This window comes from Aristolochia californica, unplaced genomic scaffold (assembly GCF_029961685.1).
Source record: "Aristolochia californica isolate CCGP_79_NKW_82.1479 unplaced genomic scaffold, dmAriCali1.0.hap1 SCAF_14, whole genome shotgun sequence".
Taxonomy (NCBI): Eukaryota; Viridiplantae; Streptophyta; class Magnoliopsida; order Piperales; family Aristolochiaceae; genus Aristolochia; species Aristolochia californica.
In genome coordinates, this window is record NW_027181815.1 from 25390363 (window position 1) to 25461621 (window position 71259).

Sequence of the window (71259 nt, forward strand, 5' to 3'; positions counted from 1 at the left end):
AGGGAAAAGTCTAATTTCACCCAAAACATATGATCGACGTTCTCCTCAAAGAACCCAAGGATCGGTATTCTCCTCAACGAACCCAGGGCTTCAAGCTCCCCTTCGAACTTGATTTGCTTCTCATTCTTCTTCTTCCCTGCAAATCGCCTTATTAGATCCTAAGACTACAACAATCTTATTTTGGATTTTCTTGTTCTTCCCAGTTTTCCTCCTTAGTGGAGGTTTTTGTTATAGAGCACTGACTTCTTGTTCTAATTTAATGTTTTTTTTTCAAAGGCAAGTCTACACATGATAGCTTATCTATCACCTCACTTAAACCTTGAAGCAATGGCCACAAGGCTTTCATTTGCTTCCTTCAAAGCAACTAGCTCCTAAAACAGAATTCTAATTCAGATCATTAATCAACTTTTCCAAAAGGAATTCTAATTCACTTTCATAGTCTGAGTTGAAATTTTAAATTACATACGCCCCATTTACACCTTAAATAGAACTCCTAAAAAGAAACGTAGAGGTAATCTATTTTCTCTAATCCAAGATACCTGCAGCCTAGTACCTCTGCAAAATTCTCTATTATCAATTAAAAATTACTTTCTTACCCAAGAAAACAGATATGACCTACATTCTTTTATAGCTCGCCTTATTTGAATTTATTTGTTTGTAATAGTTTCATAAGGAATTGGGGTTGGACTGATGCAAATATTGGCTATGGAAAGGTAAAGGAGGGGAACAGAAGGCCTCCCCTTATATACTTGTTTGTCTCCTTGCTTCTTAAAGAAGATGAAGGGTTATCCCAACGCAATGTGAGGGAGACAGAGATCTGGGTTTAAACCTCTATTCTGGGAAGAGACAGGCAAGTGAGAGGAGCCAACCTCCGTCACTCCCATTCCTATCTCCATTCTTACCTTGATTTATATGATCAAAGCTGCTGTCAGCCCTTTGTAATTACCAGCCATCTTCAACATTTGCTTTAACCTGCAAAACCCCTAAAACGTAGAAAAACTGCCAAACACCAATTGTCTATCTGATTGAAGGCGAATTAGAAATAACTTCCTATGAACATGAACATCCTTATTAAACTTTGTAATTAAACCCCTTTACATAAAAAAACCAACCCTTTCTTTCACCACAAAACTGATATAACAAGTAAAATGCCCGCCAGCCAGGCCATCAATAATCAGAAAACTCACGAAGAGGGATCATGGGCCGGCCAGGAAGTGGAGGAGAACCTGGAGGAGAAAAGTTGTGGGAGTTTGCCGAGAAAAGACCCAGTTCCTCAAGACCCCCACGCTTGTCCTCATCCTTGATCATAATCCTGAATGAGATAGAGCCACCCTTAATCGACGCATCAGAATTTCTTGCAGCACTACTCGATGCTGCCTCCAGTAGGCTCTGGGTAGCCACAATAGATCCATCCGCCGTTTCATCTCCAAGCCCAGGGCCAGACCAATCTCCAGTTTCCAATCTATGAAAAGTCTGCAAAGCAAGTGAATCTGCTACAGGACAGTAAACCAGCAAGCAGATTCCCACAGCTGAACAAGATGTGAGCATGAAGAAGGCTGAGAAGACGAGCACTTCAAAAGCAAATTTTCCTGGGTGAGAGAGCACAGAGAAACCAAGAAACAGCACTCTGAATGGAAGGAAGCTCACAATGGAGGCAATTAATAAATAGACCCTCCTCCGTAAACCCTTGTTGATCACCAAGGACACCATTCTCACCCCAAGATACACAAAGTAGAAAATTACAACAATGGCAAAAAAACCATAGAGGATTGTATTAAGCAAAGGGTAAGTGCAGAGGGCAGTATCAATAAAGCCTTCGATCCTGGAAGAAGCACTGGTGCTAGTGAAATATTTTGGCAACATTCTATACCGCTGCTCTTTATTGAGCTTGATTCCAATTAAAATGAGGACAAGCTGAGCAAGAAACACAGGAAAGCAAAACAAGAGGACATAAATGAAGGTCTTCCTGTTCCATCGTGGACTTAGAGTCCCCACTTCTCTCCTCAGCAAGGATGCATGGAGAAGAAGACCAAGAGTGAGAAACAGACTTGGTTCTGCAAACCCAAGGTTGGAAAGGATGTAAAACTTGCAGATGTTTTCCTGCCATTGTAAGCTGAGAGAATGCAAACCCCTTCCACTACCTTTAAGGAATGATAACCGGATAATCTCACCAAGTCCCCACCAAATTGTAATTGAAATAAGAGTGATACGAATTACCCATGGCCCATTAAAATATCCTAATTGAAGAAAACCATGTTGTCGGACTCGAGAGTGGAAGTAAATTGAATAGCAAATGCAGAGGAGACCAATCAGTGTTAAGAGACAGACTAGAATTACTGTGACCACACCGAATGCATCGGCGGCAAGTCTGGTCAGGGGCATTACCCGAAACACGGATTCCACGCATGCTCTCTGCTAGCATGGATACAGAAAACCCAAGTCTGAAGCTGTCAAAGGTTCCTTCTCAGAAATCACAGAGGTGGAACCAATCAAAATTTTGCCAAACAGCACACCTTTGTAACTCCAACAAAATTGCATGCCCACAAAACTATTGCCTTCTTTTTCTACATCAAACTTCTAATGTCTCACAAAAATTAATACCAGCTGCAGAAGGAGCCACTTCCTGCAACAAAGATAAAAAAAATATTAAGGAGTAAGAAATCATTCAGCATTCCAAGTAAAAAGTGTTTCCCATTCAAAGAAGTGAACAGAGATCCTCATAATTCTAGTTTCCAACAAAATAATATGCAGATACATAGTCTTTTGCCAAGCTGAAATCCAAATTCCTGTTTACTTATCATTAAAAAACAAAATACTAATGAACCCACTTGCAGCACTACCATTCTCAGAGGGGCGAGTGCAAAATAACTTAAAAAGTAAGATGAAACTTTCAATAGGTTTAGGTCAGATGTCATCGGAAAACTTTAGTTTTTTTTTTTTTTTTGAGAGGGCGTGGCGTAACCTGACACACCTGATGTAAAGAGAATACCACTAGACCAAACGGCCTTAGGTATCTCATCAGAAAACTTAAAACAAGTCGTTACTGTAATAAACGTTCAAATTCAAAACTAGAATTAGTTTGCTTGTTCTCTTCAACCGACCTTGTCAACAACAAATTGAAGTCGTTATGACATTCAAATGAAAGAAAATCATCTCGTCCGTCGTCAAAAAAAAAAAAAAAACACAAAGGAAACAAAAAGGAGAACAAAGACAAATGCGAAATCAAAACAAAATAAAGCACGCTCCCGAGGCCAATCCCTTAACCACTCACCAGTATCATCTAGCCACGACCAGGCAAATCGATTAAAAAGACAAAAACGAAACAAAAGAAAAAATCTCCCGTGTATATCAATAAAATCACACATCCAAAAAACTGCAACATAATCCGTACGAGTTTCTTCAGTGAGAAAGCGAAAACATAATTCAGCACAGACACTCTAAAGACCAACTCAGAAATAAAAAAAATAAATGAAACACAGATAAGAATGACAACACACTAGAACTAATTGCTTCAGCAACCTCACAACACACTAGTAATAACAAAAATCATCATATTGAACAAACAAACAGTCATACAACATCAATTTCATTTCTCACAAAATAAAAACAACTGCAAAAGAACCAAAGCTATTTCAACTAAAGGAGGAAAGAAACGCCGCCACTAGCGAGAAAAATACAACAAACATCCATATCCGTACTAATTCAAAAAAAACATTAGCACATAAACGCTAAATAGATTAAGGGGAACATAAAAATCGCAGAATACCTCTAAGACACCCAGCTACTGTCCAGCATTCTTATTCACATCCCGATCCAGAAGCCAGCAGGGCAAGAAACCCTAATTTCCAGCATCCGACCTAGAAAGCAGCAGCCGCATCGACGGAAACAGAGAACAAAAGAGAGCTCTTGCAACGAAGGATATCGATCCGTCCAGCTACAACAGCGCTTCCACGAAGCTCCGAAGGCAATCGGAGCGAAAATGGAGAAGCGACGGAGGAAGAGAAGGGCAGAAACGGGGAGGAAGACTGCTAACAAAACCAGGAGGAAAAAGAAAGAGATGCTGGGTTGCTGCCAGGCTGTCTCCAGCTGGGTTTTGGCGAGCCTCAGGCTTGGACTAGAATACGAGGCCCGGACGCTGACGAACCAAGCTGGCAGCATACGGGCCTGCGTTTCCGGTGAGTGGGTTTTGTCTTGACATATTTACCATATTATCCTCGTTTATAACAAAACGGGCCAGGTGCATCCGTCGTAAGCAAAAAGGTCAATGTGGTAATTCTATTTTTCCGTCGTTGGCTTCGCCGCTGCCTAGCTGTCGTTCCTGATACGGATACAGCGGAACCGCTCGATGTGGGCCACCACAATTGACTGGCCACTACAGGTGGTGACAGCCCAGCGTTGAAAGGAGAAGATGGGAAACAGCCTGTAGAACGCCACGCTAACCGCCTACACCCGGTTTTGGGTGGGACCGCCAATAACGGAATAACGAGGTTAAGATCAATTTACCACATTACCCTCATGCCGGCGCTTTCGGAATAAGGATATCGGACACGGCCGGAAAGGCGATCCCCAGCCGGCGACCGGAAAGATTGTCAAACAGCGTCTTCGAAGAACTGAAAGAATACTCTTGTGAGAAGACAGTCAGACGCCTCATGATCACCAACTTATTTTTGGGACCGGATCGGCGTCTCACTGGCTTCTCTCCCTATCTTTGTTAACAAACACCAGCAAGTATAAATCTAATGTTTCGCATTGTTTATTATTTGGCGGCCCCCAAAATAGAACTATACGAATTGTTAATCCACTTCCAAGGTGTTTTCATTTTAGTTGTAATTAACTATGTTTAGTGGCCGAGCAAAAGCTATATTGGGACTTCCCGTCAGTAGACCTAGTTTCCTTTTATTTCTTCACGATTTTTTCCTCTCTTGGTTGTCCAAGTGGTTGGTTTCATGTCGTTCGAATGGCTGACCTCTACACTCCTTGTTTTGCTTGGCGGTTTTCTAGTCATTCAAACATTGGCCAAGATGATTCCTTCCTAGGGGGGGTTAGTCCACAATGAAGTGGAATGAATTCCCTCTGCATTACCTAGTTCATCCCACTTATGGCGTTAGTCCAGAATGACTTGACTTGAAGTGAGATAGCACCATTTCATCTCCTCAGGCAAAAATGACGGAATTCTGTTTCCGCCCTTTTTTTCAAGTCATCCAATTACCGCGAGCGACGGCGTCGCTTCTCCCCCCCCCCGAAACTAAAAAATCACGCTCATTTCCTTTCTCCTCTCCTCTCGATCAGCCTTCGTCTCTGGACGAAAATTTTCGCCCGACTTCTTCTCTCTTTTTCATTGTCTTTGCTCCTCTCGCTTGGCCTCGACTCTTCGTTCTCTGCTCCTCTGCTCTCTCTGCTCCCTCTACTCTCTCGCCTTTATCTCTCATTTTCGCCCCATCTCCCTCTCTCGTCTCTTTCTCTCTCGGCCTTTCTCTTCCTTATCCCTCTCTCTTTTGCCTCTAGGCCTCCATCTCTTCTCACTCTCGGCTTCCCTCTTCCTTCTCGTTCTCGCTCTTCTCTTTCCTCGTCCCCCGATTTCCTTTGATTTAACCTATTCCGGTTTCGATATCCTTCGATTTTCTTCAATCTTCTTCGATTTTCGACAGTTAGGCGTCGATTTCTTCCATTGGGCTTACATTTCCCCATTCGGTGGTGATTTCCCCCAAATTTCAGAAGGTAATCCGAAACCCTAATTTTTTTTCAACTAATTTAGTGTTGTGTTTGAGTTAATTTGAATTTTCGTGCGTAATTTATCTTGATTGTGGCCAAATTTTGGGATGTAGGGTTAGGGTTTATGGGATTTAGGGTTTAAATTCGTGTCGATAAGGTTTAATTTCGGGATTAGAGTTGGGGTTTGGGACTTTTAGGGTTTTAAGGTCTAGGGTTTAGTTTTGAAGAGTAGTTTTTGTTTAGGGTTTAGTTTTGGAGTGATGCCTGATGAGTTTAGATGTTGTACGGATCTTTGATACGACTTGGATATGATGCTGATTCCTTTTCAGCCAATGCACTTGTTGATATTTATGCTAAATTAGGAGATATTGAAGCTGCTATGATGGTTTTTGAGAAAATTTTGTTATGTATTGCTGCAAACAATTATAGTTCGACTCATGGTCAGTTTTTTTATTTTATTTTTTAAATTCTTATAAAAAAATGTCACTTCTTTCTCCTTTTATGGTTGAATATATTTCAAAAGTAAGTTCTATAGAAATGGGAGCTCGAAATGAGGAATGACTTCTCTTTGTTGTATTTGTGTGGTTGAATTTAGGTAAAAGTAAACGCTAGGCGGTCTCCAACATATCGTTGAGGGAGAAACTTCCCCATCGGATAAAGGCTGACTTCTTTGCATTTTGTTTTCTTGGAGCTGTTTCTATGAAATTCTCACGATTTTAAAATAAACTTGAGGTAGAGTGACATTCAGTGTTTCACTGAAAGGAGGTTTGGAAGACCACAGAGCGGAGATTATTATGTGAGAATAGATCCAAAAGTTTTATCAGTGCTGACTTACATGAGTCAGTATGGTTCCTTTAGAAGATATAGCATAAAAATCAGTATCTTGTTTTTGAATTTATTGTAGAATCATAAACCGAACTAAGCAGTAAGTCTTTTATGAATTGGCTTGAAGACAGTTGTTGTACCTGATAGCTAAAGTGTATCAGTGCGACCTTGTAAAAGGTCTTCTCTTCTGTGAATAGCCAGTGTTAAGGCTTTTCTTTGCGTAGCCAATTGAGCGAACTAGTAAATGATGTATGGAAAGGTGGCATATGTCTAATGGATCTTTGATACAACTTGGATATGATGCTGATTCCTTTTCAGCCAATGCACTTGTTGATATTTATGCTTAATTAGGAGATATTGAAGCTGCTATGATGGTTTTTGAGAAAATTTTGCTACTTGATATTGTTTCATGGAACACTGTTATTGCAGGTTGTGCTCTTCATGGTTCCATGATCTAACACTGGAATTGTTGCAAGAGATGAAAGTGTTAGGCACAACTCCAAACATGTTCACTCTATCTAGTATTCTTAAAGCTTGTGCAGGCATGGGAATGATCGATTTGGGCAGAAAAATTAATTCACATTTGATCAAAGTGGGTTTTGATACTGATGTATTTGTCTGTGTGGGACTTGTTGATATGTACTCAAAATGTGGTCTTATGGAGGATGCAAGAAGGGTTTTCAATTTGATGCCTATGCAGGATTTAATTTCTTGGAATTCTATAATCTCAGCCTATGTACAAAATTTGAATGATGAAGAAGCCATATCACTTTTTTGTGAGATGCAAAAAGAAGGGTTTAACTGTAACCAGACAACATTGTCCACTATTCTGAAATCAATTGCTAGCTTGCAGTTAATTGATGCGAGCAAAGAGATCCACTCATGTGCTATCAAATTGGGGTTGGAGTCTGATGTTTATGTCACAAATAGTCTTATCGATGCATATGGCAAATGTCATTATACTGAGGATGCAAGGAAAGTTTTTGTCATTTTAGACCTTTTTGTCACGTGTTTTATTTTTATTTATTAAGTATTTTAATTTATTAAGTATTTTTATACTATATATTATGTTATTACAAAATAATTTATTTATTAATTATATTCATTTATGTTATTTTTAACTATTTTATGTAATTTAAATAATTTATTCTAGTCACACGTAATTAGTATATTAAGTTATAATAAATTGTAATCATTAATTGGTTTAATTATCCAATTGTTATAATTAATTAAACCATTAGGTTTATTTATTATATTCCTTTATATTATTTTTTAATTTTTATTAATTTTATATAATTTATTCTAGTCACATGTAATTAGTATATTAATTTATAATGAATTGTAATCATTAATTGGTTAATTATCCAATTGCTATAATTAATTAAACCATTATGCTTATTTATTATATTCCCTTCTGTTATTTTTTAATTTTTATTAATTTTATATAATTTATTCTAGTCACACGTAATTAGTATATTAATTGATAATGAATTGTAATCATTAATTGGTTAATTATGTACTCATTCTCTTCTTTATTTAGAAAAGGACACTGGAATCTGTTTTCCAAGCACTAACACTAGAATCTGTTTTCCAGCCACTTTAACTGGCCTGGACTAACACCCAAACATGAGTTGAAGTGGAAGCAATTCATCTCACTTCAATTCAATTTTCCACTTCATTTCCACTTCATTGTGGACTAACCCCCCCTAAGAGTTTTCTCTCTTGTCTAGTCGAAGGAATGCTACTAGGCCGTTCGAATGATGTGTTTTCTAACTTTAAGCTATTTTTTGCCATTTTCAAATAGGTTGTTTAGACACTTCAAAGTCGGTCAAATAATGGTTAAAAACTAAGTCTGGGATATTGTTGAATTGCCTAAAGAGGGAAGGTCATTGGTTGTAAATGGGTTTTAAAACCAAAATAAACTTTTTAGGCACTATTGAAAGATATAAAGTAAGACTCGTAGCCAAAGGATTTATTGTAACAATTCTACAACAATGTTTTTGGCCGAGAACAATAAGAGCGGAAGTCGTAGTAAGCATATTGACATAAAACTTTTAGCTATTCGAGAACATGTTAAATCAATACAAGGTGGTTATAGAACACATCAACACCGTATTAATGATCATTAATTTGTTCACAAAAGGTCTACCACCCTGGTTATCTTCACTCCCATCTTCCTTGCTAAGTTCTTTTATTACACCCAAAGTTTAATACTTAAAAAGAAATAAATAGAATCTTATTATAATCAAACTAATCATATCCCAATTACACCCAAAGTCTAATACTTAAAAAGATAAGTCATAGAATAATTAAATAAGTTATCTAAGAGTCGTATAAGACTCTTCCATATCTGTTCTTTAAGGAGGTGAGAAAGTAGAGTGAAAATAGATTTGAGTTTTGGAGTGAAGTTTTAATCTTTTCCACAATGCTTCGTATAAATACTGAATCATAAGAAAAACCTACAAATATGCCACCCCGTCTTCGGGAGGTCAGTCCAAATTCGGAGAGCAACTCTGTTTCAGTCTCTACCGTCGGAAGCCTACACTTGGTTAGGGTTTTTGTGTGGGTTTTACATTTTTTCTGTCGAGGGTGCGAGATTTGATTAGTTTTGGGGAAGATGTCGTACTACCGCTTCCTCCTTCGATCCCTCCAACCGTCAGTCACCAAATGCCTTACAAAGCCTAATAGTTCCCTCCCTCCCCTGTCCTTTGCTCTCGGCTCTTCGCGATCCTTTGCCTTTTCGTCCGCAGAAGAGGCGGCCGCTGAGCGCCGCCGGCGGAAGCGCCGCCTTAGAGTCGAACCACCGCTCGGGTCACTCCGGGACCCCAACACCCCGCGACCCATTCTCGACCCAAATGCCCCGCGTATGCCAGAGTCTACCTCCGCGCTTACGGGTCCCCGTCTCAATCTCCACAACCGTGTCCAATCGCTCATCCGATCCGGGGACCTCGATTCGGCCTCCGCCACAGCTCGTCAGGCCGTCTTCTCCAACACTCGCCCCACGGTGTTTACTTGCAACGCCATCACAGCTGCCATGTACCGCGCCCGCCGATTTGATGATGCCGTAGCGCACTTCCAGTTCTTCTTCCGGCAGACCAATATAATACCCAACGTAGTCTCTTACAACATTTTGATTAATACCCACTGTGACGCTGGCCGCGTCGATACTGCTCTCGATGTGTACCGTCACATATTGGAGAACGCGCCGTTCAGCCCGTCGACTGTCACCTACCGCCATCTCACCAAAGGCCTCGTTGAATCTAACCGAATTTCTGAAGCTATGGACCTCCTCCGAGAGATGCTCAACAAGGGTCATGGTGCTGATTCACTTGTCTATAACATCCTTATGGACGGTTTCATTAAACTTGGGAATATGGAGAAAGCTCTAGAACTCTTCGAGGAGTTAAAAGAACGGTGCGAGGTCTACGATGGGGTGGTTCATGCGACTCTGATGGAGGCTTACTTCCAAAAGGGTACGGAGAAGGAAGCTATGGACTCATATAAAGAACTTCTCGGTCGGCAATTTAACATGAATGCGGTAACTTGTAATACCCTTTTGGTGGTTCTGATGAAATATGGGAAGATGAATGATGCCTTAGCACTGTTCGATCATATGCTTGCGGCACATAAACCTCTGAGTTTCATTGCAGTTAACACGGATTCATACAATTTGATGATTAATGAATATTTCCGATTGAGAAAGATTGAGGAGGCCATTGCTATTTTCAAGAAAACGGGACCAAAGCCATATGTGATGGATGTTGGAGGTTATAATAACATAATTGGGAAGCTGTGTGCTGAGGACGGTTGGGTTGAGGAGGCTGAGAAACTGCTTGATGAAATGTATACTAAGTCGGTGAAGCCGAATGTACAGACTTTTGAGTTTTTGATTGATGCTTATTTCAGAGAAGGGAAAATGGATGCTGCAATCCGATGCTTTAACAAGATGGTTAACCCACCCGTGGAAACAGTTAAGCCTACCTTTAGCATTTTTGGTACAAATGTGACATCAGTAGAGGACCTAGGGATGAAAACCAGTGTAACCTTTTACAACAAGGTGATCTGTGGATTCGTTGAGAGAGAGCGGCTTGAGGAGGCGCAGGAGGTTCTGAAACGAATGGCAGAGAAACAGGTGAAACCTGATCTTGCAAGTTATGACTGCTTGGTTATGGCGCTCTGCAAACTAGGCAAACTAGATCAAATCCGGACTTTGTTAGATGAAATGGCAAAGAATGAAGTAGCTCTGAGTCCAGCACTGCATGAGACCGTGTTGAATGCTTTTGGTAAGGAAGGTTGGAGAGAAGATGTAGAAAGAGTTCTTCAACAAAGAATCAGCAATATTCATTCTTCTGATTCTTCTGCATATGTTCCACAAATTCAACAGGTAACAGCTTGATATGTACGCACCATCTTCTTAGTCCCTTTGTATCTGAATGTGAAGAGGGGTTATTCATACTTAGAAGCATAAGGAACTAATTGTTGCATTGTTATGTGTCCTTCTCGGCTGCATCACTACTTCAGTTCAGTCCTCCCAATTGAGACACAGTTTGTTTTGTTGAAAACTTATTAAGATATAATTTTGGTAAGCAAGGTTACTCCTGCTTTATGATGGTGAAGGATTTATTTGATGCTTGTTTCTCGTGTTATAATTACTCATCCATGACTCTCCTATTCTGCTATGTGATCACTTATATTGGTTTTTAAAGTCACATATCAATGTCAAGCACCCAAGGTTAGTGCTCACTTGTGTTTTAGTTACTGTGTTCATATCCTCAACATTTTATTTATGTCAGTTTCCTTGGTTTTCATGATTTATTTATTTTTGTGAATGAACTCTGATCCAGATGTCTCAGTTCTGTTCTTTCCTTTTTCTCATCATAAGAGCTAGGAAACATGTGTACCAAATAATATACAGACTCTTATTTCAAGAGAAAAACAAAACAAAAAAAAAAACTAAATGAAGATAGTATTCTTGAACCATGGTTTGTTTTACTGCTGATATGCATCAATATCAAGCGATATGTATCATTTTTAGAGATGACGCAGAGCAACCGATGCCGACAAGCAAGCCAACACTAGAGAGGAGACCCTACGCCAAACTGTCTTGTGCTCATAATAACTTTACTAAAATGCCCACTTGTCGACAAAACCAGACCATACCACTCCAGACCAAAAAATTTAGCATTTGAACCAACCTGGTCGGATTGGTTGTTTTCTGTTTTCACCTTGCAACAACACATTTAGTATTCGAACAGGAGTCCATGAGATAGGAGTCCAACTGGAACTGTTCAAATAGGAGACTTCATCTGCTTCTTTACCTTCATGTGAGACCCTATCTTTGAGCACTGTGACTTTCATACATACTGCTCATCATCGTTGTGCTTGGTCATCAAAATAACCTCCTCAACTACAAGGTAAAGAGAGTAGAAACCCACACCAAACTTTCCACTCATACTAACATCAGCACTGAAGGCAATGGCAATATATGCATGGTCCGCAATTGGTCAATACAGAACTAGGAAGTCCATTTGTCACTAGACTGTGTTTACAAGATTGAACACAGGAATGAGTGTTTTAGCATCTTTGTTGCATGAAAGAACCATATGGTCTCAGTGACTAAATTCTAACCAAGTAAAATGGGCTACGTAATACTGTTCTAAGTTGTATTAGGCATACATCTACACGTAGTTATCTACTTCACTCCAGGGTTATTTGAATTGGCTGACTTGTTATACAGGTTTGAAGAAGATTTGAGTCCCCTTCAGTGTAAGCACGATTTTTTCCATGTATAAACATTTTCTTCTGGAATTTTGTACTGCTGGTTGAATCTTCTGTAGCAAAAATCAAAGATGGTTAGCTGCGGCCGACACTTGTCTGTTGTTTAGATTAATCTTCTCTATTTCATTACTTTAATCTGTGTGATACCGAGTCGATTGATGCAAGCATATTTTGAAGGAGCAGAAGAGATCAAGATTCATACTGTACCGTGTCTCCACTTGAAAAATTAAGAACTCTATCCCATTCTCCACTTGAGAGAGAGAGAGAGTCGAAAAATTGCAGGTCACACAAACGGGGCTTGGTAAGTCTCATATCAGGCTACATTTCACAAAAACCCAAGGAAAAAACAAACTACATTTTGATATGAAAATAATCAGGGTCGAAATGATGCAACCTCACATAACCATCTTCACCACCACTCGAGAAACTGTTGAGGAGAAACAAGCACATGAGAATAATTTTAGGGAAATTCAATAGGAAACCTGTACAATAATAGCATTACCTTCTTCCATCAGGATTGAATGCCAATGCATTTATAGGTCCAAAATGTCCTTTCACACCACCAATCTCCTCTTGAAGAATCTGTATGAAATCAAAAAGAGAACAAAATCGTATTCACCCAAGGCCTGTAATAGCTCCATGATTCTTAAAAAACTAAAAAAATAAATGAGAGTTCACCTTATGGAAGAACTTTGCTTCAAACTTGCCAGCACGACGATCGGTGGTGGTGACATGGGATGCATCCTGACCACCTCCAATCACCACCTGAGAGGAAAACGGAAAAAAGAAAAACAAGCACATTCGAATTTGAGGTTGTTAAAAGCCCTGGCACCTCGATCCACTTCAATTTAATATACAATTAGTAAAGAAAAAAAACACTTTCACCCATATACAGAAAGAAAACTCGGAGTAACATACATGGTCAAGAAGTGGTGAAATTGCAACAGCATTGACCGGCCGCTCTGTCACATAGGTCTTGACAAGTGTAAGGGTTCTAATGTCCCACAGCTGACAATGCAAAGTAAATATATAAGAAGAAAGATAGAGAAGAGAAGCGGCAAAAGAAAATGCAAGGAATATAAATCACATTACCCTAGCAGATTTGTCTAAGGAGCCAGAGAGAAAGTGTGACCCATCTGATGATTTTGACAGTGATGTAATTGTTTTCTGGTGACCAGTTGTTTTGTCGGATTCCTTTAGGAGCTTCCCAGTCTGTTAAGTAGAAGAAAAAAGACATTATCACGACAAAAGTAGAAGAAAACTGCTTGCCTACTGAATGAGAATAAGTCATCAAATGAAGTAGAAGAAAACTGAAATATAAAACAGTGGCCTAACAATGTCTTATTTCATTCATCAGGTGCCCTTAAATGGAAAACCAATAGATGCGTCCTTAAGAGGCAACCATTAGACCTGCCGTTTTTGTTGATTGCTGTGGACTTCAATAAGAACAAGCAGCTCTTTTTTTCTTCTGAAAATGGCAAGGATGATTCATAAATAGAAAAGAAAAAGATACAAAGGTGCTCCAGACAATGCAAACAGAACAAATTAAAAGAAAAAACAAAGACAGAAAAGTATGACTACCTTACAAAAAGAAAAAGATTAACACGAACAACTAGAAAACATCAAGAATACTAAAAATATCACTGCAGGCCAAACAGATATATCTTATACAACAATGAATCAGCCATCTGCTGACAGGAGCTCCAGCAGGGTAGAATAGCATGAGATGCAGGTCCTAGCTAATAACATGGTCATTCTTAATTACATGTATGCATCAGGTGAGCAATCACTTAGTAAACTAGTATGCTATGCCCTAATAAAGTTTTAAGATCAACTAAAAAGAAAAGATTATAACGTGAAGAAAGAAAAAAATCAGGAGTATCATTTGTCCACAAAACAATCATTTGATCCATATGCATGACAAGGGTTCCTTATTACCATATAGATAGGGGAGGGCATTGGATTGGGTTTCGGGGGGACCCAACCTGACCTGACCCGACCTTAAAACCCGGGTTCGGGTTTCAGGCTTCACCCCGGGTTAGGGATAGGGCGAAAAAAAACCCATTAGGTTTTGGGTTTGGAACAGGTTTTCTCGAAACCGATCTGCGGGAACGAGGCGGGGATATAAAACAGTGTAGGGCCAGGGTAGGGATGGGTCAGGTTAACTGGGGACAAGGTGGGATGGGTCAGGCTTAAGTCAAGTTTACTGGGGACAGGGCAGGATGGGTCGGGTTTAAGTCAGGTTTACAGGGACAGGGCGGGGACGAGGTTTGCTAGGATGGGGATCGGGTCGAGCTCAAGTTTGAGGTTTTGGGTTTTTTTTTTTTTTGCTCTTTTCACGTTCGGGTTTCGGGGTCAGGATTTGAAGTCAGGTTCGGATTTTGGGAAACCCGACCCCATCCTCACCCGTGCCCACCCCTAGATATGGATGCCCGATATCTTCACACATTTTCCCAAATCTATGTGGTCTAAACTTGGGAGTGCATTCAGTCTAATCAATCATTAGGTTGTCATAGCAACATGATCTTTAATTGGCCCTGGACTAAGAGTTGCCATTTGGCATGTGACTCAAAACCCGCCAACTAAGTAAGCTAAGGGTCCATGAGTTACTCTTATAAACACTTATATGGTCAATTCGAAAGAATTTTGGCAATTCTTATATGAAGCCATACTGAAAGAAATCTGCATGCCTATGTTAGACAGTCATCTCCAAATACACCGACCATTTAAATGTTCCTAACACAACCAAATGAACTTGTTCAATTTATATCCCCACAAGTCTTCATAAAAATTTGCATAAATTTCATGCAACGATAAACACCATTCCATCTTTAAATTTCCATGACAACCGGCATTGAGAAAAGAATCAGGCAATCTTCGCACTCAAGTTGGGACTATTTAGGCATCAAGCTCACTTCTGCTTGCAAGTGAAACAATGGCCATATCTAAATGTTCCTTTTCCAACTTACTTAACAATCACAAAGACATTAAAATAATAAGTAGCAGTGACGAACAAATGGAGCTACAGACGCCTTCCAAGGACAGCATCAAACCAGTTCAAAAAGTTACTTTTACACAAGGTGTCAGTTATGAATTACAAGCTATATCAGTGAGCTCAATTATGAGAATCACAAGCTGTTAATTAGGGGCCACAATTATGAGAAAGCTGAAGAGAGAAACATATATCAGTTTTCACATACTCCCTTACAAATCACATGAATTTCCAATGTTCAAAACTGTTACTCTTACATAATAATATTAACATAATTCCTCTCTGGTACAGTAATTCCAGCAGAATATGAACAGCTCCAGAAAGATATTAATTAAAAACTTTTGAATAACAGTTGGAAGTACAGCAAATAAATAGGTTAGTTTTATCAATAATCACAACCACGTTTTTTTTTAAAAAGAATTATTTTAAATTGATAAATATTTAAATGTTAAAATGCTAAAATACTGGTATTGCATAAAAAATACTATGCATGCGAACACCCAATGACCTTTTTTCTTCCTTTTGCATCTAAATTAAGTAAATGCAAGAGCATAAATGAATAAAAATGCAGATACCTACCTCAGTGTCCCAAATGCGAAGAACCGCATCTTCACCACCACTGATTATAGTTCTATTCAAAGGTCCCCATACAGCTCTGTTGATTCTCCCTTGTGGTCCCTTGATAACGAGTACAGAGTCACCATTCTCTGCAAAATGGTACAGAGATCTGTAAAATGTTGGTTTATAAACAACAAGAAAGGTCATCTGTAGACTTAAGATAGATATACATCAAGGAGATAAACTTTAACGCCTGAAGTACATAATTATTGTACAACTGAGTCATGGGAGAAGAGCAAGGACCAACTATATTCTTTTCTCTATGGACTACAACTGTAACAATAGTAACAATAATAACAAGAGAAAATAACCGTAAGAGAGCTTGAACTATCATACGTTCACTAGGATCTCTGGAAATGCATTTCACATGAATTGCAGATGCCAGTTCCATGAAAGAATCAGTTGTAATCACAGCCAGTTTATCTCCAATTGAGAAATCCACAGACCTGGCTGGTGAACCAAAATTGAAAGAGTACAACTGGGCACCAGTTTGAACATTCCATAGCTTTACACTTTGATCTGCACTTCCGGTAATAAGGCGCATTGAATCCCCTGCATGTGAAATAGATTTTGCATTAATAATCTAATGCATATAACATCATATGGAATCATAAAACTGTTCATCTCTGTATGCGAAGAACTATCAAGGGAAGACTCTGAAAAGATGGGGAAACCTTGTCCTTTTGTCCCCATCTGCATAACATATTTGAATTTATCTTGGTTCATTTTTAAGTCTCAGATGAGGCTCCAGTAATCTAGAACCCTAAACATTAACGATACCTCATAATTTCACTAGTATTAATGTGGCATATTGTCCATAAATTATCCAATTAAAATGGGCTTTAGGTAGTCCACTTACTGTTTTAAGAAACGAACTCACTAAATTATAGCTCAGTACGCGTATCAGAGCGTCAGAAAGGGAAATAAGAAATCAAGACAGAGCAACATGAAATAACTCAGCGGATCACCGGATGTAAAAATGTAAAAGGTACGTATTGGGTTTTAAATGCAAATGAATCAAATTGTGTGTTCGATAATGACCCAGAAAATAAAATTCACGGGAGTTCATATATCTTTTACCAATACCGTAGCATATATAATCGAGAGTTCCCTAAAAAATATTAAGAAGAAAATACGTAAAAATAAGCATTTCTAATATAAAAACAGAGAGAGTGCTAAAAAGATGATATCTAGAACTCACTGGAGACGTCGCAACACCAAACGGCACCGTTGTGTCCTCTATAAGTCCCCAAACGCTCCCCGTTATCAGCAAACCAGACAGTCGGTGTATGATCTTTCGCACAAGAGAACAAGAGATCTCCTTCTCTGTTGTACTTCAAGAAAGTAAGAGGCCTCTCGTGCCCTTTCATTAAAATCGGCCTCATCTTTGCTCTCGACTCGAGCACAAACAAGTGCGGGATACAAAATCAACAACTACGAAAAATAGGGAGCTCTGATTTCTTAGCAGAGGTAACGCGATCGATCAAATTCCTCAACGTCGTTTCCCTGCTGATCGAAGCAGCTGGGCAGAGGCCGCAAAACCCTAGTCACTAGTTCACGGCCGCGAGAAGGATCGTAGCAGGTGATTCGGACTACAGATTCCGAGGTACGAATTAGCGCACGCGAATGCTAGGACCGATGCAGAACAGGGATGTGAGCGGGTCGGTTCGGGTCGGTTCAGGGTCGAATTTACCAAAATAGGAACCCGAAACAACCCCAATCCCAAAAAAACCTGAAAACCCCCGATTCATCAAACCCGAACCTGACCTGATCACCATTCTTGTAACCTTGTCCTTGTAAACCCGACTTAAACCCGACCCATTGTTAAGGTTCTTAGCTATGGATCGAGTCATTAGACGATCTCCTATTGGTTCCATATTAGAATTCGTCTTTTGAGTGAGGTTTGAGATTTTTAGAATGCCCTATGGTTGAGAATACTCAAGCTTTCGAAGAAAACTTGCACCTTGGACCTCCTTGGAAGAGAGAGTATCCGATCTCTGATTTAAGACTAATGATCAAGCTTAATTCGATTCAAGCATTCGTCCCCCTTGTAAGAGAGGACTACGATTCGAGTACAAAGCAAAGGCCAATAACAAAGCCCATGAAAAGAAAGGAAATTACATTTAAACCAACAAAGTGTTTAAATTAGAAAATTACATGATTTACCTACAATGTCTACTAATCACTCGACCTGCTATGGAGTCCATAACATCACCCCCCCTCCTGGAGAAAGAGCTTGTCCTCAACCTTAAAGTTGGGATAGACAACACGGAAGGCTTCTAATGGTTCCCATGAGGCTTCAGCAGGGTCAGTCTCCTGGTGAAGGGGCTGTTGGTCGGATGGCCTATTGGAACTACCCGGAATAGCAGAATCCCTAGCAAGTCACTCTCCAATTCGAAGATTGAGTTGAAGGACAAACTCCATAGCTCTAGAAAATCATTTCTGAGTGTTGCATTCTCTGCCCGAAGTGCTGCTGTTTGGTTGTCCTTCAATACGAACTTCCTCAATAATATTTCGCAAATCACTTAGAGAAGAAGAATCGACGATTGTGGTCCTATCTGATACCACGTTGTTAAGGTCCCTAGCCATGGATCGAGTCACTCAGCGATCTCCTATTGGTTCCTGATTGGAATTCGTCCTTGAGTGAGGTTTGGGATTTTTAGAACGCCCTATGGTTGAGAAGACTCAAGCTTTTGAAGGAAGCTTGCACCTTGGACCTCCTTGGAAGAGAGAGTATCCGATCTCTGATTTAAGACTAATGATCAAGCTTAATTCCATTCAAGCATTCGTCCCCCTTATAGGGGAGGATTACGATTCGAGTACAAAACAAAGACCAATAACAAGGCCCATGAAAAGAAAGAAAATTACATCTAAACCTACAAAGTGCTTAAACCAGAAATTACATGATTTACCCACGATGTCTACTAATCACTCGACCTATTATGGAATCCATAATACCCATCCCCATCCCATCCTCATAAAATTTGAGCCGGCTCAACTCCATTTTATATTTTTGTCTCATATGTGGGTCGGATTCAAGTCAAATTTGGAAAAACCCATCCCCGACCTGAAACCCGAGGGGCTTTTTCCCTCTCCGTCCCTGACCTGTAAGGTTTTTTAGGTCAAATCGGATTGGGTTTCCCATAAAACCTCACCTGATACCCACCCCCTATACAGAACATCCCCTTCATGCGTATACCCGTAGTGTCTCGTGTAAGGGGACACCGATTCTATTCCTAGAAGAGAGGTTTTTATTTAATTATTTTTTGTTATAAGTACTACTGTAAAAAATAATAATAATAATAATATCAGTTCATTTGTCACCTTGAAGGTCCATTCAAGTTATCTTCTTGGTTCACAACATCAATGTACAAGTATTTATACCTCTCCATATAAGAACCTCAACTAAAAACCTACTTCAAAGCTACCTTCTTTCACCATATTATCCATTTATATTGAGGCTTACAAGAAACACTCTTCAACCTATTACTCTAACATGAAGAGCAATTATAATTTTTTATTTCACAATTGGTTGGAAACATTCGATCTTTGTCATGTGTTACGTAGTTTGAAGCAAGAGTTTGCACTAGTATCGAAAAATCAAATACGCTCAATACAAACCGAATGATAAGCGATATTTGGTGGAATGTCAGTTGGCTTATTAGGGTTGTAAATAATAAAGCTGTATTCAAGTTCAACCCAAAATGTCTAACCGAAGTTTGGTGGGTTCTTTCTCAATAATAAGCATAGATTTTTCAAATCTTGAATCTATATGGGATTCTCCTTTTGGCTCTGAAATGGGTTGGCTCTGAAATGGGTATCACTTTGGATGAAGATTCATATTCAAATACTCACTTAACACTATGACAAAGTTGTGTCTATGTTTATCTCAAAATGACTAGTCGAAGTTTGGAAGCCTCTTCTTAGGTAATAAGTACAATAATTTACATCTTTTATCTTTTACATATGGCGTAATGCTCGATTTTTAAATATGCAACAAGAGACAATTTGTTTACATTAATAAACCTCTATGTTAGGCCATAAGTACATAAATTATATCAATTATTTAGCAAGATAAATCCACAAACCCATGAAAATATCTAGACAATCAAAGGAACACAACCAAATATTGAAGTATGAAAGATACAAATGTGAACTTTCATGCCACTTAGGAAATATTGGGATAAGCATATAACTACATGAATCTCTATTATTCACTCTTATTAGGGTAAATAAAGACAAAACCCACAGGCCCATATAGTGGTGGTATGATGGTAAATAAAAAATCATCTTATAAATATGATATTGATGTAATTATCCACAAACCCATGAAAATATCTAGACAATCAAAGGAACACAACCAAATATTGAAGTATGAAAGATACAAATGTGAACTTTCATGCCACTTAGGAAATATTGGGATAAGCATATAACTACATGAATCTCTATTATTCACTCTTATTAGGGTAAATAAAGACAAAACCCACAGGCCCATATAGTGGTGGTATGATGGTAAATAAAAAATCATCTTATAAATATGATATTGATGTAATTATTTTATTATTTATGTCTTTTATTCACTCTCACTAGGGTGAAGTGTATTCTTATAATATTAGTACTTTTGATATCTATAAATACAACTTAAGGGGGAGGGTTTGGAGAAGTCCATAACCCTATTCTTCCTCCTCTTTTCTCCTTCTCCAAATTCGTCACTCTTTCTCTTCTCCTCCTAAAACCTTATCTCCACAACTCTTATTATTCTTCTCACCCCTTAATCCTCTTCTAATGTGATTATAAATCATGAAAACCTAAGTTTCAACAATTCTTGAGAAGAAAGTAAGCGAAATCTTACATAATGAAAGGCTCATATGTGTTGCTTAGATTATACAGTTTGAGATACTGTCAAGGAAAACGCAAGGAACAAGAGGTGTAACAACATCATTGCATCTTCTTCTATCAAATATGAATGTATTGTAACAACGGGGTCTAGGGATAGCAATGGATCGGGTTAAACAAGAAAATCAACCCTGCTTAAATAGGTGAGGTTGGTTTTTCATGTCACCCTACAAGATGAAAAAGGAAGGGAGAATTCCCCCCTTCCTAATCGAAGATTAACAACAAAAGAGGTGGAAAAGCCCCCACAAAGAGAAAAATGATGAAGGGGAATGTGCCCCTTGGATGGGTGATTGGTTATAAGGTAGGCATGGATGGGATCATGTCTATCAACTTTGTCACATACAACACTATGACCTTCATCTTGTACAAACCAATTGTGGGAGAATTAAGATCCTCCATATGTCAACTACTTGATCCTATTAAACATCCAACACTTTGATGTTATGAAAATCCAACATGGTCTATGAGGACATCAATTAATGTTGAGAATAATACATCCTTATAATTTTTCCTTCTCTCATCTTCTTCTTCTTCTTTCTTTTCTCTTCATCATCTCAATTCTCCTTCTTCCCTAAAATCATTTATCATAAATTATCTTTAGTTAATGCTGATGCATTTGCTAGAATCATCACGATAACTTTATCTCAACTACTTTTATAATTAATATTTCTTTGTTCTTTGCTAATCCATGGCCAATTTAGTCTTCTTAGATGACACTACCATTCATGCATTCTCAACCTATTGGTGTTTCTTATTGCTCCCTCAACCAATAACTAGAAGATTCTCCTCTCCTATGCATGATGATACTTGAACTCCTTGAATCTATCTCAAACAATTTATTAAGACTCTTCCTTGATGGCTAGGAAAAGATAAGACTTGGACAATGATAAAAGGAAGGAGAGTTTGGTGCCTTGAGGTAGTGCCAAAGAGTCATTTTGAAGAAGTATTAATTGTTTTAGAATGACATAGCTCGTAATTACAGAGTGTTTTAAGAGATTTTTAGTCCCTTGTGTACCAAACCTTTCATTAAAACACAGATGGATTGGTGAGAGCTCTAAAGACACTCCTCTTATGGAAATCATAATCTTCTCTCCTCTCTTGCACTCGTTCACTTATTCTCTTAGTTTCTATTTTTCTTCTTCTCTTCTTCTCTTTCTTCCTTTTTCTTCCCTTCAATCTTAAACTTCTTTAAGTATGAAACCCTATAATCTAACATGGTACCAGAACAGGGATTCTAAGATTTCATTAAACTACTTTAAAGTTACGCAAAGAAGTATGGATAGGGGTATCTACTATCAGCCATTGAAGGAAGCAAGTACTGAAAAAAAATTCTAGCAAGGTTCATAATCAGTTAAGATTCTTAAGTTAGTCTTTCTATGTTCCTTTAAAATCTCAAATTTAAGCCCCCTTGTTGGTTCTTCAAATCAAGTATTGATTCATCTCATAAAAATTCGTCTTTGGAACATATATTGTTAATATGTGGAACCTAATTAACGCCCTACACTGAGTTGGTCGTGGATCGACCTACTTGGTCTGGTCATCATGGGAGTTGGAAGGGGAAAAAGAAGCCCCCCTCCCAGGGGTGTGGGGGCGAGCTCTCGCCTAGTCCACAATATATTAACTATTATTTCATTAAGGACAATTTAAAAATTTTACTCTTGTATCGCAATTGCCCTAATTTTCTCTTTATAATTGAAAGACACTACTATTAAGATTTGATCATCTTAATCCAAGGAACACTTCGAATTGCAACCCGAGAGGTTAGAGAAAAACGCTTTAAGTATGTGATTTCTTTTGTAAACTATTTCATCTTCATAATGGATTATTGCAACGACAAAAAACAATACATTGTTTCACCTTGAAGAGAACCTGTATAAATCTTGTTGTGCTTTTCCGTGTTCTTTTTTCCTTTTGCCGTATTTATTATTATTGATCTCATTAATTTAGAATTAAAACGTCTAATTCTTAACATATGCAAGGGTTGAAAGTTTGTCTTTTTATTGGATTGTTATGCGCTTTCAAAAAATTGTTTTTGTTCCTACCATAAATTCCCCTTTTAATTTTCAAAAAGTCCTCCTTGAGTGCTGGTTCAAAATTGTTAGTCTTTAATGGTTTTTAATAACTTTTGAATTTAAATTACTTCTATAATTTTTATTTTTAATATTTTTTAAACTTATTTTTTGTAATTTAAAATATATCAATAAAATTTTAAAATTAAAATAACTTATCAATAAGGATCAATAGCTTATTACATGTTTACTGGATATAGCATTAAGTCAATTAATGATTTAAATTAGATTTAAATTTTGACAAAATGATGGAATGAAATATGAACAACTCGATATCATTTCCACAGCAATGCTACAAAAATGTGTATGGGTCCTCAACACCTCTTTGTACTAACCTTATCGTCCCGTTTCCAAACTATACATCATTCCCAATCCCACCACTGCATCAAATAAAATTGCTTCTTCTTCTATTCTTTTTCCCTTTCCCCGTTTCGTTTTCACCATAAGAATGACATCGTTAGCAATGTCAAGCTCCTGCAAGGCTGATCAAACAAACATGCTGCCCATACCATTCATGCAAGACAGATTAAACAGGTAAAAGGTTCTGAGGCAAAGAGAAAAGTACCAACCTGTACAAATAACTCCTCTTGCTGTAATAGAATTAATGACCCCTGTGATGAACAGCCTCTCTTGCACTTTGCATGGGTATGGGGCACTCCCTAATTCTCGACAGAAGGATTGAAACTTGCTCTGCAGCAATATCGACCCGTTCCTTTGATTTAGCAGACTCTGAAATGAGGGAAGAGACCATAGACTGCAAAGCTTGAATTTTCTCTGCATGCTGACTTTGACCAGAAGAGATGAGTTTGGATGGCAATGCATGGACTCTACGCCACCTGATCGGTAAATACTGCTCTGGAATTTGGAAGCAGTTGACAGTGGAAAGAACACGAAGAGCATGCCTGCATAGGATCCCTGAGAACTCGAACTGATGGCAACTACAGGTAAGAAGCTCATCTCGGGGAATCCATATTATTTTCCGTCCACCATCCAATTTGGTATGGTGTCTTACATGAAAACAGCCATCTTCTATTTGAAACGAAGCATAATGTGCGGCCATGACCAGCTCATCTTGAAGTTTACAGAAGGCATAAGGAGTGAGAACAGTTGCAGCATGTGACTCCATCGGAGCCCCTGTCTTGAGTGAAATATTTTGGAGATTCTGTTGCATTGTCTGTTGTTCCCCTGCTTGATCTTTAAAATCAACTGCAACGGCTACCTAGAAAGAATGTGATAAATTGAATAAACTAATGACAGAGTACATTACATATGAGTAGATATAAAAAATGAGAGAGAGAGAGAGAGAGAGAGAGAGAGAGAGAGAGACCTGTTCAACAAAATGTGCAAGTCGTGTCTGTGCACTTAGAAAGCGTTGAATAAAAGCATTTATCGACTTTGATTGGCCTGTTGCGGTCAATCCAGCAAAAAAATGACTTCGTAAGTATGGCAATGCCCAAAGTTCCCTTAACTGGGACAAACTGGAAATGTGTCTATTAGTGTGCAGTCCAAAGGCGCTAACCATTTCCCTCCATCCTAGTTCAAATTCCTGCACAGTCTCCAAGTTGTATAGCCTATAAAACTCTGTTTTCCATACATTGTACCGCTCACCAAGCACAGCATTAAACCAAGATGGGAACTTTGCTACAATCAACCAAATACAAAGTGCATGCTTTGTATTAGGCATTTCCATGGCTATTGCCTCTTTCAAGCACATGTTTTGGTCTGTCAAAATCGTTTGTGGAGCTTTCCCATTCATAGAGTTCAAGAATGCCTGACATAAGAATCAAACATGATTATTCACCTTTCTTGGTTAACTATAGTTCTTTTGTGCAGAAAATTGTCCAGAAAGGGCATGACACCCACATCTCTACAGGAACACTTGCATGTACAACAAATCAACTCACTGAGTGTCTAAAGGCATGTGGATTGGACTTTGGGCTATAGGGCCAAAAGGGGGTTTGTAGTGAGGGTTCTTGAGTGCAAGTCTCGGGATTCAGTATTATAAGAAAATAAATAATAATGAAAATGAAAAAGGTCCAACAGCAGATGCTCTATCTGGCTCAGCAAAAATGTTTGGTGTTTTAAATTAGGGCAACTTATACTTAAGAATGTCCCATTCCAGTAATTACCAACCCCACCCCTTCCCATTTGTTAAGGAGGACATTAAGTAATAAATTTTTGTTTTCCACACAAGGAAACTTATTATGAATTTCTTAGAAAACTCATAACTAGCATTTCCAGAGATGCAAGTATCCAGACAGGAGCACCTACAGGAGTAAAAAAATATTACCTTCAATGCCCATGAAAAAGAGCACATATTTTCTTCCCTCAGGAGTGCGCAGCCAAAAAAACAAGGCATCCCATAATTGTTCACACCAACCCATATTCCAAGTGGCATGTCAAAGGCAGTCAACCGATGTGTTGTGTCAAAAACAACTACATCACCAAATACTTCATAAGCCTTGATTGATGAAGCATAGGACCATGCAATATTTTCCAGCTTATTGTTTGTGTCAACAGTAAACTCATATCTGAAATTTGGGTCCTTGTCCTTGATGTTCTTGCACATTCTAAGAAGGTCAATGCTATCATCTTCGTGCTCAACCTTCCTAAATGATTGTAACAGGTTCCTTACATCCTTTTCTGTGAAAGGTAAATTCCCAGGCTCCACACATTTCTCAAGCTCCAACAATCGCATCATTTGTTGCACTGATATACCTGTCTTTGCATACATAAAGATTTTGTTTTTGTCAGTTTCTAATATAGTTCGGTATGCAGGAAGGAACCGCACTTGGTTTGGTTCCAATAATTCGTGGTTATGGTGGTTAGCAAAGCCTGTGACCCGCCACTCTGGGATCCCCATATCCATGGTTTTGCTGATGCGCAAGTAAGCTTGACACCCACAACGAGAAGATTTCCTGTTTCTCTGTGGTTTGCTATCATTGGATGCCTTGACTGGTGTATTGCCTGCCCTATGGCACACGAAATACCTCCTTGTGAGCCCCTTTCCAACCCCATCTTTTCCTTCAGTCCGATGGCGACGGATTGAAAAGCCACATCGCTTTGCAAACTCACTATAAAATTCATAGGCTGCATCATGAGTGGCAAATCTTTGACCAATGTAAGGGATTGCATCATTTGATGTTTCTAAAGAGAGTCTTGTGTCCTCGGGTGATTCTTCGGCACTGCTCGTGTCATCCAAAGACAATGACCTTTGGTCAGAGGGATCCTCATAAGCTTCTAACATTGGCCTGTCCACTAAAAAGACTGGGGCAGAGGCCATGGAAGATGTAAAAGTCAGAAGTTTACACAAACATAGATGGCTCACAATAAATAGGTGATCAAGCTCTAGATGAAATAGAGCCAAAAGAAAATTAGAATGGAACAAAATATTATTTTATGTTATGATATAGGTTAGTCAATATGCAATGCAAGGCTTGCATAAAAAGCTTACATGTTTTCAAGGAGAAAAGAATGCAGGTAACTAATCAACATCAAAATTCACTTGAACTGTCAAATCCTACATGTCAGTCTCTTAACTTGGTGCATTCACGTCATGATGAGATAAGTTCATTTATGAAAGAAAAAATAGGAAAATCAAGGATGTGTACAATAAATCAGAAGCCAGAGATTCTTTAGGCACTCACGTATTGTTAATCCTCAAAATTAATCGTTTTTCACTATCCTGTATGCTTTTTTTTTTCAAATTCCTGAATGAGTTACTTTTTCATGTTTAATAACTACTAGTGTAATCTGCAAAGACAACCTTACTTATGAGAACTCATACAATCTTAGTTCAGTACTACACCAAAACAAAAGACAAAGGACTACTGTGTCAAACTCATAGAAGGTCTTTATTGACTATGCAAGTGAACATTCACAAGAACGGTACTTTGCAGAGACAAAAGTTCCACAAATGTGGCTAACTTGGTGAGCTAGAAAAAGACACAAATTGATACAGACCTGGAGAATCTCCGCAGAGTAAATGGAGAAAATAATAGATAAAAGATGTTTAACTGTTGGAACTCAATGTTGACAACCTTGTTAATAGAGCAGACAGGAAGGCAACAACCCAGTGAAACCACACTACAAGTTAGGACTAAATTGATCTGCATTGTAACTTAAAAATCTTGGCGTATCCCCTATGGCTCAGACCAATTAGCTCCCTAGAATTCAGATGACCACTCCATTGTTCTAACCACATAGGCAGCATATGGGAAACTTTGTCCATGCTGAAAAGATTTTAGACGTATCAGTGCATCACTAGATATTTCTTATAGAACAGTACTAAGAATTAGCTGCATCAAGGTCCTACAGAAAAAAAATTATCCTTAGATAATTTTTCTCAAGTATATGAGCAAAAGTAAATACCATCTGTGAATGGATACTACAGAAAATAAGCAAGATGGTTCAGAATTCATAACTCTAAAAAGTACAAACAGCAAAAAAATTTAAGGTAAATCCTTTCTCCTTCCTAAGATTAAAATGGAAATCTTGGCAAGTTCTGTGTCAATAACAAAGAGAACAAGTGAGTGATTCCACAAATAGAAACTCCAAGAAGGGCAGTGATCAAGCAAACAAAATTACCAGAGAAACCTCACTGCTACCCAGCTAGGCTAAAGTTTGATATGGAAGATTATTCCAAGGACTTGTCAAGGGAAAAAAGGGACGAAGTTGTGTTTCAGTCACCAGGAAGATTCTTTCTTTCTTTTTTATCTTTTTTTTTTTTTCAGAAAACACTTAGAAGATTTTAGCCAGTCCATGAATTAAGTTATAAAACTGACTTGTTTTACATGCAAATCACAATTACATGAACCCCAATGACTTTGTACCCTCAACACCTCTTAGGCCTCCAAGGTGAAGATTTCGAGCAAGTCTCACAATCAAATTATATATTGGGTAATGTGAATGGATCTTAAAGGTGTAAGGTTAATTAGTTTAAAAAATTCTAAGTTCTTTCACCAGGTCTGGGTCCATCCTATGTTATTAGGCTCCAATTCAATTGAGGTTCCTTATAAGTTTCTGGGTTTTTTCCCCACTAAGTTACATAAACCAACATGAATAAAGATGTATTAAGTTGGCCTTGAGTCAATAGGAAAGGGCCTGAGTCTCTTCAAAAGTTTGACAGTGACTGAAGTGGAGATTTTTTTTATTTTTATTGGACATCCCTTCTACATTGAAGATGCCAACGTCCGAGGATGCAGATTTTTGTTAAATGGTTTAATTATTCTTAGTGAATTTTTCTCCTTTCCCAAGCAATGCAAAGGTATAGTCCAAAAACTAAACAAACTTCCACAACGATCAATGTCCTAAATGGGTATACAGACCTCTGAAAGAGTCAACAAACAGAAAACCTACCTGACAATCAAGAAATATTGGAGACATTGGAATGATAGAAACAGAAATTCCAAATGCAATAGTGTTTAAAGTGGAAGGATAAAATTTCTTTCTTCAAAATTCGAAACCTTTATAAAATATAAATTTTTATGTTTCTGAAAGAAAACATACAGTATATCGCCTCAGCAGATCGTCAACCTCCAAGAGACGTTCACCAATTTGCTCAACTTAGTAGGACTTCTATTGTTGTCGAAGCCCAATAATAATAGGATTTGCTATAGGACATACAGCAGGATAGGACCGCCATAGAACAAACTTGACATCGGCGTCTGGATAAAATGTCCGGAGCTCTTTCAGAGAAACTGGACATAAACCAACCGACCCTCGTCCAATAAAAAATAAATGTAAGAAAGGTGGGAAAAGAAGAAAGGGAAGAGATTTGAGAGAGAGAGGAATCCCCTGCGCCAGTTGCAGGAGTCACTTTGGGGTTAGAACTCGACCCTAACCTGTTTTATGGTTACTTAAAAGTGAAAAATAGTGTACTTACAGAAATACCCCTATCATAACTAATATATACCTACTGACTCCAAATTACTGAAATAACTATTAATTGCCCTAACATACTCCTAATAAACTCATGTGAATGAGAAACACTAAATTACACAACTAACCTAATACAAAAAGACTAAATTACCCCTTTGACTATAGATCATCCACTACTCCCTCACAAGTTGGACTACCTATGTACCTAGCTCATTACGAAAATTTCAAATTCTTGCTTCCCTAGTGCCTTTTATGAATAAGTCACCTAGCTGATCTGCAAGTTAAACTTGTGGAGTATTTTTTTTTCGTTCATGATTAAATCTCTAATGAAGTGGCAATCAACTTCTTTTATTTTAGGCATTTATCAAGGTAACAATGAAGACGATTAGTTAATTATCACTTCCAATAGTAATAAGCCCTTGATTTCAAACTCAAACTAAACTCAGCCAAGAGAAATTTAATCCTAACAACTCACAAGTTATGTGTCTCGTATCTCAATATTCGGTTTTAACACTCGATCAAACAACCATAGTTGGTTTCTTGCTCTTGCATGTTACTAGATTTCCTCCAAGATGGTGTTGTATCTACTTTTAGACGTTTTATCTAAACTTGACCCAGCGTGTAGTTAGACATTTTGAATCTCTCTGAATCTAATAGTCTGCATCAAGATGAACTTTCCTAAGACTTTTCACAAATTGACTGACCACACTAACAATGTATGTTATATTTGACTTTTTAACTGTAACATAAATTACTTTCCCAACTAATCTTCAATATTATGTCCTATTGTTAAAAATTGAAGTATGTTCATCATGGAGTTCGTTACTATTTATCTAACGGGGTATCAGTTGGCTTAGTCTCTTGTAATAAATCAATTATGTATTTCCTTTGTAGGAAAACCAACCCGAATCTTGCTCTAGCTACCTCAATTCCTACAAATATTTTAAGTGACCAAGATCCTTAGTTGATAGTGTCTTTTTAAACTAATCCTTTTATGGCCTCAATCCAATGATGACAACTCCCAATATCATCATCATCTACTATCGATACTCTCATCATGTATCCTTCTTTATTACAGTGCCTCCGAAACCAATCCTTGGTACTCTGTTTCAATCCTTATATAACTTTATTCAATTTGTACTCTTCCCTATCTCTCACTAATCAACATACCTAGGAAGTATCTCAATACTTACCTCTTCAGACAACTCACCATACAAAAGTGCGTTCGTCACATCATGTTGGAACAGAGGCCAGACTTCGTTTATTGCAATAGATAACAAAATATGAACTAACCTAGATAGGAAAACTTGAAAAAAAGTTTCAAACACATCGACACTATAAATCTAGGTGTATTCTTTTTTAGCTAAGCGTGCTTTATACCTCTCTAAAGATTTATTAGATTCATATTTTATTGTGTATAACTATTAGTACCAACAACTATTGATGCTCCATTTTGAGGATAACATAATTCCCATGTCTCCTATGTAATAAGTACTGCATCTCATCATCTCACTAAATTTGGAATAAAAATGGAAGACAAATAAGTAGCAAAAACTTATAGGAAGGAGGAAAAAAAATCAAAGCACAAACTTACAAAAAAAAAGGTGTTTTTTTTCTAGACCACACCCTTTTCTTCAAGGCAATTGCCAAATGAAGTTCAATGAAGGTGGAGGAGGAGGTTCGAGTATTTCACTATTAATTGAATACTCCTATTTTTTGTTCTTTTTTTTCTTTATTGTACTCTTCATTGAGACACATGTAAAGGTTTCTCCCCCCAATTGCTAGACATCCCCATTGATACATAACTAATAGGAAGAGGAACAATAGAAGAAATACATCATGAGACTCAACAAAGGTTTCATTCGACAAGAGAAAAGGACTCCCTTAAGAAAATGTTGTTATGTCCCAAGGGTACAAATCAAGAGAGGGTTAATAGGTTTGTTTACTCTAATGACAGATTTTAATTCTCTTTCTTGGGCTATGTGTGATTCTTCCTTTTCATGTAAATTTCTATTTACAATTTTTTTTGAAAGTAAAGTTCAAGGCAAATAAGATAAAGACCACATTGAACATGTGGATTTATAGTGGCTTACAACCCAAATTCAGGTTGCTAATCCACTCCCAAAATGTTTGCGGGTTTGTGGGGTGTGTGTGGGTAGTGGGGGTGATTAGGTTTATAAATCCTAATTCCAATGCAAGTTTCATAAGGAACAATTTTTATAGTGGTTCAAAATCCTAACCAAAGTATTGCACCTCAGAGTTAATTCTCTATGTATATTGGCCAAATGAAATCAACATAAAAAATCTTCAAGGGTAAAATTGTAAGCCTTACATTACTTAATTGACCATAACATCCGATTTACAAATTACTCTCTCACACATGGTACAACACACTAAACTTACAAGCCTAGACCCACACTTGGGAATTTAGTACCTCAACCTCAGTCACAATGACTTTCTTAAAAAATTTAGTAGAGAGTTGAATCCAACTTATGTTCTTAAGCCCCAAGTTAACAAGTTTAGCAATGGAACAATCAAGTATAACTCAAATTTCAAAGGAAGCAAGTTATTTATGCTTGATTCATGCAAAGAACAACTAAAATCACAACTCTCTTGCTAGTTGAGTACTAATGTGTAGTCGACTGCTTGATATGTGCAACTATCCAAGTAATCAATTGCTCAAAAAATTATCGTTGTTTGGTGGGACTTTTTGTACTCAATGGCAAATCCTAGTTCTAAAGTAGTTGAGCTACTTATGCAGTTGACTTCTTTGCCTTTTTTACTTAAACCATTTTACAATTCTGCATAAAACCAAACTAACAAACTATGATTAAATTCTTTGGTTTGTGATCAAAATCAGGATTGATGAGGATCTTGAGACCAGGTCAATCAATAATTTTCACCATTTTTATTGTTGATGGGGAGAGGCAAGAAAAGAGGAGTTAAGGGGAGAGAGAGAGAGAGAGAGAGAGAGAGAGCTCATGGGGACAAAAGGAAAAGAAACTGAGGGAGAGAAAGAAGAAGAAAAAAGAGAGCTGTAAGGGGGCGAATTTGAGACAAGAGGAAGAAGCTTGAATGCTAAACCACATGATGACCATAGGTTGACTCCCTTCTTGCTTTTGATGATAACAAAACTTAATAGAGTTGATAATTTACAAACTAAGTATTTCAAATACTTTACCTTCAAGAGACATGCATTTCAAGGGTTAAATCTTCAAAATGAATTGTTAGATTTAGGATTCCATGATAGATACTCGACCAAGAAGGTAAGAGAGGAGAGAAAGAAGAAGAAGAAAAGAAGAAAAGGGGAGGTAGAAGGAAGAGAAGAGAGGGACGACTAAGGAGATGGAGAGAGAGAGAGAGAAGATGAGTGACTAAATGGTCGACCCCTTGCTTCAAGTCTCTATTTGTAGTTTATGAAGGAAGGTTGCAATGACTTCATTGCCCTTAGGGCTACAGGCCCTCAAAAAGAAAAGACATAAGTAGACATACATCATCTTCTCTATTTACACCATTGTGTCATCCTTATGAAAAGGACACTACCATTTGCCATCTCTTTGACGTGGGGAAGATATTTACCTTAATGCCCTTTTGAGATGTCTTCCAACATGAATCATGCCTACTCAAGACCTCAAGCTTCATGGAAAGTCTGCTCATGAAGAAGCACCCTTGAAGAAGAAGACAGTAAAACTAGCATTTAGGATTCATTGGTATTATGTAAAAAATTAGTCCATGTAAAAGAGCTGCCCAAACTCCGTCGATTTGAGGTACAATGCTAAACATAGAGCTTTAGGACATGCATTGCATTCATACATGTCTCAAAATAGCATATACATGTTTTCAAACATGTTAGAGTACTTAGGATCATTTATTCTCATGCGTTTTAAGTAAATTCAAATGAATTGGCACTGGAATGATCGATCATACAGAAGTGCACATACCAAGTTTATAAAGCATGATCAATATGTTAAGAGAAACCCAAGTGTGTAGGGGTGGTATGCTAGTAGACAATGAGAATTTTCATAGAGATGTCATAGAGTTGTAATTATGCAAGATGGTGTATATCCTCTTATGTCCTTTTCCTTGTAGGCCTAAGGGTATAATAGTAATTATAAACACCTTCACACAACTATAGATATGACCTCAAGACATGTGGTAGACCATTCAAGTCTCTTCATCTTGACTCAAATTCGTCCATATACCTCTCTCTCTTTTCCTCTTCCTTTTCTCCCTTGGTTTCTTCCCTCCTCTCTCCCAAGAGCTAGAATTCTTCTATTCTCTTCTTCCCTTGAGATCTCTTATGCTCATGTCTTGTCCCTAGAAATCAACATGGTATTAGAGTAGGCAAGTATCTGAGATGGAAAAGGATAAGAAGATGGAGAAGAAAGAAAGGAAGAAGAAGCAAAAGAAAAAAAAAGAGTTTCTCGTTTTTTCTTAGTCTTCTTTTCCAATTCCTTATTTTTAGTTGGATTTTAACTCGCTTACCATATTTTTCCTATAGAAATTTATGTACTATTGTAATATCTCTAAGTCTAGTTTGAAACTCAAAAAGAATATTTGAAATCAAATTTATCTAGAAAGAGAAATTGACATCTGAAACAACGAAGGTCAAGCAGTAGAAAAGTTTCATGTAGCAACAAAAAGCCTAAAATTCTTGAATGGTTTGTACTAAAATTACTGAAGATTTATATCGAGAATGATATCTCAAAAGAAATATATGTGAGTCTACTTTCTATCGCAATAAACCGTTTCACAATTTGATCTTTCTAGACACAGATATCCACATTGAAAGAATCAAAGGTCATGCTATTATCCTATTGCAAGTGAAAATCTAAATCTAAGCCGATTTTTTTGTTTCAATTTTTGAGTTGCTAATATTGGTTAAGTTTTCTATTTGTTTTCAAAATCTAGTCAATATTTTACCAACTTGAGTATATTTCCTTCCTTAAAAGTTTCTTTTGTTTGATCTCATACTGCATTAGTTTCCTTACAAGAAGTTTTTCCCATTATGTGTTTAGTTTCATTTTTTACAAAATCTAAATTTTTTGAATTAGATAGTATCATTTGCTCATTCTAAATTCCAAATCTTAGTGTCCTAAAACCTCTCTCATTCCATAAATTATCTCTTGAATATTTTTTTTGCAGATTGGTCAAGTTGAGTTAAAAAGTAATTGCCTTATATGAAAAGTCTATTTTTAGAAAGCTTTCATTATTATGTTTCATCTCAAAACTTTCTTATTGTGGCTTTTTAAGTTTCCTTAATCATCATGTGCATAGAGTAGTTATTTTTTTAGCTCCCTCTTGAGTCAAACCTGGTCACTTTTTGTCCATCTATTGGTCTAAAAGTGTTTCTTTCTTAATTGCAAGTCTGAAGAGTTGCATTGTGTTCCTCCATCCTTTTGAAGTATGAAAGTTGATATCTTTTTATTCACACCCTTAATTCATCAAGTATTTTCTTAATTTTTTTTTTGTTAAAATCACTTCAGAGCAATGCCTATAGACCCACTACCTAAAAAGTATAGGAGTGTACCAACATCCAGCTTGAGTCAAGTCTTTTTTTTCTTCACCCAAGAGGTTTTTTGTTTGTGTTACCCTTTGAAAGTTAGTAGTTTCTTTGTTGTGCACTAAAGTTGGGCTATTTTTCTTCTTTTGAAATTGAATGGAGTATGTTTCAGACAGACTATTACCATTTTAACTAGTGTATAGAGTTTTGTCATATGACTAGGAGTGCCAGCATCCAGCTTGAGTAAAGTCTTTTTATTCTTCTCCCAAGAGTTGTTTTTTGTTTGAGCTACCCTTTGAAAGTGAGTAGTTTCATTGTTGTACACTAAAGTTGGCTATTTTTCTGCTTTTGAAATTGAATGGAGTATGTTTCATACTATGACCGTTTTAACTAGTGTATGGAGCTTGGTCTTATGATATTAGTGTCCTTGAACCACTCAAATATCAACCAATTCAGTCCTTCTTCTCGTGTCTCCCCCTGAAGAGAAGAATTGGATGCAGTAGGAGATTAGAAATGATCAAATTCCAAGAACGTGACATCCATAGTCACATATGTCCACCGAGTAGTTGGATAGTAGCATCGGTACCCTTTTTTATGTACTGTGTTGATTTTCAGGACTCCATAAATTTAGCTCATAGAGAAAAAAGAAAAGAAACTCATTTGGAGAAAATTGGAGGAAAAAGGGTTATGGCATTGATTATCCCTTACCCTCCCCCTGAAGCTCTATTTATAGATTTATGAAACTATAATATTACAATAATACCCCTGAACTGAGGGTTTAGGGTTTAGGGTTTTAACCCTAGAACTTTAGCTTAATTACATCAATGCCATCTCTATGAGATGACCCTTTATTTACCATCTTGCCATTAATGTATGTGGGCCTATGATCCTTCTCCTTGATCGTGGGCCTTGAGCCCATCTTCAATCTCTCTTGGATGCATGGGTCCTCCTTGGTCTTATGGGCTTGAGCCTATCTTCTAATACACTTTGATATGTGGGTCTTCCTTGGTCGTGTGGGCATGGGCCCTGTCTTCCAACACTCCCCGTCAAGCTGGGGGTGAAAGAACAGCATGAACTCCTAGCTTGCTGCAAATGATGTATAAAATCTTTCTTGTATAATATGCCTTCGTCTTCCAACACTCCCCCTCACGCTGGTGCTCTCGTTTATGAGGCCTAACTGGTATAATATCAATGAGAGTAAATCACTCCTAGTCGCTAAGACATTGCTCTGAAGTGTCCACCTCTACCACCGTGTCCCTCCACAGGACAACGACTCTCAAGTGGTAGAGTAATATATGATATTAATAGGGTAGTAACATAAATATAACAATAAGTTCCTCCGTCATGGACTTCCAACCATAAAATTTTGATATTTTTTGCGGGGATGAAATTCCTCTATCATGGACTCCCAACCAAAAATAAATTTGATTCTTTTTTTTATGGGGATGACACTATATAATGGTATGAGGCTACCTCTTATTCAATAATAATGTCTCATCAACAGAGACACAATAACAACAGCTAAAATGGGCTTAGCTTGGGCCCACTTAACATGACCCAACATAATTCTTGTAAAATGACTCATGAAATAATTCAATGCACATATCTAGACCAAATAATAAGCTGACCAAGGAATAATCTGCCAATTCTTCAAAAATAATAATCTAGCCAGAGAAAAAAAAATTATCTGAGTCACTCCAAAATCTTGAGCACACATTTCGAGGCAGAAGTTAAGTGGTCGAGCCAGGTTGACCCGGTCCGGGTTGACTCAGCAGAACAAGGGCATCCTCGGTCGGCTGGGAAAGCTGGCGCACTGGTACGAGTTGACTCGGGCGAGTCGAATTGGCAGAACAGAAGCTCAATTAACCTTTCCTAACTTAGGCGTTGAAAAAATTTCTTAACTTAAGAGAAGTTTTAATCGGGAAATAGTGCATCTTCCCCGCGCGCGCTGGTTTCCTGTTTTATCGTCCATAAATGGAAACCAGCAGGTTTGAGCAATCAGCCATGGTAAGATGCCATCATCTTCGGCATCCAAAAACGGAAAGTCTCTTTCCGGCTCCTTCGGGAATCGGCTTCTTCGGCAACGACAACTTCCGCAACCGCAACTTTCCAGACAGAGATTGCTTAAACCAAAACAGAATCATCGTCGAGAAAAGGTAACTCTCCTTCTTCCCCACGGTGACGATCCCTGCTTCTGAAAAGAGCGGAACAACAACGGGAAAGTTTCCAACAGCGGCAGTGAGTCCTTCTCGGTGGCGAAGGACTCTCAACGGAAAAAGTCTAGAGACGGCAACTTCGTACTCCCGCGGAAACCATGCAGCAGAATTTTTCTCTCTCGGGTGCAGAGTCGTCTTCTCCGGCAACGGTGGGTCGTCTTCCCCGTCGGCCGAACAAAGTGGAACAGCAACGCGCAAACAACTCTTCTACAGTCTTCTTCTTCTTCTTCGGCAGCGGCAAACATAAACTTTATTTCTTCCCCACGACACCGAACAGAGTGGTCGTCTTCCCCGTGCGGCTCTGAACAGAGCGGCCGTCGTCTGCTGAGTGCTTGCTGAACCGATGACTAACACTTCGTCTGCTGTAATGCACAAGAACTCGAACCGAGTCCCACCGGGCGTGCCAATGCGACTTCCTTGCCGTGAGAAGTCCTCGTCTCCAGTGCCAGTCTCCAGAAACAGAAGCAGCAAGTATTAAAACCTCAAACCGGTAAAGAGCCGTTGAGCTCTGTCCTCGGGGAGGCGGAGAGAAGAACAGTGAAAATAAAATAGATTTCTCATTCGTCTGTTTACAAAATACAACTTAGGGTTTTATACAATGAAGAGGGGTAAAATGATAAAAACACAAAGATTACAAAATAATAAAATAATAAATTAATTAACTAATAAACTAATAGATTACATTCTAATACTCCCCCTCAAGGTGGCTTGTAAATGTCTTTGACAGCCATTGAGAACGAATGGGAAGTAACTTGAGGACTCCCGAAGTAATACATTCACGAACAAATTGACAATCAATCTTAATATGTTTGGTGCACTCATGGAATGTAGGATTATAAGCAATGTGTATCGCAACTTGATTGTCGCAGTATAACAACGCAGGAGAGTCAACTTTGACTTGAAAATCTTGAAGTTGTTGCTTAAACCAAATAAGTTCACCGACAGTGGAAGAAAGAACTCTATATTCAGCTTCGGCGGAGGAGCGGGAGACGGTGGTCTGCTTTTTGGCCTCCCAAGAGACTAAAGAATCACCAATAAATATGCAAAAACCGGTAGTAGATCGGCAAGAATCAAGACAGGAGCCCCAATCAGCATCAGAAAAGACCTTTAAACGAACCGGAGCACAAGCATTAGAGTAAGCACGCATCTGCAAGGAAGAAGTAGAGGAAAATAATAGCCCTTGGCCAGGGCTGTTCTTGAGATAACGAAGCAGGTGATGCACTGCCTTGAGATGCAGAAAACGGGGTTGGGCCACAAATTGAGTAAGCTTGTGAACAGAAAAAGTAATATCGGGGCGAGATAAAGTGTGGTAAATAAGTTTCCCAACAAGCCGCCTATAATGGGTTATATCAGGAAGGAGGTCACCGTCAATGGCATTTAAACGAAGTTAGGGATCTATGGGAACAGAAGTTGGTTTAGAAGCCAAGTAGCCTGTGTCTTCAAGTAATTGTAAGGTGTAGTGGCGTTGGGAAAGCACTATACCTTGCTTGGACTGAGCAATCTCAAGACCAAGAAAGTGTTTGAGACAACCAAGATCCTTGAGCTTAAACTGAGTACGCAGAAAGTGTTTGAGCTCAGTAATAGTGTGAGAGGAAGGACCAATAAAGATGATATCATCCACATAAACCAATAGGGCGACAAAGGAGGAGCCATGTCCTTTTGTGAAAAGAGAGTAATCGGATTTTGATTGAAGAAAGCCAAAGGTGATTAAAACGTGAGAAAATTTTGAGTACCATTGGCGCCGAAGCCTGTTTGAGACCATAAAGGGACTTGTGAAGCTTGCAAACTAGTTTGTTGTGAGAGGAAGAGGACTCCCCTTGTCAAAGGTAGCCAAGAGGGAGATCCATATAGATTTCTTCAAAAAGATTACCATGTAAAAAGGCGTTATTGACATCAAGTTGAGCTAGATGCCAACCATGGGAGGCAGCAAGTGCAAGAAGAACCTTCACAGTTACTAATTTGGCTACTGGAGAGAAAGTGTCGACAAAGTCCAAACCTTCTTGTTGGGTATAGCCTTTAGCTACCAAACGAGCTTTATGTCGCTCAAGAGAACCATCAGAGTTAAGTTTGATTTTATAAATCCATTTGCATCCAATGGTATGTTTATCAAGAGGCAGAGGAGTGACGGTCCAGGTGTTGTTAGCTTCCAGAGCGGCCAACTCGTCACGCATTGCCAACCTCCATTCAGGACACTTCACTGCTTGATAATAGTATTGAGGTTCAACCTGAGAAGAAAGACTGAGTGCAAAGTGTTTGTGGGAATCAGAAAGGGCATCGTAAGAGATGGAGTTAGAGATTGGATAAGGCTTAGAGAGTGGAACAGATGGAGGAGAACCAACAAGTAAATTACAGTGATAATCCTGCAAGTAATGAGGTGGATGAGTCTTCCTAGTAGATGTGTGAAGAAGAGCACCAGTGGATGAGGAAGAAACAAGTGTGGGAAGATCATGAGGTGGATGACCATCAACTGGAATATCAGAAAGAACGGGGGAAGCAGGAATAGGGGAAGAATTGAGGTCGGGAAAAGGATAAGCTTGGAGGGAGGAGTGAGGCAGAACTAAATCAGGAAAGGGATCAGTAAGTTGATCTGAACGTGTGATAATATGGAAAGGGAAAACTTCCTCATGGAACATGACATCTCTGGAAAGGAAAACCTGTTTGGTCTCCACATCATAGAATTTATAACCTTTCACACCAGCTGGATAACCAAGAAACACAAACCCGAGCACGAGGGTGAAACTTGGTGCGATGAGCAGTTAAGGTGAAAACAAAGGCTAAACAGCCAAAGACGCGAAAGAGGGAATAATCAGGAGATGTGTTATAGAGCAAATGAAAGGGGGTGTTATGTCGTAAGAGAGGAAAAGGAGTTCGATTAACTAAAAAAGGCACAGTAAGAATATACTCGGTCCAAAAAGGGACGGAGATGCGAGATTGAAAAAACAATGATCGAGACACATTCAAAAGGTGTTGATGTTTTCTTTCAACAACCAAGTTTTGCTGAGGCCTTTTAACACATGAAAACTAGTGCAAAATTCCTTGAGCTTGAAAAAATTCAACAAAGGATAACTCAGGTGCATTATTAGATAAAAAAAACCTTGATTTTGGCATTAAATTGTGTAAAAACCATGTTAAAAAAAAGCGGTATCACAGAGACAACATCAGATTTAGTACTCAATAGATAAATCCAAGTAAATCTAGTACAATCATCAACAAGAGTTACAAAAAAACGATGACCAGTATAAGAAACAGTTTGATATGGTCCCCAAATATCACTATGCACAAGATCAAAAGGACATGCTGACAAATGATTATGAGATTCAAAAGATAATCTACGTTGTTTAGCTAGAGGACAAATATAACAAGGATCGGATTTATGTAATCTAGTTACACCACAGTTTAATTGATCCTTCAAAAAATCAAGTCTCTTGAAATAAATGTGTCCTAGCCTATTACGCTAAACATGGGTAAAAATATTGTTAACAAAAACATGAGAAACAGAATTCAAACTTTGAGCACTGAAGACATAGAGATCTTGGATTTTGTCACCCTTGCCAATTGTCCTCTGGGCGGAGAGATCCTGGATAACAAAACAATCAGGAAAAAAACTTATTGTAAGGCCAGAGTTAGTAACTAAAGCACTAACATAGATCAAGTTGAATTTGAATTGAGGAACAAACAATACGTCTTTAAGCATAAGGTGAGAATGCAATTTAATATCACCAGCAAAGTGGACCAAAAGCTGAGAATTATTGGGCAAAGTAACAGTAGTGTGTGGGATAGCATGCAAGGAAACAAAAACATGAGCGTGAGAGCAAATATGTCGAGTGGCTCCTGAGTCTACAATCCATGATTGAGGTGAAGAAATTAGAGGATTTAAAGTCACAGAAAAACAAATACCTGCCAAGCAGTTGGATGTAGAAGATGTCAGAGCAGTAGTGACTGTCACTGAGTTACTCAGGTGTGTAGAAAACATTGACATGAGTTGCTGATATTGAGTAGGGTCCAAATTCTGAACAAAACTTCCAACAGAAGGAGAACCTTGGCTATCATCAGCAATAGAAACTTGCTGAACAACAACATGAGAATTTTGGTTGGTTTTGGGTGCGGGGCCAGGCGGATAGCCTTGGAGCTTGAAACAACGAGCGATAGTATGACCAACAATCTTGCAATGAGTACAATAATATTTGTCCTTGTTCTGATTCCGGGGAGCACTATAATTCTGATTTCGAGGAGCATTGTAATTCGAATTCCGAGGGGCATTATAATTGGATTGAAATCTCTGAGAGGATTGTGAGCCAGGTTTATTAATTTCTATCTTCCAAGATTTAACCGTAAAGGCCATCGTGTCAATGGGAGTATGTGAACCCGAGGCTTGAGTAGTCTTCCTTTGTTGTTCCTCTTGGACAACCAGAGAAAAAACACGATTAAAAGGGGGCATCGGATCCATGAGGAGTAGTTAACCACGAACTTGGGAGAAAGAGTCATCAAGGCCCATTAAGAATGACATGATATGCTCCATATAGTGGAAATCAGTAAGATTTTTAACGCCACCACATGAGCATGTCCCACAAGAGCAATTAGGGCGGTAATTGCTTAGTTCTTCCCAAATGGTTTTCAGCTTGGTAAAATAAGTGCTAACGGAATCCTTGTCTTAACGCAAGTTCATCAATTCTCATTTAAGCTGAAAAAATACACGGGTCGTTTCGCTGTTGAAAATGATCCTGAAGGTCTAGCCAAATTTCTCAGGCAGAAGCAACAAAAATAACACTGGCATAGATTTCCTTGGAAACCGAATTTAGGATTCAAGAGAGGACCATGTTCTTATTCCGAGTCTAAGAGTTAAGCAAAATAGGATCAGCACTTTGAGGTTCAGGTATGGAACCATCGACAAAACCCACTTTGTTCTTCACGGATAAGGTGATCAACATCGCATGACTCCAACTGATGTAATTTTTATCGGTGAGCAACTACGAGACAAGAACTTGCCCGGGGCTGTCCGAGTGGTGAATATAATATGGGTTCGATGGTTCTTAAAAAATGGAATGAGACGAACTGGTACGAAGACCAGAATCAGAAGCAATCGTCGATGAGTAAGTCTCCATGGAGCACTGACCGAAGCATACCACCAATGCAACGCCAAAAAAAATTCACCAAGAAATTAAAGCCGTGTACGCAACCACAGAATCCAATAAAAATTCTCCACCAGAAGCCAACAGTGAACGTTGCGCCTACCAAACCGATCCAACACAAATCTTTCAACAAAATCCAACAAAAAATTATTTCCCTCAAGGCCAACAATGAACACTACGCGGAAAAGCACCTTCGCGACCAGCCAGAAAAAAAAAGTACCAATCTACCACTGCCAACAGTTTTGTATCTCCTCAAGGACGGAAAACGCCCAAACAGAAATGCCCAGCAGCGAAATCCAACCAGCAGTGGAACCAGACAAAGAGAAAAAAATTTAGAAGAGGTACGAAAGCTAACCTCTTTGCCGGGAAATAACCAACAGAGCCAACGGAGGGAGAAATCAGCTGTTGCAGAACGCCGATGGCCGAAAATAGGTCGCCGAAAGCCGAAAAGCTTCACCGAAATCCGTCCTCTCGGTAACGGAACCAGAAGAAATAAAAATCAGAGGAGGGACGAGGACTAACCTCTTTATCGGGATGCCGATGGCAGAACCAGACGAAAAAATAATCAACGGAGTGAGAACCACCGTTGCCGAACTCCGATGGCCAAAACCAGTCGCTGAAAATTTTGGGGAAAGAGACGAGGAGAGGTCCGTCGTTTGAAGATAATCTGAGAAAGAGGATCGTCTGCTCTGATACCATATTAAAACCTCAAACGGGTAAAGAGCCGTTGAGCTCTATCGTCGGGGAGACGGAGTCGAGAAGACGAACAATGAAAATAAAGTCGATTTCTCATTCGTCTATTTACAAAATACAACTTAGGGTTTTATACAATGAAGAGGGGTAAAATGGTAAAAATACAAATATTACAAAATAATAAATTAATAAATTAATTAACTAATAGATTACATTCTAATAGCAAGAATCAGCAACTTTCACGTAGAATCAGTAACTTTCACGTAGAACCACTCTTGGATTCTACACAGCGGGGATTATGATCACGTCTTTGATATCTGGCAGCAGCAAAGTAGCAATAATTTTATTCAGCGAGGGATTAGACTTCTAATCTGATACCCACAACAATTTCCAAGAAGAGATAACAAAGAAACAGAGAACGATGGCAGAGACAATGATGAGCAATGCAAGGGAAGCAAATTTAAAAAAAATAACGCACTAGACAAGGAGAAAAAAAGAAAAAAAAATTCTAACAACTTTCAAGAATGAAACTTAAAAAACCATAATCGGAGTCCTGAAAATCAAAGATATGATACCATGTTGATTTTTCAGGACTCCATGAATTTAACTCATGGGGAAAAAGGGAAAGAAACTCATTGGGAGAAAATTGGAGGAAAAAGGGTTATGAATTGATTATCCTTTACCCTCCCCCTGAAGCTCTGTTTATAGATTTATGAAACTACAATATTATAATAATACCCCTGAATTTAGGGTTTAGGGTTTTAACCCTGGAACTTTAGCATAATAACATCAATGCCATCTCTATGAGATGACCCTTTATTTACCATCATGCCATCAATGTATGTGGGCCTATGAGCCTTTTCCTTGATCTGTGGGCCTTGAGCCCATCTTAAATCTGTCTTGGATGCATGGGTCCTCCTTGGTCTTATGGGCTTGGGCCCATCTTCTAATACACTTTGATATATGAGCCTTCCTTGGTCATGTGGGCATGAGCCCTGTCTTTCAACATACCGTATATCCCAAAAAAATACACCTAATAACACAAGGATCAAGTTTCGTGTGCTATTTTTTTTAGATTAACAAACACAACACAACCAAAAATTCGAGGTAGAAGCATCAACAGAATAGGTAATGAAACATAGGTTGACAGGATCTGTAGTGGAGTCTTGAACTAAAGCACTTTGGAGGTCATGTGGTTAATAAGATGGAATGTCGTAGCAACCACATCAATCCAATGGTGGCTAGGCACATGAGTTCCAAGTAAAAGTGTTCGAGCTGCTTCAAGTATATGGTGATTTTTTCGCTCCACAATACCATTTTGTTGAGGAGTTTGGGGGCATGAGGTTTCATGAATCAGTCCATGATGTTGGAAATAATCACGAAACTGTTGATTTACATATTCTCCACTATTATCAGATCGAAAAATTTGAATCCTAACGGAGAATTTAGTTTGAATAATTTGATGAAAATATTGAAAAATCCGAAAGACCTTATCCTTATGTTCAAAAAATAAACCTAATTCATTCTAGTACAATCATCAACAAATATCACAAACCAGTGAAAACCAAACATTGTATATTTAGGGGTAGGACTCCACACATCAGAGTGAATCAAAACAAAAGGGACATCACTCTTATTCAAACTTAAAGGATAATGGACTCGATTAATTTTAGCTAGAATTCAAGTTTTACAGTTTAAGTCTACAATTGACAAATCCAAAAATAAATCAGGAAACACATGTTTCAAATAACCAAATGAAGGATGACCTAACTGATGATGCTACAGACAAATTTGTTCCACTTTGAGATCACTTGGGTGGTGCATGTGATATGCTCGGCCCGTATTGAAATCTTTCACGTAATAGAGTCCCCCCCCCCCCCCCCCCCCCCCCCCCCAATCTTTGTACCACGCCCAATGATCTCCTTGGCGAGAACATCTTAAATAAGACAAAATGCAAGATACATAAGTGCAACACAATTCAGTTCTTTGGTAACTTGACTTACAGATAATAACTTGTGGTAAAGAGTAGGCACAAGTAATGTATTTGATAACGGTAGGGATGGTGACAAAATCATCGTTCCTACTCCTATTACCGAAGAAATAATTTCATTAACATTGGCAATGCTAGTTCATCGGGGAGGAGGAGTCTGATAAAAACCATTCGCATCAAAGGTCATATGGTCTGTTGCTCCAGAATCAAGTATCCACGCGCTACAATTAGCCTCTCCAGTAGATTCGAGGAAAGCATTACCTAGGTCCTCATCTGTTTGAGAAGGATCACCATTCAAATACCCCAGCTTGTCTTTGCCTGACTTACAGATCTCGATAACCTGCGATAGGTCCAATTCTAGTTCAACTCGAGTTCAGTCTGAATTTTGTCTAGGCCGAGTCTTAGTCTGGTTCAAATCTGGTATGGGTCGAGTTTGGTTTGGTTAGAATCTAGTCCAGGTAGAGTCTTGTCTGGTCCAAGTTTGATCCCGTCTGGTCTGGGCCACTGGGTTGATTCAGCCTCGAGTCTGGTTCTCCTAATCTAGTCCGGTCTGGTTCGGTCTAATTCTTCCAATTAAATCCGCCTAAGTTAGGAAGCGAATTTAATTGGAAGGTCATCGTTGTCCCCTACGAAAACCATTGAATAGAACCGGATGGGAGTTCTGCTGCGCGAAGGCTCCCCTGAACTGCATGGGATGGGAAGGTTTCTTTCGTCTATGGAACATCATTCAGCACATTGGAGATTCAACCAGAGTCGACGGTCGTTGTGACTATCGCTTTGTTTTCTACCATTTTTGGAGAGGATGACTCCCCATAGCAAGAGTTTCCAGTTCAGGAGATGGGTCTATAGCTGAGGAGAAGAGTCCTCCCTTCGTCACAAGATTGGAGCCCACTGGCATCGTTGCCGAAAGCGCTCACCTGCTCTAATACCATGATAAATTTCACCTGAAAAAAATCTTCCCCTTTCATATATTAAAATCTACCTTACACTCTTTCATTTACACAATTTATACAACAAATAGAGTATATAGATTACATGATTCTTTCCTGTAATCTCTCAGAGGATAAATTAGAGGAAAGCCTCCTCTGATTTCCCTCAGACGATAAATCAGAGAAAATCCTTTGATTTATCGGGATACAACTCTTACTAACACTAAACAACGAAACAAATTTGGCATTATCCACCCATATTCCACTCATATCTGACTCAAGCATATAAAAATTTGAGTAGATAGATCGTTTTGGATTGAGACTTGCTGATGAACGAGTCAAAAGGAATTTGGCCAAAATAAAGAATCAAATCCTTTCCTTTAATCTGACAATTGGCTCCTTGATGTTACTTGTTTGCTAATTAATAACACTCAAAGAATTGTATATATTTGACGCACTCCGTTTTAATGATTATTTTATTTATGTCTAATTTGTATGATCAAATTGTAAAAAAAAAAAAATCCTTTAATCTAAGTTATTGGTAAACAAGTTTCTATCTTAAGCTCCCTACAAAACATTTAAGAATTAACCTCGGGTTCAAGATCAGAGAATACTGTCTATAGTGATCTTTGCAGAACCCAAATCAACTAAACAACGTTAAAAGGATAGAGGATAAGGTTAGCAGCTCGAGCTGGCTAAATACAAGCAGAAAAAAAGAAGGCCAACCAGCAAACATTACAAGTATGCAAGCTAGGTAAACCTGTAGTTTTCTTTCTTTAACAAAAAAAATCAGTAGTTTCCTTGTTTAAGTGGGATTCTGATTCAAAATCAAGATTTCAGTCGAAAGCAGTCTATATGATGTGTAATAGGAGAAGGATTTTGTGTCTCCCACAAGGATTTTGTGCCAATAAATGCTCATTAGTTTATCAAAAGAAAATTTGGTAGGGTATTTATAAATTCCCCAAGTCGAACTAACCATTTTTTTTACGTTTTTCAACAAAGGTGATTTTACATTGATTGATCAGTGCAAAGTAATGATCAATCAATTTGTGAAGCAACTATATTTTTTTCAAAAAAAAGAAATGACTGGTCAATGGTATGGTCAATCAATATCCTCCTATTGGGTCTGACAAGTTAAGTTGATCGATCAATGTCCAAGGAATGATTGATCAATCAGAATTCCTATTGCCAGTGGATTACAAGTATGATTGATCAATGGAGTTCCTATGTTTGATCATGTTTTATATCTATGGTTGTCAAACTTATGTATGATCGATCAATGTCAAGTGGTTGATCGATCAATCTTCATAATGTTACATTTTTTTGCCAAGGTGGCTTCTCAAGAGTGGGGTGAATTGATATTTTTAAATTAAAATGCTTAACTTGGGTATGTAAAGAAATGCATGCAATATATTGAATTCTATGTAAATAATCAATCATACACAGTAGGAGACAAAATAATTTTTTGGGTATTATCGACAAATATGAATTTTGGTTATCGATGTTCCCCTATTTGTATTCACGACCCAAGAACCCTTGCTTGGGAAATTCCACTATTTCAAGGCTCTAATAGTTGGAATTACACAAAGAGATCCCAACTCCCTTTATGCCACATCAAGTACACACTTTTTACAAATTTAATCTCCCCGAGAGATTGGGTAGATTCTAGCTCTAGTTGTATCTAGATTAAATAGGTTCTTGACGAACCTTTCACAAAATAAAAACAAAGAAAGGAAAAATCCACTTACACCCGTTTAACTTGGAGAGTACCTTCTCCTTGAGAGATGCAAGCATCTATTTCTTTTCAGCACTATGAGAATTTGTAGGAGCTTGATTATATGAAATGCATGGAATATGTAGAGGAAAGAGTTGAGAATATGCAAGGTTGTGGCTCTCTTTCACTCAAAATCATTTTAGAGAAGATTTACAAGACTTAGAGAATAAAATTTTATGGATTTGCCAATAAATACTTATTAACTTCTCTATGTAAGGTTTGGTAGGGTATTTACAAATTCCCCAAGCCAAACTAGACATTTTTTGCGTCTTTGCAAAAACTTGTACATTAGTTGATCGTTGATCGATTAATCATTTATAACGGATCTTTTCTATCAAGATGTGATTTGTTAATCCATAGATTGATTGATTATATGTTATTGTTGGTCCTAAAATGTTAATTTGATCAATCAATACCAAGAGATGATCGATCAATCAAAATTCTCTCAAGTAGTACAATGTAAGTATGATTGATCAATGAACTTCCTATGATCAATCATGCTTTACGCCCATGACTACCGAGATTCTATCAGATCGATCAATCATTTGGGATGATTGATCATTTCATGTAATTTTTGCTTACCTGGACAACATTGATCAATCAATCCAAATAGGACGATCAATCATGCTTTATAGCATGAAATAGCCATGTTTTAGAAGATCGATTATGCTTTATAAAGTTGGCTTTGTGCACTTCTGAATGATCGATAGTTGGCAGAGACTTATTAGTCATTCTTGTGCTAGTTCAACTAAGTTGACTTTTAAAGCATGGGAATGATTGAATCTAAGTGCTCTATCATGTTTGAAAAGATGTGTATGATGTTTTAAAACATGTATAAATGCAATGTATGCCCTAAAGCTCCATGTTTAGCATTGTACCTTAAAAGAAAGAGTTTGGAAGGCTCTCTTACATATTGATTGAGTTTTAATATACATCAATGACTCCTAAACTCTAGTCTTCATATTGTCTTCTTCTTTAAAGGTTCTTGTTGTTAAAAGACACGTGTGTAAGGGAGGCATGCCTAATAAATAATGAAAACTTCCATAGAAATGGCATAAAATTTTAATTACACAAGCTGGTGTATGTCCTCCGATGTCATTTTCCTTTTAAAGCATGTTGCCCTAGGGCATTACAATAAATAAAACTAAAAATATCATAATAAATAATTATTCAAAAGTAGTTTACCTTTTGATTTTTTTTACACCGTGAAGAGCCCTAATCCATCACCTCCACAAATCAAAGCTTGAACTGTATCTTATGCCAAGGAAGAACGATATGAGTCTATTACTTTACCTCCAACATTAAAGGTAGACTTTGATGCTATTGTAGATATGGGAATTGCAAGAATGTCTATTGTCATCTTAGATAATACCTGAAATTTCAAGTTATTCACTTTCCACTATTCTAAAAGATCAAAATCGTATTGTGATGTTTCCTCACAAATATACACACCTGCTTCAAGATAATTTTCCAATTCCCAATTCGATGAATTTACTACTTTCATTCAATTTCACTTCTAGAATCTCACACACCATTTCAATCTTTTCTCATTCATCAAGACTTGGCAAACAATCATAAGTTAACTCTATATCTTGAAATCTATGAAATACATCTTTGAATTTTAATATAGAATACAACATGTCATAAGTGGAGTTCCATCAAGTTGAACAATTAATAACCTACCTTTTTGTACCTAGTTGTAGTTGCTGCACAATTTCAGAAAAGTGTGAAATTTAAGCCTTAGACTGATTAATGAATTTGATACTCTCATACACATTCTCAATGGTATCTTTAATTTCTACTAATAAGTTTAGAATATGAGCACAACAACGGACAAGAAATAACTTCCCACCACAAAGAAATTTCCTATTTCTTGAAAAATACACTTTCAAAACTCTCAGACAAACATCACTATTTGTAGGATTATCAACTGAGATATTGAATACTTTATTTTTCAATTTTCAAATCTCTTAAACATTTGTAAATAACATATGCTATATCAACACCACGATGAGGAGGAGGAACATGCACAAAACACAAGATTCGTTTTTATAGGTTAAAATTAATATCAATGAAATGCCCAATAATAACCATGTATTTGATTTTTTTATTTTGAAACTTCCAAAGATCCGTGGTAAGACTAATTTTGCTAATCAGTTTTATTAAAGTTTTCAATTTCTTTTTCTCGGTCTCACAGACCTCCATATTCTCTTTCTTAATGCTCTTACAAGATATTTTTCTATAACTTCCATTTGTCATCTTCATTACAAAATTAAATCCCTCTTCTTTTACTATCATGAATGGATATTCATGCATAAGAATCCAATGAGTAATGGATATTTTCATTTTAGCTTGATCATATTTGACTCCAAAATCCATAACAAGAAGGCTAGATGGATTCTGATCAACATTAGAATCCATTTGCTTGAAAGTTTGTGGGTTCTTGTTTTCTTATTGTCACTATTCTACTAGGACAACGTTTCAACTGTTGACTCATATATAAGGTCACTCCACTACTAACAATACTCAAATTGGTTTTACAATGAACACATTGAACATTTTTTGTACTATCTTCAAGTAAGATTTCTTTGAATTCCAACCACACGAGACATTTTTTGTTTCTTTTGTCTTCTAAATAAAGTCACATTCTTCCTCATTTGGGATACCTTAATCTAGGCTTACTTCCGTTGCATTATTAATTTTAAGGAGACATGACTCTAGTGTAGTTAGGTCAATCCATGGCCCCACTAAAACTATTGTTAGCTATAGATGCCAAATGAGCAGATGTTGACATTCCTATTGTTTGCTTCGACAAAAATAAAATAAAATGCAAATAAAAAATATGAATAAAATAGCATGTTAAAAAAAACAAATCCAAAAAAAGAAAGATGAACAAATAAAAGAAAACATCACAATATAATGGATAGTCTAATTGAGATGTTTTAGAGATGAAATGTCTCATTTCCATACTAGGCTTTAGACTTCTTTTCTCACTTTTATAGCCTCTCACTTATGCCATAACTCATTTACCATTGCAATGAGACATTGGATCATTTGGTTCAAACTAAAAGTTTTTCAAGACTTATTTAAACCACAATATCAAATATGACTACATATTAAAATTAACTTGTCCACTATAATGGCCTAGATACTAGAGTTAATATTCTAAATTCTTAATCTAACCTTTACAAAATAGAAGGTTGTTGCATAACTCATATACAATGGGAGTAATCGAGAGTTAATCTAATATGAAAAATCATTTGGTGCAAAACATGTAAAACCCTATCTCAGTCATCTGAACACATAATCAATAACTATCTCAGTCGTACGACTAACGACTATCTCATTTCTCCGATCACTATCTCCGACATTCGATCAATGGGGGTAACCGGGGGCTAATCCAATATAAAAAGTTATTTGGTGAAAAATACTATCTTAATCATTCGATCATGATCAACGACTATCTCAACCATCTGACCAACAATTATCTAAGTTATCCGATCACCATCTCAGTCATCTCAGATAGCTATTTTCCATGTTTTTCACCAAGTAACTTTTCGTATTTGCTCAATCCTTATATGGTATCATGATCGGATGATAGCTATTTTTCATGTTTTTCACCAAGTAACTTTTCGTATTTGCTCAATCCATATATGGTATCAGCCGCACCCATATATGGTATATGCATTAAATTCGATCGAACGACAACTAAACCAACCATGAGCGATGGTATATGCATTAAATTCGATCGAACGACAACTAAACCAACCATGAGCGATGGCATGGGTTTACTGAATGCATGTCCAGCATTGATAGTGACGAAGGATGGACAATGGAGAAGTCGTAGATATCAATTTTAGAATCTCTGATTTTATCCTGATTTTGTCCGAGGTGAAATCACTAAATCAGGAATCCTTCTTTCTTCTTCGAGAAACACAAGATTCTTAATTCTTTGCTGAAGCGGCAGCCCCATTTTTACTGCAATTTATCTCTCTTACCGAGGATCTCTAAAAATCACATACACCCAAGCTTTACAAGTTAGAACTAGGAACTTTTTTGTTCTTCTTGTAGGTTCTTTCTTTTCTTTCTTCTTTGGAAAAGCACTGACACCCATGGAAGAAGCAGCCACCGCCGAATTCAACGACTGGGAACTGCTTCAGACGCCTGATGCGGCCGTCATCTCTGCTTCGGAGTCGGCCTTCTATTCCAGACATTTTGACGGTATCGACGGGGCCTCCGAAGGTGTCATCCAGTCCGACTATTTCTCTCTTGATTCCGGAAAACGATACGATAAAAGGATCCTCGAGGGAGATGGAGAGGAGGGTCTGGTCGATTCGGACAATAATGTCTGCGTTGATCCTGCGTCCGAGTCCCGCTTCGGGGACTATGGGAAAACGGTCGTGGGTCTGGGTGGGGTGGAACTTCCCGGCAGAAATTCTTCCAGTGCAGGATCACCTACAAGGAAAAATGGGGACTCTGGGGACAATATGGGCTTTGAAGGAAATGTTTGCGGGAGTAAGAATTTGGCTGAGGTTTGGTCGGACCCCGGCGGCTGTGGATCTCCTGGGACCAAATTCGAGACCATCAAGCAAAAAGAAGAATTGGAGTATGCCACACCGCAACTAAGCCCTCGTGGAAGTGACCTCGCGCATAGCAATTGCGCAGGTTATGGGTCAGATTCTAGTAGCACTGAATCCTTGTCTCGACAATATCATGCTGTCGATGGAGAAGGCGGTGTTGGCGACTTTTTGAAAGCCGAGGACAGGGATGCGTCGGCAGGTAGTTCAGGAGATGGATCCCAAGTGGGTGGTACTTCTCCGACTGGAGCTGAGAATTTATCCGCTGCGGGAGAGTTAAGATCGATTGAAGAAGGGAAGAAAGGGATGGCTTGGTGGAAGCTTCCCTTTGATCTTCTAAAATTCTGCGCTTTTCGGGTTAGTCCCGTTTGGTCTTTCTCCTTAGCCGCAGCCGTGATGGGGTTTGTTATTCTGGTGAGGAGATTGCACAAGATGAAGCATGAGATCCGTAGCATTCCTCTCAGGGTTAGCATGGACGACAAGGTGAGGACCCATTCACCCCTTCTCACAGCTTTCACTTCTTCTGAAATTTATTATCCACCCCACATACTGATGATAAGTAAGGAGATTTTTGGGTACCTGACAGTTGATTTCCCTTTAATTTATTTTTTCCAATCCGATCGTGTGTATTAAACTATTCATTATTTAATAGACTAGAAGCTGCATTCTCTCTTCCGCATGTGGTAAAGGATAAGATGCATATTAGCAAATATGCTCGCATTTAAGGCAAAAAAGGAATCAAAGCCCAGAAGATGCACTGCTTGTTTGTATCATTTTGCTCGCTCTACTTCTGGTTATTTGCTCTCTGTAAGACTTAAAGTCTGCTTCGTTGCTGTTTCTTGTGCATTGGTCCAACAGTTTAGCTGTTCCTGTTGATATTTTGCCTTTTGCAGTCGTGCTAGGTAACTTCAAGGATGTGATTGATCTTCTCTTTCTGTTAAAAATTTGTATATAGGGTTTGGAGCTTATTGTTTATCCTCGATTACTTTTTTTGTGCTACCGTTCTAGGGAAGTTCTGTTTTTGGAACTCGTCTGTCTTTATAATGTGCTAGTTAATATTTTCTTCATGCTGTTGGGATTCATGAGTTTATAGCTGTGATAAATGTCTTGTTCATTTCTCTTGTGCTTCATTTTCTTCGATGTGCTTCTAGCCATAACATTTTCCCGTCACTTTGAAGAATACTATTTCCTGTGAAGCAAAAGTCTGTTTTTACTCCTGTGGACAATTCCTTTTTCGCCAAAATGAAATTTTAAAGGAAGTTAAGTGGGTAGGATACTGCACCAACATTAGTTGAAGACCACAACTTGCATCTCATAATATTTTGTGAGAGCATTTATTGAAATTTTGTCTATAATGTTTGAGACTGATATCCACTTCGCAAGAGGCCCATTTATGCTATTTGAGGCTGAATCAAATGAATGGAAACAATGCATTGATGATGATGATGATGAAGGTGATGATTAATTCACATCTGGAATTGGTTTAGTAGTGAATGATTGTCCAAAAGGATTTGAGTTCACTTCTGTTCTGGTGGACCTTTAATCAAATCAAAGTTTTGCTGCTTATGTATTGAAATTGGTAGGAATGACATTTGCGGGAATACATTGAGCCTTTAGATCACTGGTGTGTGATTTAGTTGCTCATCTTGGCTATGTCTCCCTGATAGGGTTCACACTGCAGTGTTCCACAGAATAGAAACTTATGTCTCTTATGATGCCTTTCATTGGTGATTGTTTTAATATGAAGCATAATTAGTATCTATGCAAGAAATCTGGGCCATTTGCTTGACATACCTTGGGTTGAGAATCTTATTGTCTGGTTTTCATGACATGCTTGTTATCCTGAGCTCTTGGGAATTCTGAGCTTCTTGGTTTTTTAAGTTCTTATTAGCTGCTTCTTGATTGTAGTGGAGGCATTCTTCATTTTTGCATAATTCTCTTTTTTATGTTCGCTAAACTCTAAACGGCACTTTGTTATATTCTGTGAGAACTGTCTGTGATTGTACTGATTGTAACCTTCTTATGCATATATGATGATTGAAAAAGGTACTTGGTTTCTTTTGGTAAAAATCCAGCCAAAGGGATTGACTGTTCTTATGTGTATTATTCTTGTTTTAAATAAGAGAATAAAGCATAGGTAAGATACCCCCTTTATCATTAGAATCTTCTGATCGACAACTATCTAGGTTTCATCAAGCAATTGATATAGCATCCTTGAAAAAGACTTTCCTCATAAGAAAGAAAAGAACTTACTATCTTTGGAATCTGATCCATATGAATGCCAAATCTGCAGAAGGTGTCTCAGTTCATGATCCGTGTGGCACGCCTCAACGAAGCATTTTCAATTGTGAGGCGAGTTCCCATGGTCAGATCCTCCTTTCCAGCAACGGGAGGGGTGAACCAATGGCCAGCCATAAGCCTCAGATGAATGGTTGTGTCATGGGAAAGTTTCAACAGGGCTGGCAAGGTACATTTGATGCAGACTTCATCTGCACCGATATTTCCTCATCCTTTTTTTATGTTAAACATGCGTGAAGCATGTAGCAAACAACTATTTCTGACTTTGTGCTGTGTGGATTCTTTGTTGATCTGCTTTTGGTGATCTACTCTGTTATAGAACAATTTGAAAATGTTCAAACAGATCAGAGTGTAAGTATTGGCAGGGTAAGTAAGAACTTAGGAATTGATTTGAAGCTGTTTTATTTCAAGCAGTATTAGACATATTTTACAGGGTGATATCTATCAGCTCTAACGCTTGCCTTGGTCCTTGGAATTCCAACACGAAGGGGCAGCAAAATTGTGGCTTGATACCGAGTGATGGAATCAGATATGAGCTTTCCGTCATTCATTGGAGAAGGATTTGTATATGAAATTTCTCTCTAAAAAGTTATGTTATTATGAGGGAATGCTTCATGGTAGAGGAAGATGGAAAGCCATCTCAATGATATTGGGGGAGATATTCCAGTGCTCCCAATCTGTCTCAGGGTGGCTCCTTGTTGCTCGCAGCAAGTGGGAACTCCATCTCGAACAGTTGAGGGGAGTGTCCCCTATCGCAGCAAGCAGCACAAACTCTCTCTTGTCCGGACAAGGGGTGTTGGCCTTCCGATGGTGGCGAGGTCCTTCTGATGGCAGCAAAGGGAGAGCTCTCTCTTGCACTGTCAAGTGAAATTGAGATGATGTATATTCTTTGGTATTATCTGAATGAAACACTAAAAGTTTCTAGTGGAACTGTATTTTAACCATATAACAAAAGTAATCAAATATATATAATAGTTTAAATGTATCTTTTATTAAAAATGACCAAGTTATTCAAGTATAATCATCCACAAAAATAACAAAATACTTTTGATTGGTTTATATGATGAAATTCAAGAATAATCATCCACGAAAATAACAAAATATTTTTGATTGGTTTATATGAGGAACGGGAACAGGTTCCTGAACATCTGAGTGTACTAAACTCAAGGTTTAGAAGATAACTATGAAATAGGTTTCAAAGAAGAAATTAAAGAATGTTGTTTACTCAAAAAGGGATGTCCTAACCGATTGAACCACTCAATAATTTGTTAAATAATATGTGGAGGTGGAGTGGTCATAGCTGATATGCATAAGGCTCTAGGGAATTGTTAGAACAAACAAAACATTAGACATAAGAAAGGATGGGGATGAGGATGAAGAACAAAATTCCTTAAACCTTTCTCTAAGAACCATCAACAATTGAAACAAATCGATCAGTAGGACAAAGAGATAAGGTGGACAAATTACTTAGTTTACAATTAAGATGTTCAGAGGCATCTACATCAATAATCTAGGGTGAGGTGCTAGAACAAGAAAAAGAAAATTATATACCTATAGTGGCAAGTGGCATGAAGAGGATTTGAGGATGAAGTTGACATCTGTTTCAGCTTTTGGAGCACATCATAGTCCTCTTATGTGAGAATATTGGTGGTTGGTTGGGGTGAGGAACCAACTTCTTTATTTTCAATTCATGTGAGTTGGTTTTCCATGCAACTTCCATATTTCTCAACTTGATGGTTATTTAATCCATAATAAGAACAAATCTAAAGAATAAATGACTCTCTAAATGCCTCTCCAAAACTCCTGCCTCTGCCATAATTTCTACCTCAGCCACTCCCTAATGTGATCTATCTTCTACCTTGAGAAAACATAGCGAATGACTCAACAATATTTGTCTCTTGTTCTTGTCTTGGTTGGAATATGGAGCATGGTGGCATATATATCATAAAAAGTGGGTTTTATAGTGGAACTCAAAATCTATGTTTTGACAACATCAAGATACGATTGAAGGTTGGCAAGACAAATAGCTCCAATTAATTTGTTTCTTTGCCTTTCTTGAATAACATTGTTTATGGAATACGGCTAGTTAACGCCCATGCTTGCAAGAAGCCTCTGAATCAAGTAAAATACGCCCATGCTTGCAAGAAGCCTCTGAATCAAGTAAAATACACATTCAAGTTGTTTGAATGCTTGATATTATATATGGCTCAAGATACATTATAAAGTCCTTAGAGACTGTCAGTATTTGAATAAAGTTTGGAACATGTATCCCATATGATTTTAGCAATTTCAAGATGAACCACATTGTTTGCCACAAATTCTTCCTGTTGAATAAGAAAAATGAATAATTTTCTGATGTTTTATATTCATCAATTCAGGTATTTATCGGTACCAAAGAGATATGATCTTACACGATAAGCTTTATCACTAAGAGGAGTTTGCATTGCTTTAGAGTTACAAATTGAGACAATATCAAATTCTATCTCTTATCTTTATCTCTATCATCCCCACTCGAGATGGGGCTCCAAGAGGAGAGTCCAATCTTGGTCTTCAAGAAAAGGAAACATGTTTGTGGAAGCGGTTTGGTGAGAGCATCTACTAATTGATCGGCAGAGGAGACATGAGTAACCATGACCACACGAGATAGCATGATGAGTCATTACACAAGCTGGAATCTTTATCACATGAGTTGGAAGATTTGGTAATCTTCCTTGATTAATGTAGTTGATTTATCTTCCCTTGACTGATGTCGATTTCGATAATCATGATTGATGTAATTAGAGATATTATGGACCCTAACTTATCTCTTAAGTTTTCCTAAATACGTAATGGAAATAGTATAAATAGGGGTCTTGGTTGAAGGGTTCAATCAAGTTGTCCACTTCTCAACTCGTGGAAGAATCTCTCTCTAGTCTAAACTCTTTCTCTCTCTTTTTCTCTTCTCTCCTTCCTACTTGAAGTCTCTCTCTTTGCTCTTTTTCTTCTCCCTCTCTCATCTTGCTCGAGGTTTCAATCATGGGGTCCTAAATTCAACATGGTATCAGAGCACTCTGATGGTAATCCAAAGCTACATGTTTCATGCCCAAGTGAAAGACTGGATTAGAACTCAAATTTATAGCACCAATATTGTCACAATAAAGCATTGGTTATTGCAGAAGAAGAACACCAAGTTCAGTGAGAAGAGAGCAGATCCATGGATCTTAATTGTAATGGTTGCAATAGATCGATATTCCGCCTCGGTAGATGATCTAGCCACAATTTGTTGCTTCTTAGGACTCCAAGAGATAGGATTGCGACCTAGGTAAATAATATAGGCATCGATAGAAATGAAATCATCCTTGATTCCTTCCCAATCGGTATCATGGAGAGACAAAAAATATTATCGATGTATTGCGATACCATAATCCAGAGTCCTACAGAGATAGTGCAACAATCGCTTGACATCATCCTAGTGATAAGTAGTAGGGCATCCATAAACTGGGATAACTTATTCACCACATGAGCAATGTCAAGGTGAATAAGAGACAAGTATTGTCGACTACCAACAATAGTCTGATATTCAGATGCATCAGAGAGTGTCGTGCTAGACTGAAGTATGAGTGTAGATGATGTGGCAAGGGGTTTAGTTATAGGCTTTGCATTTCTCATGCATGTGCAAGCAAGAGATCAGAGATATATTGGCATTGAGACAAAAGTAATCTTTGAGAAGGAGGAACAACTTCAATTCTGAGAAAATAAGTCAAGGAGTCAAGATCCTTGAGTGACAATCTCTGAGAAAGAAGGTGAATGAACGTTGTCATAGCTTGATCATTGTCTCCCGTAATAATGATGTCATATACATAGATCAGAATATGCATCACAACAATCCTTGTGTGAGAGATAAAAAGAGAGGAGTTTGCATAAGAGTTGGTGAAGCTAGAGGTGATGAGAAATTGGTGCAACTCATGATACCAAGCACGAAGTGCTTGCATGAGACTGTAGAGGGCCTTAAGAAGTTTGCAGACATGATGGGGATGATCACGATCAATGAAGTTCGATGGTTGTGTCATAAAGACATCATCAGATAGAGTACCTTGGAGAAAAGTATTATTGACATCAAGTTGTCGAAGGGACCAGCCACGACTTACTGCAAGGCTACGAACAATGTGAATAGTGATAGGTTTAACAATAAGACTAAATATTTCGTTATAATCAACTCCGATGTGCAAGTGAAACCCTTTGGCAACTAAACGGGCCTTGTACATGTCAATAGAGCCATTAGAGAGATATTTAGTACGAAAAATCCATTTGCAGCCAACCAAATTCTTGGAGGTATCCAAGGGAATAAGTTCTCATGTCCCATTGTTGGTTCACGGTTGGCAGATGCAGGAAGCTGGGTTGTGAGGTTTATCAAATTTTTGGATGGGCTTGTAAATGTTTGGTGGTGGAGCCTAGGTGTGAGGTCATAAATAGATCTTGCAGAGGGCGCATGGATTTAGCTTGCACCTTTTTCTTCTTGGATTTGAACCTTTGCCTTCATAGATTGCAGTCTGAAATCATAGTTGTTTTTTTTGTCCATCTTCTACTTTGTAGAGACTATTCAGAGCCCTGTAGAGACCAAAAATTGCTCAAATTATTGCAACTCTTCTGCCACAAGAGTTTGTTGAACTCTCCAACTTCACATGACAGGAGTCTATCAAACTAGATAGGAAGGGCTGAAGTCGAACCTGAAGATGAGGGACTTGTTGAAGGTCAACTGAGAGAGCAACAAACTTTTCCTGAATTCTTGTAACCTCAATGAAGAAGAAGATGATGATTTTGAATGCTTGTTGTCGGAACCCTAATTATTGTTGCCATCCCATGCATTCAAGTTAACAATGGTGTCAACTTGAAAGTAGAAGAAGTAGATAGCATATGCTACTGCAGCACCTAGAGCCATAGTTGTTGTTCGCCTTGACAAAGCTAGCCTCCGCTTCATCTTGGTCCTTAGTTTGATACTAGATCTATTGTTCTTCGGGAAAAAACCTAGGTCTTACACTTGACCATCTATTTTTTTACCTCATCTCCAATTTTTTATCTACTCGTTGGTTATCTCCATCTTGTTACCACTTCCTTGTTTTTCTTTCTTCTGTTTCTATTCCTTAGTCTTATCTGAAGGCCCTTCAACATCCTAAAATGGAAAAAGAAATTGTAGCCTTGTATGAAAATCAGACTTGGCAACTAGTTCCACCTCCATTTGATAAACAACCAATGGGTTGTAAGTGGGTATTCAAAAGTAAACATAATATGGATCATGTCATGACTCGCCTTAAAGCACGATTTGTGGCTAAAGGATATACTCAATGCTACAGTGTTGACTATGAGGTGACATTCTCCCTTGTGGCCAAGTTAAACTCGGTACGTGTTTTATTATCTCTTGTTGGTTTGTATATCAACTTGATGTCAAAAATGTCTTCCTCAATGGGGGTATTAAGAGGAGATTTACATGAACCAACCACCTAGATTTGTGGTTAAGGGAGTGTTGGTATGATAACTATAAAAGTCTTTATATGGTTTGAAATAATTTCCACGTGTTTGGTTTGACAAGTTTAGTCAACTAATTTTTCGGTTTGGGTTTACAATGTGCTTTTTGGATCATTCAGTATTTGTCAAACATACCAAAAAAGGAGTTGTGCTACTTGTTGTGTATGTGGATGATATTATTTTAACATGGAGTGACACAGATAGCATCAGTCGAGTCAAACACAAAATATGTAATGAATTTAAGATAAAGGATTTGGGACTCCTCAAATACTTTCTTGGTATTGAATTCTTTCAGTCCAAGCATAACATTATTCCATCATAGAGAAAATATGTACTTAACTTACTTAAAGATACAGGAATGATGGGATGTCACCCTACTAACACATCAATGGATACAAATGCAAAGTTATATGTAGGCTCGGGAGAAGATGTCGATGTGGGCAAGTACCAAAGGCTGATAGGGAAACAGATATATATTACGGTGACCATACCAGATATCTCCTTTATAGTTAGTGTTGTCTACCAATACGTGCATAAACCTTAATTTATTCACTCGCAGGCATTGGAAAGGATCTCAAATATTTGAAGAAGGCTTCATGTTAGGGGTTCTATATAAGTGTCATGGTCATCTTAATATTGAAGGTTTTGTCGATGCTGAGTAGGCTGGATCTCCAGATGATAGAAAATCCACCTCCACCTCAAGGTATTATACATTAGTTGGAGGCAGCCTTGTCACATAGAAGAGTAAAAAACAAAATGTAGTTGCAAGATCTAGTGTTGAGGTTGAATAAAAGGTTATGGCATATGCAGTAAACGAACTTTTATATATTAAATCCTTCCTAATAGAGTTGGGATTCAATAAAGGTGGTAAGATGGAACTCTACTGTGATAATCAAGCTACAATTCATATTGTCTCCAATCTAGTCTTTCATGAAAGAACAAAGCGTATCAAAGTTGATTGTTACTTTGTTAGAGAAAAACTGCTAGCAAGTATTATATGCCTCAAACATGTCTTATCTCAAAGGTAAGTTATTGATATAATCACAAAACCAATTAGCTCAAAATTTCTCTCCACTATATTCATCAAGTTGGGAATCTACAATGTCTTCTCACCACCAGCTTGAGGGAGAATGTTAGAAGATATAAGTAAACTTGGGTAGCATTAATGTAAATACTCTATGATCTTTTGGCTTTTATCCTCACCTATTAGGATGAAGGGTATATATGTACTTTTACTATTTGAACTCTATAAATAATACACAAGGAGGATTAGGGTAAGCTCGTAGCTCTAATCCTCTCCTCTCTTTCCGATGTGCTCTCTCTCTCTCTCTCTCTTTCCTAACTCAGTCATCTCTCTTCTCTCCTTCTCTTTCTCTCCTCTTATTCTCTTCTCTTCTCCTTCTTTCTTCCTTCCTTTACGACCTCAGTTGAAAACATAAACACCATAGAATCCTGAAAAGTACAATGGCATAGTAAATAAGACAATAAATAATGCACTTAATGAGAAAATCAAATAAAAGCAACTTAAATAGAAAGGCAGTGATGCATGCTCCCAATTGGGGACAATTAATGAAATAAGCTCTTAGAGAGAGCACTAACAATCTAGACCAATAGATAGCAGACAATAGAGGAGGGATGGGGGTGATTACAATCTAAGATGACATAAAATTTGGAAATAGAGGGTGGATGTCAATAGATTAGTATTAACAGAGACAAACTATGGGTAGAGTAATAGCAACTTACTAAGATTGAGAGCATATTCAGATTAAGATGAAGATGATCCCATCACTAATTAACGTGTAATCTCAATCTAACATGAAACAACTTTTTGTTGTTCTAAGATGATCGAATGGCTGAGATAGTCATTGATCGTGATCGAGCAGTTGAGATAACCGTTTCACATATTTCACACCAAATGGTTTTTCGTATTAGATCAGTCATCTATATATATGTTGATCCAATACGAAAAACCATTTGGTGTGAAACATGTTAAACGTTATCTCAGTCATCCAATCATGATTAACTATCCAATCAATGGCTATCTAAGTAGTTCGATCATGTTCAAACGGCTAAGATAGTTGTTTCGCATATTTCGCACCAAATAATTTTTCCAATAGGTATATATATACATATATATGTGTGTACACGCGCATACATATTTCTTATATATTTATGACTTTTTGTAGGATGCAACGTCTTTTGTACGAGTGATGAGGATTTGTTGGTGAGGAGGTCAGTCTTCAGGATAAACCCATATAAATCATTCGGTGGACGCAATCTAATTACCTCAATCAAATACTTTTTCCCTACTGTTCTCATTTCAAACGGCTCTAACATTGCAAAATGGGTATATTTCTAATATTTTATACGTTTTTCAAAAAAAATTATTTGAATTAGAGCAAAACAAAAGTTTAAATTTTTTACTCCCGTCTCAGCCCGTTACTATCAAGTTGAAGCAGGAGTGCATCTACATTAAGTAGTGTGAGGTCCTGTCTCTTCAATCCCTTCCCCATGATCTTAGATAGCCGTGGCTCCTCATCACCAACATTTTAGAGGCACGTTTACCTGTGAGTAAGTATCTTCTGGTAGCAAAAGTGGGGTTTCCTCAACATCTTGAAATTGGGCGATGAATAAAAATGCCGTCGCCCTCGAGAGACCTCGTCTGAGAACCGCCATTCACGCATGAAACAGAGAGAACCTAAAATGCAGGAGCCCTCGGACTCCCTCTCTCCCCCCTTTTGGCCAACACCATCTAACACTGTTGGGCAAAGCCAAAAATCTGATACCTGCAGCTTAAATAAGACAAGTATGTATGTTCAATACAAAGTTCAGCTTTCAGACACGAGTCTCCATCTCTCTAGGTCCAACAAATACAGAGACAACATATGCTCTATGAAAAACACAACTGCAAATTATTCTATCTTAAATTTGAGTATTTGTCAAGAGCCAAGCATCACTTGAACCAGTATAACTAGCATTACAACATCATCCCCCGCTAATCGGAGGAATTATAGCCAACTCATCTCGGTTCCTTACTAGTGCAGAATCAAGAGCATACTCCTCGTTCAAGGCCAAAACAATACATCCACTAATCTCTTTTAAACTTGGAAACTGAGAAAGGATCTTCACCATACATTCCTGTATTGTACTTCCAGTTGGCACCTCAAGGGACACATCTGCCACTCCAGTTAGATCTCGAGCTCTAGCAAAGAACAGCACCTTGATCTCGACAGAGGACTTAAATTCCATTTCAGTGTCATCATTCTTTTCTCCCCTCGTAGCCACTGTACTCACTTCATCCAATTTTGTGAACCAAGAGCAAGAGAAAATGTCATTCATTCTGTGATATTTATGAAGGCAGGGACATGAAAATGCATCTCACATAAAAGTTAATTTTTGCACAATGCCAATAAAAATAAAAAATGCTGAAAGGATATGTAGGCAAACTACTGTCTACAAAAAAGAAAATTATTTAATAAAATACAAGATTTAAACAATATTATTAAAAATTAAGCTTTAACATGTAGGCAACTTTTTTTGGACAGCAGAGAACATGTGTAAAGTTAGTTTGAAGTTTTTCTTTGATGAGAGCGACTTCCTTTTTTAATTAGGAAGCTTTATGTTTTGCTGGAAAGAAACAATGAGAAGGGTCTATCAATGAACATAGTATATTATGTCGGTCAAGCGATGGTAAGTATATGTGTCAAAAGGGAGATAAAACCCTACCAAAAAGTAGCTACCCAAATAGAATACTGATGTTACTATTTCAAAGAAAGTAAAATTATATTCCTTATATAGGATATCAAAATAGAAGTAGAATGTTGTAAGGAAAATGATAGAATATTGTAATGAAATGCTAGAACAACCTGCTTCAACCTTTCATAGATTATAGAGTAGAATATTGGTAGAAGAGTTGAAACATTAGCATGATACACCAAGTACATAACAACTGAACCTTTTATTATGGTAATAAAAAAAAAAATTAGTGCAAGATGAATAGCAAGCAAGCCTAATTTAAATCACCAATTAAGAGGTCTAGTAAAGGTAACCACATTGACAAAACTGTATAGAGCCTTTTTTAAGTTAAAAATCAGCAAGATAATAAGACCTTGTGTGACAATACTTTATTCTTAGTATACTGTTTCAAATATCTTCCATTTCCCACAGGACAAAAATAACACCTAAGCTAAAACATAAAAAAAAAGTGCAGAAAAACCAACTTATTAAAGATGGAAATGTCCAGACAGCAACTAATGTTAAGGGAAGCAAAGTAATCTGGAAGGTTGTTTGAAGTTGGAATTATGTTGAAAAAGATCTGAAATCTAATTTTCAAATATAGCAGCCTACCAAAAAAAAATTATTTTCGTTTCAAATAATAAAATGCAATAATGAAAAATGACTCCTAATTTCAAAAAAACAAATCCTAGAATTTTTTTATTTTTTTTGAAAAAATATATAGCCTTCAAGTACTTCTGATTTTTTCATTCAAGACCAGAGAAATCATCGCTCGCATGTCTTTGGATAATTTCTTAAAATCATTATCATAAAAAAGACAAACCAAACATGGTTGTTGGAAAATGTCTCAATTCCAGCAAAATCCTCTTATAATTTTTATTTTCAGAGTAGAAAATGCAACCATCGTTTTCTTTTCTTCTACTTGGCTGTTCAGCAGGCTTTCAGCCAACAGTCAAAACTCTCTAATGATCCACTGGCAGGAAAATATAGACCTGTTTCACAATCTTTGAGAATATTCACATGGCAAATTCAGTGATATTAATCACCCTAGTTTTCCATTGATACTCAGAAATAAAAACAAACCAATGTATTAATGTCATTAGTAGAATTGAAATTTTGCATAAAAGTAATATGCAAGAAGAAGACAATGGAACAAAACCAAAGCATAGTACAAAGTTCCAACAGCATGCAACAAAAGTGCAATTATCTGCAAACAAAGTAACATAACAACAAATAAAATTTCCACAGAAACCCACATAAGAAGAGATCCACATGCCACATGCACAATGAGATAAAAGCATTAGATTAGAGAAGCAATAAGCAACTAAATAAACGTACGGTGAGGAATAACAACAATTCAAGTTTCCTCAACTATACATTTCACTGCATAAGTAGGATAGCATTTGACTAAAAATTGGATACTAGTGGCAACAATATAAACAAATTAATCGAACTTACTGGTTCTGTCCCACCGTGTACAAATTTAAGGTAGTAAACCCAAAGGACTATTTGTGTCGTTTTAGTAGCTACAAAAGAAAGAAAAAAATCGTGAATGACTAGCAAATATGAAAGTCTAAAAAACCTAAATAGGTCTCACTAAAAGTAGCACAAATTAAAGAACAATTTAAACACACAAATGTAGAACAGAATTGAAATTTGTAGGTTAAGAAACGTATTTCTCAGACACTATAATAAAATAGAGAACTGAAACTATCAACTTCATTCTACATAGATTATATGAGAATATACATGTATATGTTTAAGAACCTAAATGTTGGTATTCAGGCACTATGTAGCTATTGTTTGCCGAGGTAACAATCTAACATTCAGATTGCTAGAACTGTCAACTACAAATACATATCCATAAATGAGTGCATTTAAAAGAAAGAGCAGAAGTAGTACTTCTTCAGCATTATAAATCATTTTTTAAACATGAAACGCTTGAAACAATCCGTTGTAACTCCTAATCAAATTCAAATATAAACAGTGAAAAAATGGTAAAAAAATACAAAAAGAAAAACAATCCATCGAGGGTCGCCCATAACTTCCTTGATTAAAACAATCGGTTAGTTTAAGCTTTGCGAGGTAGCCGTCATCGTTACTGATAATATCCATGATTAAATCTAGTCTTTCTTCAGCGCCCAATAAAATTTTCAAAATTTAGAGTATATAGAAGACAATATGACGAGGAGGGTTGGAGACGAAGAGACCGCTTGGAGGAACAACAAATTAACGCAGAGTGGAAGAGTCGAGGAGACGTACGGACGGGTGCCTTCATAGACCGGTGGCAAAGAGGAGGATGCGCAGAGCTGAGGATGATCGTCTGGAGCAAAGCGTTGGCGATGGTCAATTGAAATAGATTTTCAGAGGAAAGGAGTATCAGAGTTGGAGACAGTCGATTAAAAACGCATGGAAAATAAGATTTTCAGATACAAGGCCGGAAAAACGGGAAATCCAATTATAGGGCGAAAACCGAGGAGATCGAGGACGACGGAAGCCCCTTCGTGGAGAGGTAGGAGATTAGAAGGACTCAAGGAGAAAATTTGGGCTGAAATAAACGATTAGCAGAAAATTTTCTGAACAAATTCATTTCATTTATCTATACGTCATCTTCAAACTTGGGTTCTAATTAGTCAGGACGAATTCATATGCACAATTCATATGCACCGGATATAATAATTTCAGTTATTAATTTATTAATAACATATTAGAACCCAAATAATATTAATAAATATATGAATACTGTTAGGGAATCCCCAACTTTGAAAAGTCAAGGAACATATAGGGAAATTTTTGTTTTCTTTATGAGGTTGGTGTGTGGAACACTCAACCTCAGTAAATTCTTACCCTTAGTTTTTATTTCCTCTCCCTCCCGATGATTTTGAATCGCGTGTGATTTTTCGACAGCGTGAGAGAAAAAGGGGAAACCAGAGAAACAGAAACGTTCGGATTTTTCGTTGAAGCTCTTTGAAGGATTGTTTTTCAGAGAGAGAGATAAGGCTTCATGCTTCAAGTTTATACGACCGATACAGTGAGAAATCACTTCCTTTTCCGTCGAGACGTTGTTGCAAAAACAGAGCTCTCTACTTGCCGTCGTTGTGCTGCTCCGATGTTGCGTGATTCCTCTCGTTGGGCGTCTCTATCCTCAGTGTAGAGTGAGAGAGACCAGAGAAGGAAGAAGGGCGTTGTATCCTCAGTGTAGAGGGAGAGAGCGAAGGAGAGGAAGAAGGAACGCCTCCGTAGAGGCGTTGACTGGTTTGTTTTATTACTGACCGTGCTGTTTGTTTCGTGTGTTTTCTGACCGGTGCTATTTGGGCGTCGGCGAGTCTCAGGTCTTCATACAGGTTACATTGTTCTTTCTTTTACAGATCTGTATTTATTTTTCTGTAGTGGTAGATTAATGTATGGATTGTATGGAAGAAGGAAATTGTAAACATTGAACTATATTCCCTATAAAGAATTATCATCAACAGCTGTGGATGTAGCCCGATTTGGGTGAACCACGTTAAATCTGTGTATTTAATTTTGGTCCCTAGATATAATTTGATTTGTATAATCCTATCAAATTGGTGTTAGAGCTAGGTTATACAGAAAGTCAAATTTGAGTGGGAGCAATGGCTGCAGATGAAGGGAAGTTAAAAATTGAAAAGTTCAATGGGGCGGATTTTAGTTTCTGGAAAATGCAAAAAGAGGATTATCTGTATCAGAAAAATTTATACCTACCGCTTGATGGAGTCAAGCCAGACAGTATGAAGGATGAAGAGTGGAACCTCCTTGATAGGAAAGCCCTTGGATTCATCCGACTGTCATTATCCCGCAATGTTGCATTTAACATAGCAAAAGAGAAGACCACAACAGGTCTCATAAAGGCTCTCGCAAATATGTACGAGAAGCCGTCAGCCTCAAATAAGGTGCATTTAATGAGGCGATTGTTCAATTTGTGGATGACAGAAGGAGCATCAGTAACTCAACATATAAACGAACTCAATATCATTACATCCCAATTGAGTTCAGTCGAAATTGAATTCGACGATGAAGTACAAGCATTGATACTTTTGTCTTCCCTGCCAGAGAACTGGAATGCCACTATTACAGTAGTGAGCAGCTCGTCAGGAAGCAACAAGTTAAAATTCAATGATGTACTTGATCTAGTTCTCAGTGAAGAGATCAAAAGAAAATTGTCGGGTGAAGGAACAATTTCTTCAGCCTTATCTACAGAGGCAAGAGGAAGAACTAGAGAAAATAGACCAGGAAGGTCAACTCATCGAGGCACTTCTCAGAATAGAAGGTCTCAATCAAGAAACCCAAACAGACCTCAGAATAGAAGGTCTCAATCCAGAAACCCAAATAGATCTCAAAACTCAAATGTCAAGTGTTGGAACTACGGGAAAAACTGGCACTACAAAAGTCAATGTAATAGTGCATCGAAGGATCAGGAGGCGAAGGTAGAAGCAAATGTTGCTTCCTCCTCAGGGAATGATACTGCATTGATATGCTCTCTGGAGAGCAAGGAGGAGTCTTGGGTATTAGACTCTGGAGCATCGTTCCATGCTACCTCACTGAAAGAGCTCTTAGAGAAATATGTGTCCAAGAACCTTGGTAAGGTATATCTCGGTGATGATCAACCGTGCGATATAGTAGGCAAAGGTGTAGTGAAGATCCAGTTGAATGGGTCTGTATGGGAGCTGAAAAATGTCAGGCGCATTCCTGACCTGAGAAAGAACTTAATCTCAGTAGGGCAGCTAGCCAGTGAAGGCTACACCACGACCTTCCATGGTGATGATTGGAAGATTGCGAAGGGTGCATTGGTGGTTGCACGAGGAAAGAAGAGTGGTACTCTCTACATGATAGCACAAGCATGTTGTACCATTGCTGCTGCAACAAGCAACCAAGGTTCCAACTGTCAAAGTCCTAGGCAAGAGTACTTCCCAGGAGGTCACCCATCCTAGAATTACTCTTGCCCAAGCTCACTTAACTTCGGAGTTCTGAGTCAGATACCTAGCCAATACAACCCGAAAAGACTAGTCGTTTAAGGTGCGGAAAGCCAAGTATCTAACTCAGACCACAAACTCTAACAAGAGTGGACGGAACCACTCTGACACCCACCCCGCCCATTCTGGAGCCGCTTCTCACGGGATACGAACGCGGGCCGTGGCGTGCCTAGCTCTGATACCATGTCAAAGTCCTAGGCAAGAGTACTTACCAGGAGGTCACCCATCCTAGAATTACTCTCGCCTAGGCTCGCTTAACTACGAAGTTCTGAGTCAGATACTTGGCCAATACAACCCGAAAAGACTAGTCGTTTAAGGTGCGGAAAGCCAAGTATCTAACTCAGACCACAAACTCTAACAAGAGTGGACGGAACCACTCTGACACCAACCTATGGCACCAGAGACTGGGCCACATGAGTGAGAAAGGAATGAAGATTATGCATTCCATGGGGAAACTATCAGAGCTACAGTCAGTAGAAATTGATATGTGCGAGGATTGCATACTTGGAAAACAGAAGAGAGTTAGCTTTCAGACACATGGCAGAGCTCCGAAGAAGGAAAGGCTAGAGCTCGTCCATTCTGATGTCTGGGGGTCAACAACTGTTTCATCCATTGGTGGAAAATACTACTTCGTGACATTCATCGATGATCATTCACGGAAGGTATGGGTTTACTTCCTAAGTCACAAGTCTAAAGTATTTGATACCTTCAGAAGATGGAAAGCCATGGTTGAAAATGAAACAGGACTTAAGATCAAAAAGCTGAAAAATGATAATGGTGGTGAATATGAAGACACCAGATTCAAGAAGTTCTGTTATGATAATGGGATCCGCATGGAGAGAACCGTGCCAGGTACGCCTCAGCACAATGGTGTAGCTGAGCGTATGAACAGAACTTTGACTGAGAGAGCCAAAAGTATGCGTATGCAATCAGGCCTACCAAAGCACTTCTGGGCAAAAGCAGTCAACATAGCAGCTTATTTGATCAACCGAGGTCCATCGGTTCCACTGGAATACAGAATACCAAAAGAAGCATGGAGCGGAAAAGAAGTAAGACTCTAACACCTTAAAGTTTTCGGTTGTATAGCGTATGTGCATATCAGTGATCAAGGCAGGAATAAGCTTGATCCCAAATCCAAGAAATGTACCTTCCTCGGTTATGGCGAGGATGAATTTGGATATTGCTTATGGGATGATGAAACAAAAGGTGATCCGCAGCAGGGATGTGATTTTCAGTGAAAGGGTGATGTACAAGGACAGTCACACTGCAGATGACAGTAACTCACTAGAGAGAGAGCCAATATATGCAGATGTGGATGATGTCCCAGATGACTCTGTATCAAGCCCTCAGACAGAGGAATCTGTTGAACAGAGTAGTGCACACTAGTCCGACATATCACAGTCCCCCGTCCCAACTTTGATATTGAGAAGATCTTCTCGACCTCATGTGCCTAACAGGAGATACATCAATTATCTACTGTTGACTGATGCAGGAGAACCTGAATGCTATGAAGAGGCATGTCAGATGGAAGATGCTAGCAAGTGGGAGCTTGCTATGAAAGATGAGATGAATTCTCTAATCTCAACCAGACATGGGAACTAGTTGAGTTACCCATAGGGAAAAAGGCACTCCATAACAAATGGGTATATCAGGTGAAAGAGGAGCATGATAGCTCTAAGAGATACAAAGCCCGATTGGTTGTCAAAGGATTCCAATAGAAGGAAGGAATCAATTACACTGACATCTTTTCTCCTGTTGTGAAGCTCACCACTATCAGAACAGTGTTGAGCATTGTTGCCATCGAAGATCTCTATCTAGAGCAGTTAGATGTGAAAACTGCATTTCTTCACGGAGACATGGATGAGGAGTTATATATGCATCAACCAGAAGGTTTCTCGAAAAAGAAGAAAGAGAATATGGTGTGCAAACTCCAAAAGACCCTGTATGGTTTGAAACAGGCTCCAAGACAGTGGCACATGAAGTTTGACAGTTTCATTCATAAGGAAGGTTTCCAGAAGTGCAATGCCGATCACTGTTGCTACTTCAAAAGGTACACATCCAGTTATATCATTTTGCTACTTTATGTCGATGATATGTTAGTAGTTGGGTCAGATACGGATGAGATCAGAAACTTGAAGTGGCAATTGTCAAAAGAATTTGACATGAAGGATTTGGGTCCAACTAAAAAGATTATCGGAATACAAATCACAAGAGATAAGCAAAGTGGAGTATTGAAGTTATCTCAAGCAGAGTACATTACTCGTGTTTTGCAGAGATTCAAAATGAGCAATGCCAAGCCAGTTGGCACACCCTTGGACAAACACTTATGTCTATCCAAGGATCAGTCTCCTCACACGGAAGAAGAGAGAGAGTTCATGGATAAGGTTCCATATGCCTCAGCCATTGGTAGTTTGATGTATGCAATGGTCTGTACGAGACCAGATATTGGTCATGTAGTGGGAGCCGTTAGCAGATTTATGTCAAACCCAGGTGAGACCCACTAGAAGGCAGTAAAGTGGATCTTGAGATATTTGTGTGGCACCATAGATAAGTGTTTGCACTTTGGCAAAGGTGAATTGCAAGTGCAAGGGTACACAGATGCAGATTTTGCAGAAGAAGTTGATCATCGGAGAAGCACCACTGGTAATGTCTTTACCGTGGGCACAACAACTGTCAGTTGGATGTCGCAGATATAGAAGATTGTTGCATTATCCACCACTGAAGCTGAATATATAGCTATAACAGAAGCCAGTAAAGAGATGATATGGCTTCAAGGATTGTTAACCGAGCTTGGTTTCGAGCAAAGGATGAATGCCTTACACAGTGACAGTCAAAGTGTGATACATCTGGCAAAGAATTCTACATTTCATTCTAGAACCAAGAACATTGGTCTTCGTTATCATTTCATCAGATTTTTGTTAGAGGATGAGGTGCTAACGTTGAAGAAGATCCAAGGTAACAGGAATCCTGCGGACATGCTAACAAAGCCGGTGACTATTGATAAACTGAAGCTATGTTCAGCTTCAGTTAGTCTGCAAGAATGAAGAGACCTAGATAAAGTTGTTGCATTGATATGTGTGAAGACAGATTGATATCAGTCTTCAAGTGGGAGATTGTTAGGGAATCCCCAAGTTTGAAAAGTCAAGGGACAT

At 38.1% G+C, this 71259-nt stretch overlaps 7 protein-coding genes across 7 annotated transcripts; 3 read left to right on the plus strand and 4 right to left on the minus strand.

Moving 5' to 3' along the window:
- Nucleotides 1-1000: 1000 nt before the first annotated feature.
- On the minus strand, nucleotides 1001-4035 carry LOC137949696 (uncharacterized). Its single transcript, XM_068795841.1, has 2 exons — nucleotides 3767-4035; nucleotides 1001-2623 (listed from the first exon to the last, which is right to left on the minus strand). The coding sequence occupies exon 2, from the start codon at nucleotides 2380-2382 to the stop codon at nucleotides 1168-1170; it is 1215 nt and encodes a 404-aa protein (XP_068651942.1). The 5' UTR covers nucleotides 2383-2623; nucleotides 3767-4035; the 3' UTR covers nucleotides 1001-1167.
- Nucleotides 3980-8350, plus strand: LOC137949453 (pentatricopeptide repeat-containing protein At4g39530-like). The gene is made up of 5 exons (XM_068795502.1): nucleotides 3980-4175; nucleotides 6042-6152; nucleotides 6889-6966; nucleotides 7080-7516; nucleotides 8342-8350. The coding sequence occupies exons 1-5, from the start codon at nucleotides 3980-3982 to the stop codon at nucleotides 8348-8350; spliced, it is 831 nt and encodes a 276-aa protein (XP_068651603.1).
- A 669-nt stretch (nucleotides 8351-9019) lies between these two features.
- Nucleotides 9020-11345, plus strand: LOC137949695 (pentatricopeptide repeat-containing protein At1g10270). Its single transcript, XM_068795840.1, has one exon. The coding sequence runs from the start codon at nucleotides 9155-9157 to the stop codon at nucleotides 10931-10933; it is 1779 nt and encodes a 592-aa protein (XP_068651941.1). The 5' UTR covers nucleotides 9020-9154; the 3' UTR covers nucleotides 10934-11345.
- Nucleotides 11346-12504: 1159 nt separating this feature from the next.
- Nucleotides 12505-17512, minus strand: LOC137949851 (eukaryotic translation initiation factor 3 subunit I-like). Its single transcript, XM_068796062.1, has 8 exons — nucleotides 17127-17512; nucleotides 16262-16477; nucleotides 15887-16014; nucleotides 13408-13527; nucleotides 13234-13323; nucleotides 12994-13080; nucleotides 12818-12897; nucleotides 12505-12742 (listed from the first exon to the last, which is right to left on the minus strand). Exons 1-8 carry the CDS (start codon nucleotides 17308-17310, stop codon nucleotides 12667-12669), a joined length of 981 nt encoding a protein of 326 aa, XP_068652163.1. The 5' UTR covers nucleotides 17311-17512; the 3' UTR covers nucleotides 12505-12666.
- A 5569-nt stretch (nucleotides 17513-23081) lies between these two features.
- LOC137949831 (protein FAR1-RELATED SEQUENCE 11-like) lies at nucleotides 23082-28695 on the minus strand. Its single transcript, XM_068796028.1, has 4 exons — nucleotides 28399-28695; nucleotides 25181-26157; nucleotides 24218-24661; nucleotides 23082-24109 (listed from the first exon to the last, which is right to left on the minus strand). The coding sequence occupies exons 2-4, from the start codon at nucleotides 26135-26137 to the stop codon at nucleotides 23492-23494; spliced, it is 2019 nt and encodes a 672-aa protein (XP_068652129.1). The 5' UTR covers nucleotides 26138-26157; nucleotides 28399-28695; the 3' UTR covers nucleotides 23082-23491.
- A 22320-nt stretch (nucleotides 28696-51015) lies between these two features.
- LOC137950379 (uncharacterized) lies at nucleotides 51016-54283 on the plus strand. Its single transcript, XM_068796819.1, has 2 exons — nucleotides 51016-52064; nucleotides 53875-54283. Exons 1-2 carry the CDS (start codon nucleotides 51117-51119, stop codon nucleotides 54007-54009), a joined length of 1083 nt encoding a protein of 360 aa, XP_068652920.1. The 5' UTR covers nucleotides 51016-51116; the 3' UTR covers nucleotides 54010-54283.
- A 7868-nt stretch (nucleotides 54284-62151) lies between these two features.
- Nucleotides 62152-65732, minus strand: LOC137950666 (molybdopterin synthase sulfur carrier subunit). The gene is made up of 3 exons (XM_068797251.1): nucleotides 65379-65732; nucleotides 64575-64642; nucleotides 62152-62674 (listed from the first exon to the last, which is right to left on the minus strand). Coding segments are annotated over exons 2-3 (309 nt in total). The 5' UTR covers nucleotides 64576-64642; nucleotides 65379-65732; the 3' UTR covers nucleotides 62152-62366.
- Between the last annotated feature and the right edge of the window lie 5527 nt (nucleotides 65733-71259).

Bases quoted from the DNA above. Each gene is read 5' to 3' on its own strand.
- LOC137949695 (XM_068795840.1), top strand. From the start codon at position 9,155: ATGTCGTACTACCGCTTCCTCCTTCGATCCCTCCAACCGTCAGTCACC.
- LOC137949696 (XM_068795841.1), bottom strand. From the start codon at position 2,382: ATGCCCCTGACCAGACTTGCCGCCGATGCATTCGGTGTGGTCACAGTA.
- LOC137949453 (XM_068795502.1), top strand. From the start codon at position 3,980: ATGGAGAAGCGACGGAGGAAGAGAAGGGCAGAAACGGGGAGGAAGACT. The intron at 4,176-6,041 runs GTGAGTGGGTTT...ATTCCTTTTCAG, and splicing joins CATACGGGCCTGCGTTTCCG to CCAATGCACTTGTTGATATT. The intron at 6,153-6,888 runs GTCAGTTTTTTT...ATGCTTAATTAG, and splicing joins CAATTATAGTTCGACTCATG to GAGATATTGAAGCTGCTATG.
- LOC137949851 (XM_068796062.1), bottom strand. From the start codon at position 17,310: ATGAGGCCGATTTTAATGAAAGGGCACGAGAGGCCTCTTACTTTCTTG. The intron at 16,478-17,126 runs GTGAGTTCTAGA...TTTCACATGCAG, and splicing joins TTGGTGTTGCGACGTCTCCA to GGGATTCAATGCGCCTTATT. The intron at 13,324-13,407 runs GTAATGTGATTT...TTGCATTGTCAG, and splicing joins CCTTAGACAAATCTGCTAGG to CTGTGGGACATTAGAACCCT.
- LOC137950379 (XM_068796819.1), top strand. From the start codon at position 51,117: ATGGAAGAAGCAGCCACCGCCGAATTCAACGACTGGGAACTGCTTCAG. The intron at 52,065-53,874 runs GTGAGGACCCAT...CCAAATCTGCAG, and splicing joins GGGTTAGCATGGACGACAAG to AAGGTGTCTCAGTTCATGAT.
- LOC137949831 (XM_068796028.1), bottom strand. From the start codon at position 26,137: ATGTTAGAAGCTTATGAGGATCCCTCTGACCAAAGGTCATTGTCTTTG. The intron at 24,662-25,180 runs GTAATATTTTTT...TTCTTATGTCAG, and splicing joins CTTTTTCATGGGCATTGAAG to GCATTCTTGAACTCTATGAA. The intron at 24,110-24,217 runs GTCTCTCTCTCT...CATTCTTTCTAG, and splicing joins TTGCACATTTTGTTGAACAG to GTAGCCGTTGCAGTTGATTT.